Source organism: Castanea sativa, chromosome 8 (assembly GCF_040712315.1).
Source record: "Castanea sativa cultivar Marrone di Chiusa Pesio chromosome 8, ASM4071231v1".
NCBI lineage: Eukaryota > Viridiplantae > Streptophyta > Magnoliopsida > Fagales > Fagaceae > Castanea > Castanea sativa.
The window spans coordinates 5,011,832-5,083,920 of record NC_134020.1 but is presented as its reverse complement, the minus strand read 5'-3'; the positions used below and the strand labels follow the sequence as shown (position 1 = coordinate 5,083,920).

The window sequence follows — 72,089 nt, the reverse complement described above, 5'->3', positions numbered from 1 at the left end:
TTACGGGTCGGCCCATACGCCGAGGATCCGAGGATCTAGCCGAGGGTGAATTTCTCTTCGGACGGACACCGGAGAACCCGGGACTTCATGGTAAAGGTTAGGGAATGACACGGTTAAGACCAATGGTTAAAGAGGGTAAACCCTTGAATGTCCTAGAAACACCGATGTTAGAGAAATACCAAAGATAAAGGCTGCCACCTTCACATTAAAGACCCTGCACCTACCACCCTGGCCGCATTAATGGGGAAGTGACACCTGAACAGTGGAAGGGAAACTTCTGGTTACTATTCAAAGGCACTGAGAAAAGAAATATCTAGGCTAAGGGGGAGTTGGGGCAACACGTGTACAAAGTATCAAAAAGAGGAGTATTTAAAGAGCAACTTAGAACAGAAAGGGGGGCTCCCTTTTTTGTAATCTAAAAGAAAAAGAAAAAAAGAGAAAGAGATAATATAAGAACAGCTCTCGGCTTACGTCCGAGCAGGTTGATTTGCAATATTCCTTGTTGTTTTCAAGTGTTTGCGATCTTTGGCTTGTCATTTAATCCTCAGACACTTCTAACCTGGGTTTCAAGCCCACACTCTACAAATTCATATTGTTTAAGGCTCATTGGGCCTGAGCCCGTAACTGTTCTTGGGGCCAGGTGCAATTGTGCACTTACAATTGGCGCCGTCTGTGGGAAATCTAGTCTAGAAGAGGTAGGGATACTATAGCAGGCTTAGGTGCTCACCATGTAGAGTCACAGGGATCACAGCCGGAAGATTATTTCGAACATCTTGAACATCGAAGGGATCGTGAGGGAAGTGTCCATACAGAATACCCAGGCGCTAGCCATATTCATGAGGGGGGTAGCACCACCCACGATGAGGGTTCTAAATCCATGCAGAAGGAAATCAATCGTTTGAAGAGAAGGTTACGCCGTGCTAAGCGTAGGCTTTCACCGTCCTCATCTAATTCTTCCTCAAAGGAGGATAGGGGAGGTGGCTACAGCTCAAGGTCGCGCTCTCCCACCAGTGCAACATCCTCCGGTGAGAAGGACGACCAGCCAACTCGCAGACGTAAAAAGCCTCATTCTAGGGGCTTAGGCAACGATGCTATGAGTAGGGCGTTGCACCAGCTCTCCAAATCTCCATTTACATGGAGGATTGAGAGAGGAAGGCTGCCCAGAAGGTTTACCCAGCCCACTTTCACCATCTATAATGGTCGGACTGATCCGGTGGAGCATGTGAGTCATTTTAACTAGAGGATGGCGGTGCACTCTCACAACGAGACCCTGATGTGTAAAGTTTTCCCCTCTGGCCTGGGACCTGTCGCTATGAGGTGGTTCAATGGCCTTAAATCGGGGTCCATAAGTTCGTTTGGGGAGCTTACTAGAGCATTCACTTCGCGGTTCATTACGTGTAGCAGAGTACCTCGGCCATTGGACTCGCTGTTATCCATGACCATGAGGGAAGGGGAGACGTTGAAAGCATACTCTGACCGTTACTGGGAGATGTTTAATGAAATAGATGGCGACTTTGATGAGGTGGCGCTTAATACCTTTAAGGTAGGCCTTCCTACTGATCATGACCTGAGAAAGTCTTTGACTAAGAAGCCTGTTCGCAGTGTTCGTCGCCTCATGGACCGTATTAACGAGTATAAGAGAGTGGAGGAAGACCAACAGCAAGGAAAGGGAAAGGAGAAGGTTATCCCGCAGGAGAGAAGGGATTTCAGGTCGGACAGGTACCACAACAACAGGCCGAGGAGAGATTACGTTGGACAGTCCGGCTCAGCAGCACCTCAGGCCGTGAGCACTGTGTTCCGAGAACCAGTGCATCAGTTGTTGGAGAAAGTTCGTAAGGAGCCCTTTTCAAGTGGCCTGGTAAGATGTCAGGGGACCCTGCGAAGAGGAATCCAAACCTCTTTTGTCAGTACCATCAGGATGTGGGCCACACTACCGAGAACTGTCGGACCCTGTGGAACCATTTGGAGCAGCTTATCAGTGAAGGAAAACTGAAGCGGCACTTGTGTCAACCTACTGGTCAGGGCAGCCAGTCCGGCTCAAACAATCAGAGGAACGATTCGTCTCGGCCGGCATTGGGAACAATCAATGTTATCTTTGCTGCACCTGGTAGGACCGGCTCAGGTCCCACTAGGGTGATGGCAGTTTCTCATTCTCAGGCCGAGGATACAGGCTGCAGGCCGAAGAGGTTGAAGCTCAATTTGCCCATCTTGGGATTTTCTGAGGAGGATAAAGTAGGGACTATCCAACCCCATGACAATGCTCTTGTAGTTACGCTCAGGATAGGGAACTATGATGTGAAGAGGGTGATGATAGATCAGGGCAGCGGTACAGATATCATGTACCCTGATCTATTTAAGGGGTTAAGGTTGAAGTTGGAAGACCTTACTCCTTATGATTCGCCGCTTATAAGCTTTGAAGGGAGAGCTGTTGTGCCGAAGGGACAGATCCGTTTGCCCGTTCAATCCGGCCCAGAAACGGTTGAGGTGGACTTCATCGTGGTTGACGCGTACTCTCCATATACAGCCATCCTCGCCAGGCCTTGGCTGCACGCTCTGGGAGCTATCTCCTCTACTTTGCATGTTAAAATTAAATTCCCCTCGGGGGAATGTGTTGAGGAAATCCTTGGCAGCCAATTGGTAGCCAAGCAGTGCATATCGGCTGCAGTACTGCATCAGACAGAAGCCGAGTCTTCGGCTTTAATCACCAAAGACTTATAGCAGTTAACAGCTCCTGGTTCATCTGGGGTGGTGACAGGAGAGGAGACACATTGTGAGGAGTTAGAGAAGTTTCCAGTAGCTGATAATCCAGAGAGGTTCTTCCAGGTCGGCGTACTTCTGCCACACCGAGAGAAGATCGAATTGTTAGAATTTCTGAAGGACAATATTGATGTTTTTGCGTGGGATCCTTATGAAGCTCCAGGCGTCGATCCGAGCTTCATTTGTCATCATTTAAATGTCAACCCAGCTATTGTTCCGAGAAGGCAGCCACCTCGGCGCTCTTCCAGAGAACATTCCGAGGCTGTGAAGGAAGAGGTGCTTAAACTCAAGAGGGCTGGGGCTATCAAAGAAGTTTTCTACCCCGAGTGGTTGGCCCATACAGTCGTTGTTAAAAACAAGAATGGAACGTGGAGGGTATGTGTAGACTTTACTGATCTGAACAAGGCCTGTCCCAAAGATTCGTTCCCAATGCCGCGTATTGATCAACTGGTGGATGCCACTATCGGACATCCTCGGATGAGTTTTTTGGACGCCTTCCAGGGGTATCACCAGATTCCCTTGGCATTGGAGGACCAAGAGAAGACTGCCTTCATTACTCCGACGGGGAATTATCATTATAAGGTCATGCCATTTGGTTTGAAAAATGCTGGGGCTACTTACCAAAGAATGATGACCAGGATGTTCGAACAGCAGTTGGGGAAGACTATTGAGGTGTATGTAGACGATATGGTGGTAAAGAGCTAAACGATACCTTCACACTTGAGAGACCTGGCTGACACCTTTCAGGTGTTAAGAAAGCACAAGCTGCGCCTTAATGCCTCAAAATGCTCTTTCGGCGTTGGGTCTGGAAAGTTTTTGGGGTACATGATCACTCATAGAGGCATAGAGGTAAACCCAACATAGGTTAAGGCTATTCAGGACTTGAGGCCTCCTCGGAACCCAAAAGAAGTCCAGAAATTAACCGGAATGATTGCCGCCTTGAACAGATTTATATCTCGGTCGGCTGACCGATGTCGTCCTTTCTTTCAGTTGTTGAACAAGTGGAAAGGGTTCCAATGGACCGAGGACTGCGCGTTAGCTTTCCAACAACTCAAGCAATATCTTTCTCGGCCGCCCATTTTGTCTCGTCCCGAGGCGGACGAGGTCTTATTTGCTTATCTGGCAGTGGCTGTCCATGCGGTCAGCCTGGTCCTTATAAGGAATGATGACGGGGTGCAAAGGCCGGTATACTACGTTAGCAAATCTTTAAACGATGTCGAGGTGCGTTATCTACCCTTGGAGAAAGCACTTCTGGCCGTAGTTCAGGCCACACGAAAGCTTCCTCATTATTTCCAGTCCCACACCGTGGTTGTCCTGACCCAATTGCCCCTCAAGGCAGTGCTACGTAGTGCCGACTACTCAGGCAGGATAGCAAAGTGGGGAACCATCCTGGGGGATTTTGACGTTAAATACAAGCCTCGCACCTCAGTGAAGGGTCAGGTCCTCGCTGACTTGGTGGCAGAGTTTACTGAACCATTGCTAGAAGAAACTCCAAAAGAAGCACACATGGATGGAAAATCAGTTGGAGTGGTCACGGCCGCAGTGCCCTCGGCTTGGAAAGTGTATGTGGATGGGGCTGCTAATCAGAGAGGGTCTGGTGTTGGACTTGTTCTAATGTCCCCTGAAGGAATTGTCTTCGAAAAATCTTTAAGATTGGCCTTCTCGGCTACTAACAATGAGGCCGAGTATGAAGCAGTCTTGGTAGGTATGCAGATGGTATGTAGGATGGGCGGAAGGGAAATCCATGTGTTCTCGGACTCTCAGTTAGTGGTCGGCCAAGTCATGGGGACCATGGAGGCTAGAGACCCCAGAATGCAGGAATATTTGGCCCAGGTCAAACGTCAGCAAGCTGAATTTGACTCTTTTGCCTTAGCTCACATTCCTAGGAGTGGAGACACCCATGCAGACTCTTTAGCCACATTGGCAACATCTTCGGCTCAGGGTTTGCCTAGGATTATCCTTGTGGAGGATTTGCTAAAGCCAACTCTTACCCCCATCAATGTGGCTCGCGTCCATCTAGTAAGGTCTGGACCTAGTTGGATTGACCCGATCGTATCTTTTCTTAAGAACGACATCCTTCCTGAGGACAAGTCTGAAGCAGAGAAGATGCGTCGGAAGGCGCCACGTTTTTGGCTATCCGAGGACCAGAAGCTATATAAACGATCCTTTTCAGGACCGTACTTGTTGTGTGTGCACCCTGAATCAACGGAAGCATTACTGGAGGAACCGCATGAGGGAATTTGTGGGAGCCACACTGGGGGAAGGTCCTTAGCCCATAGAGCTCTAACTTAGGGTTATTGGTGGCCCAATATGCAAAGGGAGGCTCAAGACTATGCCAGGAAATGTGATCAATGCTAGAGGTTCGCCCCTAACATCCATCAACCTGGAGGAGTTCTTAACCCCCTTTCCAGTCCTTGGCCCTTCGCACAGTGGGGATTGGACATAGTGGGACCATTCCCAAGAGCGGCAGGAAATAAAAGATGGCTTCTTGTGGGAACATACTATTTCACCAAATGGGTTGAGGCTGAGCCCTTAGCAAATATCAGAGATGTTGATTCCAAGAAGTTTGTGTGGAAGAACATCGTCACTAGATTTGGAATACCACATACACTTATATCAGATAATGGTGTCCAATTTGACAGCAGAGCTTTCAGGAAGTATTGCGGTGACATGGGTATCATAAATGGGTACTCCACCCCAGCTTATCCTCAGGGAAATGGACAAGCCGAGGCCGTTAACAAGGTCATAGTCAACGGGCTCAAGAAGAGGTTGGACGATGCGAAAGGCAGATGGGTAGAAGAGCTCCCTCATGTTCTGTGGACGTATCGGACCACACCACGCAGGTCCACCGGAGAAACGCCATTCTCTATGACTTATGGAGCCGAGGCGGTGATACCTCTGGAATTTGGTTTTCCCACCCTAAAAACGAGCTCCTTTAGCCCGGAGAATAACAATGGACTCCTGGAGAAAGGTCTTGATTTACTCGAGGAACGACGCGAGGTAGCTATAGTCCAAATGGCTTATTATCAACAGAAGCTAAAACGGGGATATGACGCCCACGTGAAGCTAAGACCACTTGCACCTGGTGATCTTGTACAAAGGAAAGTTGTAGGCACTTCTAAGAACCTAGCTTGGGGTAAGCTGGGACCCAACTGGGAGGGCCCCTATCGCATTGTTTCGGTAGCAGGCATAGGGTCATATCGGCTAGCCGACCTAGACGAAAAAATTGTACCACGCCCGTGGAATGTAAATAATCTTAGAAGGTATTATTATTAATAAAAGGGGTTTTTGTCAGTTAATATTTCAAAGTTATGAGTACCTCTGACACCTACAGTTACTGTTCTTAAGAATCAAACAGAAACTTGGTTAAGTGTAGTCCTCGGACCACAAACCTTGTGGAAATTGATGTCTTGTCATTTGTTAAACAGAACCTTAGTTATGCCGGGTCTTCGGACCTCCTACTTTGGGGAAATTAACATTTGAAGTTACTGTTCTTAAGAATCAAACAGAAACTTGGTTAAGTGTAGTCCTCGGACCACAAACCTTGTGGAAATTGATGTCTTGTCATTTGTTAAACAGAACCTTAGTTATGCCGGGTCTTCGGACCTCCTACTTTGGGGAAATTAACATTTGAAGTTACTGTTCTTAAGAATCAAACAGAAACTTGGTTAATTGTAGTCCTCGGACCACAAACCTTGTGGAAATTGATGTCTTGTCATTTATTAAACAGAACCTTAGTTATGCCGGGTCTTCGAACCTCCTACTTTGGGGAAATTAACATTTGAAGTTACTGTTCTTAAGAATCAAACAGAAACTTGGTTAAGTGTAGTCCTCGGACCACAAACCTTGTGGAAATTGATGTCTTGTCATTTGTTAAACAGAACCTTAGTTATGCCGGGTTTTCGGACCTCCTACTTTGGGGAAATTAACATTAGAAGTTACTGATCTAAATAATCAAAACAGCAACTTGGTTAAGTCTTGTTCTCGGACTGCAAACTTGATTAAAGTTAATTTCTTATTGCGTCTGGAAATTAGCGCCTTACTGTTTGTTAGATCGGATCTTAAGTTCTATATCTTTAAACGTTAAGCAAATTTATATAAGGAATGGTCCTCGGATCTTACATCCTACTAAAAACAATGCTACACATTATAAGGTTTTAATCGTTATATGAGGTCTCTCTTTTTTAACCAAGGCATTGTTTAAACATATTAGCCATATCACTTTTTATTAAGTTTTAATAACACGCGAATGACTGCTCGGGGGTTATGATTGTGCAAAACTTGAAGTTAGATTTGTTTGCTCTGCCCCTTTTTGACCATGTACTAATGGTAATCTTTATGACCAATATAACAAGAATAAAGTAAAATGGATGCTACATGAATGAGGATCAAACGAAATAGTTCTTCATTAATCACTTAAATGTACATTACATATTTAATCCAGGTGTAGAAAAAGAAAAGTCCTAAAGCTAGGTCCTAAGCTTTTGGAGGGGGGTCTTGCTGAGAGGTACTGGTGGCCTCGGTCTTTCTCAACTCCAGCTCAAAGGGAGTCAGGCCTTGCTTTCCTTTGTTTGCTGTCTTCGTTGGAAGGACGTTGGGTTCCACTTTCTGGTTCAAGTCCTTCTCTGCATCCCCGCCTCCTTCCATCTCTTTGTTGGAACCTGAAGGTTATGTAGGATCTAGAATTAGCTGTGGGACCATCGGAGGCAGAGCAGGGAGAGTTGACTCAGGGGTAGGAGTAGCAGCAGGAGCCTCTTCAATCTCCTGTATCTCCAGGGGAAGCCAAACGTTCTCGGACTTCCTCAGATCCGAGGATAGAGGAACTCCAGCTACGTTTAGGGCTTCCCCCCAGACTTTCTAACAGTACTCCCGGCACAAAGCCGCGAAGGCCTCTGTCAGCTGCTCCTCGGTGTTTGCTACCCCTTCCTCGTAGCTCGTCTGCTTGGCAGCCTGTAAAGAGCGATGGAATGAGCTGGCTTCTTCCTTCATCAGCGCAAGTTCCTTTTCCAAATCCGAGCGTTCCCTTTGGGCTCGGGAGAGCTCATCATCTTTTTCGTGAAGGAGCTTGCGCTGCCCTTCTATTTGGGTCTTCATGGTCTTCAGATTCGCCTCGACCCCATTCTTCTCTCTCTTTAGATCAGCCACCTCTGAGGTAAGCTTCTTGTTCTGAGCAAGGGCTGTGCCCAAGGACTTCTCAGTCTCCATCCTAATCTCCTGCTCAGTTCTGGCCTTCTTCCGAGTGTCTTCTATGAACTTCTCGGCTACAAAGACCTCCTGAATGGCCTGTAACAAAGTATGATGGAATCAGGAATAGTAAAAAACTTATGAATATTGTTAAAAGTGGAATCTTCCTAAACAGGGGTAAACTTACCAGCGCTAAGTCTCTTTTTAAAGAGAGGAATAGTTGTGGCTGGCTCATTTTTTCCAAGGTTTCCATGTCCTTGGGCAGCAAAAGAGGGTGCTCCAACACTTCGGCCAAGTGGTGGGCATGGCCTTGTTGAACCGCCCTTATACTGGATTGGCAGGAGATGGGTGCACCATCCAATCTTAAGTCAGGGGACCAGGTGACCGGTGCTCGGCGCACTTCGGCCTCGTCCCTGATCTCCCCGCTTTCAACTGAGCGGGCCCTACCCTTGCCTTTATCCAGCTTCTGCTGCTGAACCGGTGGGAGTTGTTGTCGTGGTTTCTTTGGTTCCTTGCCGCCTGTCCCCTCGACCTCCCCCTTTCTTTTCTTTTTGGGATCCTCGGCTGGAAGTTTTGGCTCAGCTGGAGGAGGGGGAGGTGGCAAGGATGAAAGAGCTTAGGACCCCCCCGTCTTTCTCTCAACAACCTTCGCAGCTCTATTGGTTAGGAGACCCTTCATCCTGTCCATATCCTCCTCAGATTCGTCTTCTGGTTGGGCAACGACTAACCCAGCAATTCCAAAAGCCTCAGTGGCTTCTTCTTCCTCGTCAGAGAGTACGACGAACTGGTTCCCTCGAGGTCTCTCGGTGTCTTCAAGTTGGAACTGGTCTATCTCCTCGTCTAGCGTGTGTGAAGAAGACACCTGCTCTTCTGGAACAACGGTTGCCTGAGAGTGCACGGCGAGGGGGATTGCCGCTATGGGCTGTCCGTATAAAACGGTGTGAGGGGCATCAGGGAGATCGTGGTTGTCCAAAAAATGGGGCCGGGCTACGTTTATCTTCCTTCGCCTTCGGTCACCGGCGACTATGGCGTTTTCTATCTCCTGGAAGTCCGCAGAGATAGGAGTGTACCCCAGAATCAGATGAGCAGCTCTAAGTTGTAAGTCCTCGCTGACAAACACCTCGGAGCAAAGCACTCGGTTTAGATCGGCAACGCTACAGTGGCTCAAGCGTGGACGCACGTGTTGCTTATCTGCAAAGAAAGACGTGAAAGTGAACAACATGGTCAGATTCACACAGCAAGTGATAAAGTTAAACAAATATAAATACATATTAGTGTGCATGTTTGTGAGTTTTAAAGGAAGTTGTGAGATGGGGAGGTTAATCCTAAGGTGTCGCACCTGGATTTCCCCACTCAACTGGGCAGTGGAGGCCGTCGTGCCAATTCCCAGAGACGATCAGGTAGTCATCCTTCATACCTTTGTGGATTTGGGCAGACAGGAGATTAGCCTAACGACGCTGGAGTGGGATTTAATGTAGTAACCTACGTTGGAGAGTTTATGGGACTCGTACAGAAAGACGACATCGTGCCAGGTGAGGTTTAGACCCATTTGCTCGTTTAGAGCATCGACGCTACCCAAAACTCTAAAAACGTTTGGGAGGCACTGATCGGGACACAACCGGTGGTTGCGAAGGTACTCCCTAGTTACAGGCTTTATTGGGAGGGTCATCCCACCCTCTACGAAGGCTATTATTGGGATGATAACCTCTCCCTCCTTTCTAGAGCCGGCCACGGCTTCCGCCGGGCAATATTTTAAACCTACATCGCCGGGAATGTTATACTTAGCTCTGAAGCCTTCCATTCCAGCGGCGGTATCAACTAGACACTTAAACCTACCCATCAGAAAAGAACGAAAGGCTAAACTCTAAAGGGGAGAATATCTACGAGGACAGTCGAGGACTATATCCGAGGAGAAAAGGTTAAGAATAGAGAGAGCAAGAACTTACAAAGTTGAAGGTGTGCAAATTTCCACGGTTTTCTGCAGGTAAAGTATGATTGCTGATGTTTTGATGGGATTAGCCCCTGGGGAATTAAATGAAGGCGCAGGTTCCCAAAGCGTCACGACGTGCGGAAAAGCGGCCTCGAAATTATATTCGTCCCGCCCAAATTTTCGTGGAGTAACGAGGACCGTTGGATACCCATCTCGCCGTTGAACGTGGAGGACAAAGTGTGGCTTACAGCATTAAATGCGCGCGTTTTTGAAAATAAAACCGCCAAGTGGCATCTTTTGGGACGCGAAACGATTTCCACACGTGCAATCACGCACAAAAGGTGTGGAGTAAGTTCTCGTCAGATCAAAACCCTATTTTTCTCCTCGGACGTTGAAAATTAGAGTTTTGAGGGGCTATTGTGGGGAGTAAAAAGACCCTGATGGGAATGTGGGCCTTTGGGCCATGCTAAGGAAAGCCGACCTGCTCTTGGGTTTAGAACTTGTTAGTATTACGGGTCGGCCCATACGCCGAGGATCCGAGGATCCAGCCGAGGGTGAATTTCTCTTCGAACGGACACCGGAGAACCTGGGACTTCATGGTAAAGGTTAGGGAATGACACGGTCAAGACCAATGGTTAAAGGGGGTAAACCCTTGAATGTCCTAGAAGCACCGATGTTAGAGAAATACCAAAGATAAAGGCTGCCACCTCCACATTAAAGACCCTGCACCTACCACCCTGGCCGCATTAATGGGGAAGTGACACCTGAACAGTGGAAGGGAAACTTCTGGTTACTATTCAAAGGCACTGAGAAAAGAAATATCTAGGCTAAGGGGGAGTTGGGGCAACACGTGTACAAAGTATCAAAAAGAGGAGTATTTAAAGAGCAACTTAGAACAGAAAGGGGGGCTCCCTTTTTTGTAATCTAAAAGAAAAAGAAAAAAAGAGAAAGAGATAATATAAGAACAGCTCTCGACTTACGTCTGAGCAGGTTGATTTGCAATATTCCTTGTTGTTTTCAAGTGTTTGCGATCTTTGGCTTGTCATTTAATCCTCAGACACTTCTAACCTGGGTTTCAAGCCCACACTCTACAAATTCATATTGTTTAAGGCTCATTGGGCCTGAGCCCGTAACTGTTCTTGGGGCCAGGTGCAATTGTGCACTTACAATATATATAACACTTAAGTATGGTAGCCCTAAAATTTGTCTTCGTTTAGGATTATGATTAAGTGTAGCAATCCCAAATCCTATATATGCAATTAGTTGAGGTGATACATCATTAATGGAGAGTGTAAAAGTCTCATTTTATACCACATCCAAAATGAATTTATTTTCAATTTGCTTATATGGGACTCGATATGATGTTGGGATTATGAGGTAAAAACATTGAAAGCGGCCAAGAAAGAGAAAAAAACATTTTATATCAACTTTTATTCTATAATATTCCTTCAAAGTATTTTTTTTTTCTTCTTATTTCTCATTCTTTCAAATGAATAATTATAATGGATATGTATGTGCAATTTATAATTGTTACTTTTTATGATGAACTCATTACAAATAATTTTCTATAATAACTATGTTATAATACATGTACATCATATTCCAACACTATCTTACATGAGAAACTACAACATTATCCATGCATCGCACAGGAAACTTACTAGTATATATAATTAGTGTAACTAATCCAAGCCGATAATTTTGTCTTAGAAAGGCCTGAGCTTCCCAATTTTAGGCCTAAAATGAAAGGTAAAGTCGTGACCTGAAAATGTAAACACAAATTTGGATTGGGCATGGCTTTCTGCAAAACCTACCTAGCATGTTTAGTGGATGCCTACTCTAGATCCCAACACTCTTCGTTGCATCAAGTCAATCCATTTTTTTCCTCATTAAAAAAAGGCAGGAAGGTGACTAAACTATGAAAGATCATACCCAGAAGTAACCAGAATGATACCTATAGGAATCCATGTTTAAATGACCTAACAATAACAGAGCGTTTGGTTCACTTAATGCTACATTACATTGTAATGTTTGAATATATATTTTATTCTTTGACCAATATAATCATATTACAACAATATAAGATTAAAGTGTTTAGTTCATTAAAATACCCCAAAATCACTAAAATGACCAAAATGCCCTCAAATCCTCTAGAATGAGCAAAAAAACTCTAAAACCTCAAAAATGACCAAAATACCCCTAAAATCATTAGAATGAACAAAATAGCCTGAATCACTAAAATGATCAAAATACCCTCGAAACCTTAAAACAACCAAAAATACTTCAAAACCTCGAAAATGACCAAAATAATCCCAAAAAACTCTAAAATGACCAAAACACCCCAAAACCTCTAAAATGATTAAGATATCCCCAAAATCGCTAAAATGACCAAAATACCCCCAAATCCTCTAAAATGAGCGAAGATACCCTGAAACCTATAAAATGACCAAAATACCCTCGAAATATCTAAAATGACAAAATTTAGCTACAAAATTGATTGTAGCCTAAGGCTACAACCTTACTCAATATATTTTTATTAGAGGTGAATTTTGACAAATCCACCATTGTATTACATTTTATTATATCCTCTATACTTGCAAAATTTCTAGAAAATTAAAAATCAATAGCTATCTCATCAATAAATTGTTAAATTGTTAAAATTACAAGTTTCTGTAGTTTAAAATTATGCATAAAATATAAGCTTAGAAATCATATAGTAAATAATATTCGATTCATACAAAATTTGACATGTATTAAGAGTATAAACAACATGCAATTCAACTATTAGATTTTCAAAATATGTAGTGTAAAGGCACAATTCGAGCCCGGACCCACAATCAGAAGGGAATGGGCTTGAAAAACCTTTTTACAATAAAATTTGTAGAGAGTGGGCTTGAAATCTAGGTTCTGATGATGTTTAAATAAAAAAGAATGATGGGCTTTTGTCACAATGGCACTTACAAGGAGTTGTTTATATGAATATGAATAAAAACTTCTCCTCGAACACAATCCGAGGATAATTTATATTACTGCTTCTCAAGATAAATTACAATTGTGGATAGTCAGGTTTACAATGTACTTTTTCTTTTCCTCTCTCAAAAAATCCCCCTCTTTACCGAAGGTCCCTTCTCTTCTTTTATACTCCCTCTTTCTTCCCTTTTTCATCCTCCACCTCATGGTTAGACCGCTAGTTTAGATACTTGTCTCATCCACCTTCCCTGAAGTCTCTAGAGATAGGGGCCAAGTTTCAAACCTGATGTTCGGGTCTCACTTCCCCACTAATGCGGCCAGAATATCAGTTGCAAAGCATTCAATGCGGGGGTGGTGGTAACAGCTTTATCTTAGATATTCCACCGCCCTTCTTCTTATCCTCCACGTGTACCATGTCTTCCCTAACCTATAGGAATTTCTAGAACATAGCCTGTGGATACCAAACAACCCTTCTCCTACCTTGGTTTCACCTAGCCGAGGACACAATCTTTCTCGGACATATTTATTCAGACATTATCTCTTCTTTACCTAGTATTTTCTTATGAGTTAACATTCATACACCCTCAGACCATTCGATGTCCTCGGATTGGGCTTTTAGCCCAAAAGATATTCTTGGGCCATCCTACATATATTCCTGGGCCCAATGACCCTACATGTAGTAATGTTTATTTTATTAAAAAATGAATTTCACATGATAGATCTACAATAAAAAAAGTCTACGCCTTCCAAACTATCCAAACTTTCCTTATTCATGGATTGACTAGACAAGACAAACAATGGCACTAATATTAATGGCTAAAATTTTTCCTATAAACATAAAATGAAGGGCCGAAAATCACGTTTGAAATGTAAGTTTTACCGAATTTTTCAATTTTGTTGCTAAATTTTAAAAGTAACAACTAACATAAAACAGGGATGTACCATCTAATTAAGCACACTTAATTTATTTATTTATTTTTGATTAAGTCCAATTGAAACTATTATGAAAAGTATGTCTGGTCTTATAAATTATTAGCATGTAATCCATGCAAACGCTTGGATACATTTAAAAGTAAACACAATTTTTATTATAAAAATGTAAATAATTAGTCAAATTATTAAAAAAAAATAGCATCTAACACATGCATACATATAGATAAATTTAAAATTAAACACAATTTTTATCATAAGAATATAAATAATTAGTCAAATTATTTTTCAAAAAAAGTAAACGTAATTAGTCACATATTAATATTCTTATCTAAATTTAATACTAATTATGATAATTTTTTTTCTAATTTTTAATAAGATAGAAAGTGTGGTGATCTTTATTGTATGACGATTTTTATTGAGTATATGTGATTAGTTTTTATTTTTATTTTTATTTTATAATTCATTAATATTAGATTCTTAGTATTTTGCACTCGTTAACTCACTCAGCACAAAAATTTAAAAACTTAAGTGGACATATAGCACAATTTTAAGTGGATATTTATGGTGTGTGTAATACCCCACATAATTTTTTTGTTATTTTAGAGTTTTCTTTAAAATATAATTGTTGGGCTATAGGCTTTCTTTTAATTGTTATTGCAGCCCACTACCCACTAAGCCCACATCTTATAATACAAGCTACAGAATAGAGGAAGAGATAGTCAGGGTTTTATCTAAGAGGCTAAGAGGCTAAGAGGTGTTTTCCTTGGAGTTAGTACACGTACAATTGAAGAGACAATCAGATTGTTCAAGGTAAGATTTCTCTCAATTAGAAACAAGAAAAAATTAGAATTTTATTAGGTTATTTAGAAATTTGATTTTGATCCTAAAATTTATATTCTAACGTTTAGATTTTCCGTTGGATTAGATATTAGATTTGAGCCAGTGGGATTTCACGAATCAATTTTTTTTGTTTAAGTCTTCCATTGGATCTGTACATATAATCCTAGATTGAAGTCAAACAATTCGGCCCTCCTTCTTTCATTGAATTGGTATATATATATATATATATATATATATATATATATATATATATATAATGGTTAAAGAAGGTTAAAGAAGAAGTCAAAGAAGGGGCTACGTTAGATTTGTGTATATATATATAAAGGTTAAAGAAGAAGTCAAAGAAAGTGGCTATTGTTCTTCTTGAATTTGTGTATATATATATATATATATATATATATTGGTTGAAGAAGAAGTCAAAGAAGGTGGCTATTGATCTTTAGTTGGATTTGTGTATATATATATATATAATGAATAGAAGAAGTCAAATATTTCGGCTGTGGTTTCTTTGCCTCTGGACTTATGCTATGCCGTGTTGTATATATATATATATATATATATATACATATTAGGATATTAGGGTAGTTGTAAAGTTTTCTATGGTAGATATATATATAATATGGCTTGGTTGGGGTTATGTATATTAACTTAAACTCTAAAACTTTAGCTGCTGCCTCTAGGTTCTGATAAATTACTTTGCATTAGTGCTATCATTAGTTCAGCAAAGTATTTTACTAGTGAGTCAATTCTTATAGTTTAGTAAAATTTATATTTCGTAGAGGATATTGAGTAATTTTCATAATTGATTATAGGTCCGATTTAAGAGTGTCTTGAGGCTCTTTGGAGATTATTTTGGCTGGACTTTCAGAGTGATTTGAGTGTGGTAAGTAATTATGCATAATATGCACAAGTTTTGTTCTTTAGGTTCTTAGAAGTTAAAGATTTTCAAAGTTATATTTTTAAGCTTACATTTTTTTAAAAGTTTATCAAAAAGCATTTTTTTTACACTATTGAAAGAGAAATTTTAATTGGCTTTTAAATAATGTTTTAAAAGAAATTTCAAATTTTAAATAACGATTTGAATGTCCAAAACCCATTTAAAAGAAGATTTTTAACTAAACTATTTTATGAAAATAATTGAGTTTCAAAGTAAGTTTTCTAAAAAGATTTTTGTTCTTTAAATTGTTTCAAACCAACGATTTCGAAATCATATTCTTGTTTTTCAAATGGTATTTAAGACGTTCCTTTTAGCAAACTGGATTTTCAAACTTAGTCAAGAATTGTAAAAACATTTATATAAACTCTTCAGTTCCTATTCGTTCCCTAAGAGAGTCAAGCATCTTTTGATTTATGTTTCAATTTGATATTGTGATATTTAATATATCTTTATTGTTGGAACAATTGCTAATATTGAGAAAATTATTATATGTTGTATAAACTTTATTGTTTGAGATATGTGACTCAAAATGAGTGTTTTTAGAATTGATCAGATATATATGTGTAAATCCGCTCACAGGATTGTATGTGAGAATATGTGTTGATCCCTCACCAGCAGGGGTTAGATGTTGGTATCCGCTCACAGGATTGTATGTGAGAATATGTGATGTGTATATGTGACACTGTGCTCTGATCAATTATTTGTATGTGTTTCCAAAAGACTTTAAGATATGATTATATGTGTATTAAGTGATTCTTTACATGTTTTGAAAACTATATTGGATATTTTGAGTGAAATTGTGAAATCAAACTCGTGCTTTGTTTGACTCTATTCCGTTGTGTATTCTGTATAATTACTTACTAGATGTGTGGCTCACCCCATCAATTAATATTTTCAGATTAAAGTATAGTTGAGAATTAGAACCTTTGGACCGCTTGTGAGGTGCAAGGTAGAGCGTGGAAGTTGTAGGCGGCTTCAGTGTTACTTGAAGACTCATAAAATTTTAGTTACCTTTGTTTTGTAGTTCACATTTTATATAGTGGAGTTTATTATAAATTTGTGGAGTTTTGAAAAGATTATTAGTTATTATTTTTTTTATTTTCCGCTTAGACTTCACAACTTTTTGGAGATCATTATAAATTGTGGATTTTAGTTATTATAAGAGGTTTATCAGAAGCATTGTTTATTTGGAGTTTTATTGAATTAAGTTTAAATAAATTATGTTTATTGAGCTTAGTAAGGTTAGCAAGTTAATCAGGTATCTAAATTCATGTTTCATGGATTTGGGTCTTGACAGTGTGGCCCCACATAAATTTAGATGCATAGCACAAAATTGAATTCTAATTTCAAATTTTAACTGAACTTTATCTGAGTTTTGCCTATATATATATTAGCAAGCAACCTACAAGGTGGTGGATTAAAAAGTGCCATGCTTTCAAGTATCAACCCACGTGATAATAGTGAACCTGCATGGTCGGAACATAAATCTTATGGGACTAGCTCCAGTGGTAGCATGACACTTTTGATTAGGGATGGCAAAATCAACCTAAACTCATTTGCCCACTCATACCCATCCACTTAAATAAGACCCAAACTCACCCAATTATTAATTGGGTTAAATTGGTATTAACCCAATTAACACTTATGTTCATTTGGTTTTAATTGGGTACCCAATTAGACCCAAGTATCAATTCTACAAATCACACAACTCTAAAATACCCCAAAACCTTTAAAATACACTCCAAATGGCCAAGAATATCCTAAAACCTCAAAAATGACTAAAATACCCCTAAAATCTCTAAAATTACCAAATATGCTCAAAAACCACTCAAATGACCAAATATCCCCAAATTCTTTGAAATGAGCAAAACACCCATGAAACCTCTAAAATGACCAAAATACCCTTGATATCTCTTAAATCACCAAATATGCTTTAAAAACAACTAAAATGACCAAAATATCCCCAAAATTTTTAAAATGACCAAATACCCCCGATATCTCTAAAATCACCAAATATGCTTTAAAAACCAGTAAAAATTACCAAAATACCCCCTATGGGGGTCTGAGGAGCAGAGAGAGTTAGATTGTGAAAGATCATGTATAAGCCAACCCAAAGAGATGAATCAGACCCGAGGAGTCCATTTTCCTGAGGACGGAAGTAGAAATAGATAAGTTAGTACCCTATGAGGGCCCGGGTGTTAGGATGTGTGCCCTTAAATCCTATTGTATGATGTTATGTATGATATTTTGTACGACATGATATATGACTTAATATTGTGATTGATAAAGTTATTTTATTATTATCTAAAATAATGGTAACATGAATATTTGGACATTATCATATAGTCCATAAGATGCATAGTATGTGATTTAGTCATAGAAGATATAAATCACAAGTTCTTTATAAACTCAGAATATATAGTTCGTAGTCGGTGATGAAATTGGGCATTTCATCTGCAAAGACTATAATGTATCAACTAAGATGATTTGTCTTGATCATGGAAGTGGAGACTTCTAGTTGATATGTTGATATGTTTTAAGAATTAAGACATATTGAACTGGACCACTATGAGAATTATTATTCTCCTAACGACTGTCAAATGAATAATAAATCTCACGACTTCTATTTGCATGAACTCTTAATCCTGAGATAATAATAGACCTGATCATGAGGTGTAGGTTACTTTGATATATCAGGAGTGAGATCTAAAGTAACGATCAAAACCTCAGTATGTTGGGCAGCCACATTTAGTGTTGATGAAACATATATTCTTAAGATGGAATTCATAATCTCTTAACGGAAATATAAAATATTCCCTTGAGATAAGTTTAATGGGTTTGGTTATTCAGAGTGTTAGGCTTATTCACTTTGGTAAGAAATTACTAAAGTATATATTTATGAAATTGTATTTCATAAATATATAATGAATAACTTTAAAGGATTAAACCGGGTACTCAAGGATAAGATGTAGTAATTTACAAGGTGGCAGTCTACGTTTATGACTTTGTGTTACTACGAATATTTTATGAAGGGGTTGCATGTACAATGAAGTCTTGGGATTTAATTTATTAATAAAGCCTAGAGTGCAATTATATTGATATAGTGGTATTAAATATAATTAATGGTAATTTTGGACTTGTCAAGAGTTGACGGAAAAGCCCAAGGCCCATTGGAGCTAGTGTCTTATTGGTCCCTTTTGGTCCCACTCCAAGCCACACACTAAAGCCCAATTGGAAAGGCTCAATAGGCCAGCCCAATTAGATAATCAGTTAGTTATAAAGGGAGAAACATACAGAATTTTTATTAGTGATATAAGAAACGGTGTGTATGTGAGTGTGTGACACACTTTCATTCTCCCCTTGAAAACTGATTGAGAGGCCACACATCTTGGGTGTAAAGTGGAATTAGAGTGAAGATTAAAAGTGTTCCCAAGTGCTTCTAATCTTTGTTTTGAATTTCTCCACACCAAGGTACGCCATCTTGTTCTTAAATTCTGAAATTTACATAGTGCACGTTATCAATTATGAATGAAATAAATCCTTGTTTGTTGCTTTCACTATGTGTTTTGTATGAGATACAAAACCAGAATTTTTCCTTCACCGGGAAGGGAAAAGAAAATCATAGAAGTGGCAAGGGACGTGGCAGGAAGTTTCTTGAAAGATATATTGCTCACCTCCTCATGGAATGTATCATACCAACCATATCAGCTGCAATAATGTGGAAATGACACTTAAACATTGATTTCACAACTAGCAGCCCCTTCTACCACCTTCAGCAGAACTCTGATGGGACAAATACCCTGAGGAATGCTTAAAGGCATACAAGTGGAGGGCCATGATGCAACTTGGAAGGATATAAAAGAGAGGGAACCTCCCAGAAAGGGGGGAATTTTTTGGGGCAAGAATTAAAAGAAGGAGAAAGTGAACAGTGTATTACTGGTAACATCCATATATAAGAAATCAATCTTCAGACTTACCCGAGGAGATCATTTTTCTCAATCATTACTTGTATTTCGCTTCTCTATCAATCTTGTCTACTAGGCTACTCACTAGGACATAATAAGAATTGCATTTGAAGTGTTTTCTCACTCTCTTTACTGAAACTCTATTGTTTAGGCTTGGATTGAAAGACAAGGCATCATTGTTCTTAGTGGGCTTGGGCCTTTATTTTCTGAACACTTACAATTGGCGCTATCTGTGTAGAGACCGAACCTAAAGACAAAGGTCAAGGACACCTCCTAGTGAATCTTTCTCCATATCTTCACATTTAGATAAGCTTGAGAAGCATAAGAGGAGGCGAGGAGAAAGCTCATCCCCAAGGAACATGGGGAATGACGCGATGAGCAAGGCCCTTCGCCAGATTTCAAAATCACCTTTCACAAGGAGAATTGATAGAGCTAGGCTTCCCCATCGCTTTACACATCCTACGTTTACCATTTATAATGGGAGAACCGACTCAATGGAGCATGTGAGCTGCTTCAATCAGAGAATGGCTATCCATTCAATGAATGAGGCTCTTATGTGCAAGGTATTTCTCTCTAGCCTCAGGCCTGTAGCTATGAGATGGTTTGATGGGCTGGAGGAGGGTTCTATAGGATCTTTTGAAGAGTTAACTGGGGCTTTTGGAGCGAGGTTTGTGATGTGCAGTAGAGTTCTTAGACCCTTGGACTCTCTGTTGTCCAAGGTGATGAGGGAAGGGGAGACTTTGAAGACCTACTCAAATAGGTATTGAGAAACATTTAATGAAATAGATGATGATTTTGAGGATGTAGCCATTAGGACTTTTAAAGCCATGCTTCCAATAAGCATGACCTAAGGAAATCCCTGACAATGAAACCTGCTAGAAGTATGTGTCAGCTTATGGATCGTATTGATGAGCATAAACAGGTTAAGGAGGATTAGACCTAAGGGAAAGGTAAGGCAAAAAATTTTCCCACTAAAAAGAGGGATTTTCGATTAGGAGTGTTGATACTGTATTTTTTCTGCCCTCGATTTGCATGTCGGAATTTGAAAAATCCAAAAATATTATTTTCTCTCCATTGGGCCGCAAGAACATCTAGAATGATGTGGTGCAACTCGTTTGGACACCAGAGCTCTCAAAGTACCTTTTTCAGCCGAAATGGCCAAAATGCCCCTAGTTAGCCCTAGGCTGACCAAAGGTCCAACAAGGTCAAAACCCTCACAAATTTTTTTTTTTATGGTCTTACATCAAACCTAAGCTTTTCGGAGACTTTTAGCAACTTTGATCAAGTTTGACCTAGAGCTGACCTCGGCTAGGCCCAAAAACCCTAATCTTGATTACAATGCCATTACAAAGATTATCAAATTCTCATTCCAATGACTATTCATGGGTCAAAATCAGAGTTAGAACGACCGAGATATCATGAAAGCCGGGATAACGTACCGATCGATGCACCGCTAACTTTCGGGAGCCATAACTTTTTATCCAACCGTTAGATTTTCAAGTTCCATACCTTTTCAGAAATAGGAAGTTAGATTCTATTCAGGGGTGCCAAGATCAATCCTATTCATGGCCATTTCAAGGCAGAGGCCCTTGAAAGGCCACTGCCTCAAAATCCATGCTGGGCTATAAATAACCCCAAGCGCTCCCCAAACCAAGGGAGGATCATTTTTCCTGATTTTTGGCTCTCTACTTGGCTTTTCTACACGCTTTTTCTCTCTCCCAAATACCAAAAAAAAAAATAAAAAAATAATAATAACTCAAAAAAACCCAAAAAAAAAACACATCAAAGCTTCTTGATTCTTGCATCTTCACCAAAAATACAAGGTAGTGTTCTTGTACCCAATCTTCTTCTCCTTGGTTCTACATCTAGGATTTGAGGTTTTGGGGTGTGGATGTAGCATTTTAGCTGTCATCCACACCCCTAACCTTCTAAATCTTTTTCCTAACACGTTTCTTGCTCTTTTTGCTATAATAACATGTTTTATTGCTTTCTTTGACATGTTTCTCGCTTTATCTTGATTCTAGCATGTTTTTAGCTTAGATACATGTTCTTTTATGCATGCTCACATGTTGCTTGTCCCGATCTACGTGCCTTATACTTATGCTATGTGTTGGTGCCTAGATCTATCTTTTCTATGTGTTGTTTGGCTAGATTCACATGTTTCTATGCTCGTTCACATGCTAGTTGTCATGATCTATGTGTTTAGGCTTTACACCATGTTTTCCCATGCTTTTTCCATCTTTTTGCTCTATGTTGATATTAGGGTTACACGCTCACATGCTTGTATGATGTTTGCCTATGTCTTGCTTGGATCTATGTGTTTATGCCCATTTTCCTACGCCTATAGGGTTAGATCAATGCTTTCACATGCCTATATGCTTGGATTCTCATTCTTTCATGTTTAGGTGTTAGGATTTACATGTTTACATGCATTTTCCTATGCCTACATACCTAGATCTATGCTTTCACATGCTTGTGTGCTTGGATCTATGTTCTCTACATGCTTTATGCCATCCTCCATGTGCCTATGCGCTTCATGCCATGTTTGTGTGCCTAGACCTAGGCTATGTTTGTCATGCCATGTGTTGTTGTAGCCCTTTTTGTCGTTTTTTCCTTCTTTCTTGTGTTTTGGCCTAATGGTTAGAACTCGATCTAGACCCTATGGTCTTTGTCAACATCTGTGTACCTTGGCCCACATCAAAGGGTTTGGATCATCCCTATCTTTTCATGTCTATGCTTGTTTGCTTCTATGCTTTATGCTCGTGTTAGCCTCTCTTGTTCTAGGCTTTGCCACGCTTGACACCTTTAGCAGGCTTGGGATGCATCTCCGGATGTCGAGTTGCTTCGTGCATACCTTTCCCTTTTTCCTCACCGTGCAATGAAATGCTTGCCATGCTTGTTTGTGCCACTTGTTGGCTTTCTATGCATCTTTACACTCTTGCTTACATGTCCATGCATAAGTCTTGCTTTCTAGTGTGTCGTCCATACTTCAACACAATGAAGTTATGGACATTCGATGCCAAGTAGCTGCGTTCAATAGGTTTAGCACCCTAGTTTATCCCTTTTGGTTATGTACTCTTTTAAACCTCCTTCTTGCCTCCCCCCTTTCTCTCTTAGATGATTTGTATTAGGTATATGATGCCGTGTACCATTCATCCTCATCTCTAGAGTATGGCAACCCCTGTTTACTTTCCTGCACTTATATTTTGGGTCATGCTCTAGGGATGTAAGCATTTACTTTCCTTCTCTATGTGCTTGCATTGTGCATTGGGTATGTGTGTATATATATATATATACCTATTCCACTGCGAAAGTAAGGTGACATGTCGTCAGATTTTAACCATGGAAATATGGTACTTTGCCCAAATGCCTTAGGAAAGCATAGATTGGGACCACACCTATTCAAAAGCCAAACCCCAAAGCCCCCATGCATGCTAAGCCCCAAAAGCCAATGCCAAAATCATGTTTTTACTATCAATCTCCAAAAATTAAGGTTTTATCAAAACAAAGGACTCTCCTTGGACAGGCGTTGTGGAGTGCCTAACACCTTCCCCAAACTTAACCAAACTCCCGGACTCAAGAATTAAGATTTTTTGTCATCCACATTAGATTAGGGAAAATGAAATTTTTCTTGGCCTAGGATCGATAATAAAATTAACTAGAAACAAGTGGCCAATCACACCTTAGAAAAACCCAATGATTGGTGGTGAGTTCACTCACCTTTGATAACCACCTGAAATTTGGCCCAGAATCCTGCCACACCACCAAAGGTAGAACACTTACCCTCCTCGACCTAGAGAGAGAAAGAGAGAGAGAGAGCACTTAAAGCTCCGTGCAAACCACATACAATCATCATCGAGAGGGGCCTCCAATGGGCCCCGCACGTGCGGGAGCATCGCCACGGCGGGTGGTCAAACAAAGGCCCATGGTTCTCCATTTTGGGCCCAAGCATCGACAAGGAGGATATAATCACAATTGACCTCGGAGAGAGTTTACTAACCAGTAGTCAAGGGTCAGCACCTAGGGGCAATGTTGGCTCCTAGTCTGGAGTTATGTCGATAGCTTCAAGGCTAGAGCTGATGGATCAAGCCCGAGAGTCTAAGAGGGTTAGGCTAGAATCATCACCAACCTTGGGCTTCTCAGAGGAGGACAAAATGGGGATTTTCCAACCCCAAGATGATGTCATAGTGGTGACCCTTCGGATCAGGGGATATGATGTGAATCGGGTCCTTATGGACCAAGGAAACGGAGCTGAGATTATGTGTCTAGATTTGTATAAAGGGTTAAACCTCAAGCCCGAGGATCTGGAGAGGTATGACTCACCCTTGGTTGAATTTGATGGGCAAACTGTAATTCCACGAGGAATGATTAAGCTTCCCATACAAGTTGGGGACGAGGTGGTACAAGTTAACTTCATTATGGTTGAGGCCCTGGCTCCATGTCATGGGGGCGATGTCATCTACCCTGCATCTGAAAGTCAAGTATCCTGCACAAAGTCAAGATGGGGAATTGGTTGGAAGTTAGGCAGCGAATAGATAATGCTTAGTGGCTACTATTATGCAGCAATCATTGGATAAAGTTCCTAATGATAGGAAAAAGGTCTCATAGCAATTAACTAATCCCGAGGATAGGCTTGGGATTGAACCACAGGGGTTGCCCCCTGAAGAATTGGAAAGAGTGGTGATTGGTTTAGATGAAAATAAGTATTTCCAAGCTGAGGCTCAGTTGCCCCTTGTTGAAAAAAAAAAAAGAACTTGTGGACTTTTTTAAGGATAATGTGGATGTCTTTGCTTGGATGCTTATAAGGCTCCAGGGGTTGATCCTGATTTTATTTGTCATCAACTAAATGTAAATCCTAGAGTGATACCAAGGAGGCAACCACCGCGACGTTCCTCGTGGGAGCATGCAGAGGCATTAATGGAAGAAGTGAACAAACTTAAACAGGCCAAGGAAATTAAAGAAGCCTTTTATCCTGAATGGTTAGCTAATATCGTTGTAGTGAAAAAGAAGAGTGAGAAATGGCGCATATGTGCTGATTTTACGGATCTGAACAAGGTGTGCCCGAAGGATCCTTTCCCCGTTCCTCGGATTGATCAACTAGTGGATGCAACAGTTGGGCATCCTAGGTTAAGTTTCTTAGATGCTTTCTAGGGGTACCATCAAATACCTTTGGTTTTGTTTGACCAGGAGAAAATAGCCTTTCGAACCCCCGCGGGGAATTACCACTATTAGATGATGCCTTTTGACCTAAAGAATGCTATATCTACGTATCAGAGAATGGTGACCTAGATGTTTGAATCGCAGATCGGGAAGATTGCTAAGGCATACATTGACGACATGGTGATGTAAAGTAAGCAGATTTCGAAACATTTGAAGGACTTAGAAGATGTGTTTTCAGTGCTTAGGAAACATAGGCTGCGTTTTAATGCATCTAAGTGCTCTTTTGGCGTCAGCTTGGGAAAGTGTTTGGGATACATGATAACACACTAGAGAATAGAGGTCAATCCTGACCAGATCAAAGCTATTGACAATTTGCATTCACCTTGGAATCCCAAGGAAGTACAAAAGTTAACAGGGATGACGGCTGTCTTGAATAGATTTATTTCTTGGTCAGCAGATCGATGTCAGCCATTCATCCAGCTCCTTCACAAATGGAAAAATTTTGAATGGACCGAGAAATGTGTAGTAGCTTTTCAAGAATTGAAGCAATACATGTCACATCCTCCTGTTCTCTCCCGACCCGAGAAGGAGGAGTTACTATATGCTTATATAGTAGTTACTAATCAGGTAGTAAGTCTGGTTTTGTTTAGAATAGAGAACGGAGTGCAAAAGCCTGTCTATTATGTCAGTAAATCCTTGCAAGAAGTGGAGACTAGCTATTTACCCTTGGAAAAAGTGGATTTGGCTATTATCTAGGCTACAAGGAAACTTCCTCATTACTTCTAGGCACATACCGTCATGGTACTCACGCAACTCCCTTTGCAAGCACTACTTCGAAAATCTGACTATATAGGAAGGATTGCCAAGTGGGGGACCATGCTTGGGGCCGTTAATATTAAATATATGCCCTGTACTATTGTAAAGGGGCAAGTTTTGGCAAATCTGGTTGCAGAGTTTACTGAAGATGCTGTGGGGGACAAGAAGATAGGACTGAGTGTCTTGATGATTTCTGCCTCTTCTCCCGCAACTTGGGACGTATATACGAATGGAGCAGCGAACTAAAAGGGTTTTTGAGTGGGAATTGTCCTGGTATCCCCTAAGAAGATAGTTATAGAAAGGTCCTTGTGGTTGGACTTCCCGACTACATACAATGAAGTGGAGTATGAACCTTACTGGCCGGGATGGCAATGGTGGGCAAGCTTGAGGGAGAAACGGTAGAAGTTTATTCGGATTCACGGCTAGTGGTCAAGCAAGTTAATAGAGAATTTGAAGCTAGGGATCAACAAATGCAGGGGTATTTTAGTAAATTTAGGTATGCCCAGTCTTGCTTTAAAAGTTTCTCTCTAAGGAATATCCCAAGAGAACAGAACTTTCATGCAGATTCGTTGGCTATGTTAGCTACCTCCTCTGGACCAGGCCTACCTCGGGTCATAATTGTGGAAGACTTGGAAGCTCCCAGCCATAATGGCCCACTACCAGTTAGAGTGCATGGTATACAAGTCAGGCCAAGTTTGATGGACCCTTTAGTTTCATTCTTAATGGGAGGACTGTTGCCCGAAGACAAATGTGAAGTTGAGAAGTTACTTAGAAAAGCTCCATAGTATTGGCTTTTCGAGGAGTAGAAGTTGTCACATCCCAAACCTGTACTTTAGAATTTAGAGCATAACCGCATGTTAATATCAAGTTTACCTCAATACTATCACGAACCAACTTAAGCTGAAGGTGCTTATCAAAAAAAAATTTCTTGTATTCCTTTTTATTTTCTTGCATAAAAGCCATCATATACAAAAATTGGTCAAAACTTTGAAACTTCATTTCATTTCGAACATGCAAGATTACAACTTGGCTGAAACTTAAAGTATTCGTATAAATGTTACATAGCTAAATGTTTAGCAAAACTTTTATTACAAGCCTAACCCCAAAGACATACAACTGGGGTTCAAAACAAACTAAGGTTCTAAATTACATCTGTGCTCAAAAGGATCAAGTATATTTTGATTCCTCCTATACAACGAAAGAGCTAAACTACCATACAATAAAAACTATACATTCTAACAAATGAGTATCATAGATTCCTTGCCACCTCTAATACTCTCGCTGCTTCCAGGAAAGAACCTGTGCACTGAAATATAATAGGGTGAGCTGCAAAGCCTAGTAAGGTTTTAAGCTCTATGAGCATTTAATAAGAATGCATGTAAATCAAATGTTTTATGGATATGTCAGTTCTAATAAATAGCCTTCAATAGTACAAATACCCTTCTTAAACTAACTTATGAATTTTCAGATAAAAATACATCTTTTTCTTTTCATATAATAATAAAAGGGCATGATAAGGAACTTAAACATAATTCAGTAACATTATCTTTATATAGACTACAAAATACTTTATCATAAACTTTCCATCAAACTTATAACACATTCAACATACTTTTCTTATCATGCTTTTCTTAAAATTTCCAAATAGCTTAATAGCTCATTTCTTATCATGATTTTCTTCCAGCACAATGTGACGAGCATCCAACATTCCCCACAATGCTATGAAATCTCAGGATCATATCAAAAAGTATCACCCCTTTCGGTGTGATCATATCATCAACCATAAGGTCGGTTGGCATCCTCCGCAAGTTGGCCATTCCCAACAAGGGTGGGTACAGCAAAGTCCTCACCACTTATAATGGCCAAACAAAATCTCCATGGAAATACCTGGGGTTGTCCAGCAGGTAAAAGACCCGATCAAACCGCTCGGGTCCGACCGACCCGAGGCCTAACGGGTGGACCCGAAGTCCATGGTGGTTTGGATTCAGGTCCCCCTCTAATAAAACCCGAAGAATCGGTTCGGGTGGCAGGTTAATGGGTTAAAAACACGCAGAATCTTACCCGATCGATGGTTAAATGAAAATATATATATATATATATATATATATATATATATATATATATATATATATACAGTACAAACAACCCGTGAAGTCTGAAACTTGGGGAAGTGGGGTGATTGGACTAAACTAAAAAGGCTGACTTGTTTAAAGCTACACGACAAAGAGTGATGGGACTAAAAGCTAAACACTAAGTGGTATCTATCCTAAAACCACTTGCTCCCACAGTTTTGAAAAAGCTAAACACGGATTCCACACATATAGAGAACAAGAGAAGCTCCTTTCACCACACAGTTTACACTGATGAGTAATGGCCTCAAAGAAAATCTTCTGTTGAACTTCACTCTAAGCACTGAAGATATGGAACGGTTGAATGGCTACACAACACTTCAAATCAAAAAAAAAAAAAAAAAATCACTTCCCCATGCCTCTACTCTTAGGGTTTTAAGACTCTACCATGTCCATGGACCATGGACATGGTAAAGTCTCGGCTCCACAGACACAGTACAGTTCAAGTAGAGTCTCGGGCCTCTCGGCTACACTTCAAATCATGAATCACTTGATTCACTTCCCCATGTCCGAGTCTCGGCTACACCCTACACTTCAAAGTTCAAATCAAAACCCAAATCAGACCCATACTCAGCTAACTCTCAAGTCTCAAGCTTAACCCTCATCTCTCTCTTTTATAAATTGGTCATCTCTCATCTCTGAGTTCTCATCTTTCTCTCTACTCTCTACTCTCTCTAGTCCCTACTGATTTCAAAATCTGTCTTTTTTTATTTTGAAACAAACCAAGTCCTTTACTCCTTTACATCAAAGATTCAAATCTTTCTAGTTTCTTCACTCCATGGGACTTCTCAGCCTCTCTGTCTTGGCTTCCTAATCTCAAATCAGGTAATTTTTTTTCCCTTTTATCCCTCTTTTTCTTAATTTTGTGTTTGTAAATCTGTGATATGGGTTTATCATTTTGTTCAAATGATTCATTTTTTTATATGTAATCAGAATTATATGAAAAGTAACTGAATGGATGTTGTTGAAATGATTTAAAACTTAAAGATTAGGGAATTTGATGTGTTAGTTCAGTTGGATGATTGTTACTTTCTTTGTTATAAATTTTTAATCTTTTAATTACTAGGGATGTGAGTTATAATTATCTTGCTTTGTGTTGTTATGAACCCAGTTGGGAAATTGATGTGTTAGTTCAGTTGATGTTTGTTACTATGTTCGGTTGTTGCTTTTTTTATGAAACTAAGTATATTTATGGATTTTTAATCTTTTTGATACTTGGGGTGTTAGTTTTAAATACTTTGCTTTTTGTTTGTATGAATTTAATGTGTTAGTTCAGATGGATGTTTTATTAATTTGTCACTAATTAATTGTTAATTCTTAGATTTTTATTTATATTTTGTGGGTTTTGATAGCAAAAAAAAAAGTTTCAACATTTAACATTGTATTGATTGGAACTTGTTATAACTAATTTACTGTTTGTTGATTTGTTATAACTTTGAGAGTTGAAGGTGTGGATTATGTGTTGAACAAGTGTTTCATGTGCTTTGTGTTGTGGGGGTTATGGTAGAGAAAGCTTAATTGGGATAATTTTTTTTGCTTTAGAGGACAAGCTGAGAAGGAGTTTAAGGTTGAAGTTGAAGCAATTGGACGTGTTCAGCATAAGAATTTAGTGAGGTTGCTCGGTTATTGTGCTGAAGGAGCTCATAGGTATTCGATATTTAGTTACATCCTGTCCCTTTTGTCTTTATTTTTTATGGATATAAAAACTTTTGCCAAGGACAATTTCTTTCAAATGCTTATAGTTATTTAAGTTCTTAGTTTTGTCTTGACTCTTAAACATACATGTAATTTAAATGAAATCATGAAGTGCTATGTAATTTACCTTGATACTAAACACTAAGTGTCAAATGACTTTGCCCGTTAAGAGGTCAACTACAATGATCTTTCTTACGATTAGTTTTTTTATGGTTGTTTTGTAATGCTTAAATTTGATGTCTTTAGGTTATGGAAACCTCTAGTGATGCACCCCTTCCCAAGCAACACCCGCTGCCTAAGCAACACCCGCTGCCCAAGTTGAACCTGCTGTCCAAGCTGAACCTGTGGCCACTCCAACTAATGCTGAGGCACTTCCACCTAAACCTAATGATAAAACCAAGGTGAGTGAGGCAGCTACTGATTATGGTAGTAATATGAAAAAGTCTACTGCTTGGGATCATTTTGAAAAAATAAAGATTAGTGAGGGTCAATTTAAGGCTGTTTGCCATTATTGCCAAAAAAAAAACTTATCGTGCTAATAGTAAGGGTCATGGTACTACTAATTTATTGAATCATACACCAAACTGTGTTAAGAACCCTAATAGAGTTTCACTTAAAGGGCAACAAACCTTAGCATTTGAACCCAGGGAGGAAGGGTTTCAACTTGTACCAGCAGCCTATACTGTTGAGGCTTCTAGGAAGGCACTTGCTGAAATGATTATAATAGATGAGTTGCATTTTAGGTTTGTTGAAGGGTATGGGTTTCAAAGATATTCAACAACCTTACAATCTAAGTTGCGAATTAGGGAAATCCCATCTCGTCAAACTGTAGCTAGGGATGTGATTGGCATTTATGGTGTTGAGAGAGAGAAACTAAGAGAAGCCTTGAAAGGTCGTAAGATGTGTCTTACTACGGACACATGGACTAGTATTCAAAATCTGAATTATATGTCCTTCACATGTCATTTTATTGATGATGATTGGAACTTGCATAAGAGGATTCTGAATTTTTGTCAAGTGGAAGACCATAGGGGGGAGACTATAGGTAGAAAGATTGAGATGTGTTTGCGTGAGTGGGGTGTTGATGGCATATTCACCTTGATAATGGATAATGCTTCCTCTAATGGTACTACCATTAAATTTTAATAAACAGTAACTAAAGATTGGAAGGGGACTGTTTTAGAACATGAGTTCTTGCACATAAGGTGTTGAGCACATATCCTAAATCTAATTGTGGGAGATGGTTTGAAAGAAATTGATGCGTCCATTGCTAGGGTGCGTGAAGCGGTGAGGTATGTGCAGTCCTCACCAAATAGAAATCAAACTTTTAGGAGTTTTATGGAGAGATTAGGTATTGAGTCCAAGTGTTTACTAAGTCTTGATGTACCTACTAGGTGGAACTCTACCTATCTCATGTTAGATACTGCTAAAAAAATTGAGAAAGTGTTCCTAAGAATGGACTTTGATGATGATAGCTATTGTTCATACTTTTTGAACAAGGAAAATAGTGGTGGTTTGGGAGCTCCTTGTGGGGTTGATTTTCAAAATTGTAGGACATTTGTGGGTTTCTTGAAACTTTTTTACAATGCAACAAAAAAGTTTTCCGGTTCTTTGTATGTGACTTCAAATACCTTCTTTGATGAGATGTTTGTGATTCAAGAGAATATTGCTCATTTAATTAAATCTAAAAATCATCTCTTGAAAAACATGGCAACTAAGATGGAAGCTAAATTTGAAAAGTACTGGGAGAAAGGGGATAAAATTAATCAGCTTTTGTATGTGGTTGTGGTTCTTGATCCAAGGAAGAAAATGAGGTTTTTGAAGTTTTCTTTTTCTGAAATTTTGGGGAGTCAGTGGTTGATGAGATGGTTGATTTAGTGAGGAAGATCATGGATAGGTTGTCTTATGTTTACTCTAGGGTTGATTCACCAAATGTGGTAGTACCAAGTGAGAATGAGAGGACACACATGGAAGGTGATACAATTGGTGGTAGTGATCCATATGTGATGGTTAATTCATGATATGAGCAGTTTTTAGAGGCTGAGAAGTCTATAGGGTGTAGCAATGAGATTGAAAGATATTTGGCTGAAAATTATGAAAGTAGAAGGGATGTGAAGTTTGAGATTTTGGGGTGGTGGAAAGCCAATTCAGATAGGTACCAAGTGCTATCCAAAATGGCTAGGGATGTGTTGGCTCTACTTGTTTCTATAGTTGCTTCTGAATCGGCATTTAGTACCAGAGGGCGCATACTTGATCCATTTAGAAGTTCACTCTCCCCTCTCATGGTTCAAAATCTTGTTTGTGCTCAAAACTGGCTGCAAGCCCATGTCCCAATTTCTTTTCGCAATTCAAAGGACGAGATAGAGGCCTTGGAGGATGAATTTCATGAATTAGGTAATATGTTTAACTTCCAAACTGCTAGCCTATTAGATGTTATTAAATGTGTTATATACTTAAGCAAAATTTAATTTGTTGTCTCAATTTTTTCTTTTCTAGTTATGAATCAAGCAACAACAACAGCAAGTTCTAGTTCCTACTCAAGCAAAGGTGGTACTTGTACCACCATTAGATTGATGAATAATTACTGATTGGGTATGTTTCTGCCCTTATAATTTTTGTTCATATTGGTCACTTCCCTTTTGGTTATTCTGTAACTATTGTTCTTTGTCTTTATATATTATTGATAAATATTTTTTCCTCATTGTATTGTTGGAGGAAGGAATGTCGCATTTTGTAAAGGAGGTAGTTTTTTTGGATAAATTTTGAAGATTTTTTAGACAAATGTGTAGCTTTTCTAATTATACATGAACTCTTGTCTTGCTTATAGGAAGGAAAACTTAGCATCTGTGTAGGCTTTCCTTTCCATAAGTTATGGACTTGTTAACTATAGATAATAAAGTAGTTTTTTACTGCTTTAGGAAAGCTTTTTTTGGAAATACTTAATAGTATTTCATAATTGTGACTAATTATATATACTGCTGGGAATATTGCCTACTGCTTTGGTAGTTTACTGTCTTGGGAAGTAACAAGTTTTACTTCGTATTTTTTTGTTCACAAATGTCAATACTCAATATGTGGGTTCTAGCCAAATTCATACAGAGTTGTAGGGAGTATGAATTTGGAGTTTTGGACAAATTCAAGTACAGTTAAAGGCCCAATTTAAAAGAAATTAAGTAAAAAACAGGCCCAATCTATTAATTCCTTGAAAAGCCTAATAATTTTGGCTAAAAAGGCCCCCAAAAAAATTGAATCCAATAAAAAGACTAAAACTGATCCAACCTACCAACCCGATGAATCCGACCCGTTCCAATCGATGATCTGACTCGGAGGGTTTAACCAATATTTCGGTTGGTTGCGGGTCAGTTTTTCAGTGACCCGACCCAGTCGGGTCGAGTGCGGTTTAGGCCCAAACCCAGGCTGACTAAACCCATGGGCAGCCCTAGAAATACCAGTACTATAACCCCTACGGGCTGAGTTCAAATCATAACAATGGAATAATTGAATACTATATTTTTCTGATAGCTATGCTTTTACATAAATATTTCATAACAGTAGCATATCCACTTCATTCTTCAATATTATGTTCATGATATAAGTAATAGCATCAATATGCTAAAATTATCATATATATAATGTTGAACAACTCACGAACATATATCTTTACTTACATCATGCTTATAAGTAATATCTCTAATTAAAAGGTTTTAATGCATAATAATTTTCTAAACAATCCTTATACTTATCAAACGCACATGTCACATATCATTTACCAAATACAGAAGACGTGAGAGACTAGTATAAGAGGAGCTCAAGTGTCCACGTTCTTGCTCTCGTCACCTAAATGAAAGACCATAAATTATTACTAACAAATTCTTCCTAAGTATTTAAACTAATACATGAATCACAACCTAACTCTCAAACTCAAGAAAATCTTAATTCCCATCACACAAAAGTTCCCAAAAAACAAGATACATTCATCAAACACATTATATACCAAACTATAGAGAAACCAAGACATAAAAAATTTATCTACGATCTAGACATACCAAAAGATAAGCATAATAATTTATACCTCAAAACATTCACCCTAACTTTAGAATTAAATCCTCAAAGTCAAGTGTATCATATACTGTTCACTGCTCATTTCAGCAGCATATGCCTCATTTGTAAAATACAAATGGGCTATCCAATAAGATCCAATTTCATGTAATTTTACAGATCCACTCCTCTGGATGTCTAGTAAATACCATATCAATTTCAGAGTCAAAGAATAAAACCATGATTTATTAAAAATGATACAAGACAACACGTTCAAATCTGTCCTAGCAGAATTTTATGCAACTTAGAAATTATATCATTGTTTTTATATTGATCCAAATGCTATGAGGCCACTTCCATTACAACCATATGTGTCTTAGAATTCATAAGAAATACTCCTAGAATCCTAATTCACAGAAGATGATTTAATGCATATTTTTCATGTTGTAAACACCAAATCTGTCACAGTGACAGCTTTAACATGTTTTCTTACAAAGTCATCAACTATTAGCAATTGGCCTTCATTTCATGTGGGTGTTTTTATACCTATACTATACATGTTAGAATACATAAATAAACATCCAATTGACCATAATATCTTCAATCTTTCAAATTACTAACACAAAACCACAATTTCAGCTTCTAACAATCAGATTAGAGAACATAGAGGGAAACTAAAGAAATCTGTCACAGTGACTATTTGCTTTCAGCAAGCTTAGAGCTTGTTGAAGAAAGAAGAGAAGTAGCCATGGTTAAAATGGCACATTATCAGCAGAAACTCAAGCAAGGGTATGATAAGGGAGTTAAGATGAGACCATTGGCTCTTGGAGATTTGGTCTTGAGGAAAGTAGTTGGACCGGTGAAGAACCCATCATGAGGGAAGTTAGGTCCTAATTGGGAAGGCCCGTATAGGATAACTTCAGTATCGGGTATTGGGACTTATTACTTAGAAGATTTGGATGAAAATGTTATTCCGCGTCCATGGAATGTAAATAACCTACACAAATATTATTATTAATAATGCAGTGGATTCTATTCAGTTCCCATTTACTCACTTGATTGATGTTTGGTTTATGAGTTGTTTTCGTTAAAATTTATCTTGTTACAAAGTGTTAAATAGAAACTCGGTCTTGTTCGACTCCTCGGGTCATAGGCCTTGGGTAAATTAACCCTTATGTGAAATTGGTTAAGTGTTAAACAGAACCTCGGTCTTGTTCAACTCCTCGGGTCACAGGCCTTGGGTAAATTAACCCTTATGTGAAATTGGTTAAGTGTTAAATAGAACCTTGGTCTTGTTCGACTCCTCAAGTCACAGGCCTTGGGTAAGTTAACCCTTATATGAAATTGGCTAAGTGTTAAACAGAACCTCGGTCATGTTAGACTCCTCGGGTCACGGGCCTTGTGTAAATTAACTATTATTTGAAATTGGTAAAGTGTTAAGTAGAACCTTGGATTTATTTGACTCATCGGGTCAATAGCCTTAGAAAAATCAACTCTTTTGGATTTGACTAAGTGTTAAACAAATTCTTGGCTTTGTTTGACTCCTCGGCCATAACCCTTGAGTACATTGACCCTTATGTGAAAGGGATTAGGGATTAGGTGAATCTTAGTCTTATTGGAATCCTCGGCTCTTAAGTCTTGGATAAATTAGGTGACAAGTCAGATTTAACCTCAAGGCAAGTGAACTTTAATTCCAAAAGTTTAAGTAAAAGTCCATCTAAGCTTGTTAAATATGCTGTGAAGGTTAAAATTAAATTTAAGGTGATTTAGCCTATTTAAAGTCATACATTTGTATCAAAAGAGTATTGATATACTTGATAAAGTAAAGACGAGAAAATTATGTAAATTGGAAGGTAGCAAAAGTTAAATATATTCGTTTAAGTCCAGGAACAGATTACAACAAGAAAAAAGGAAGAAGGCATCAGCTAGTCCTAGCCAATGACAAAGTTAGCCTACATTTGGTGTATGGAAGAACTAAGCTACGACCTCCTTCTCTTTATCTTTTTTATTCCTCTTCAATTGCTCTACTTCGACAACCTCTTCTAATTCTAACTCTACTGCTGGAGTAGGAGTTGGTTGTTCTTTTTCTTTTCCAGAAGTAGGCAGGTTAGCTAAGGTTATGGTGTACTTTGGCATCGAGGTGACAAAGCTTGGATTAGGAGGAGGAGGAGGAGAGCTGGGAGCAATGTGAAGAGTTGGAGGGTAATAAACTTTGTTGGCTCCCCTTAGATCAGACTCTACACTATCCCCATCATCATTGAGGGCTTCATCCCAAACTTCAAGGCAAAAGGCCCGAGCTACATCCCTAAGCTGGGCAGTCAGGCTTTGAGCGGTTTTGGTCATGCCCGCATCATATGCAGCTTGTTTAGCCTTAGCTTTTTCAGCATCCTTGCCTTCAAACTATTTTTGTTAAAGTTTAGTCTGCTCGATGGCCAAGGCAAGTTACGTTTTAGCCTTTTTCAATGAAACACGCAACTTTTTGACCTGCCTCTCAAACCCTCCCAGGGCAGCCTCGGCATTCTTACACCCTTTCTTAGCTTCAACTAGATGAAAAAGGGAGTCTTTGTACTTTTCTCAGCTTCAGATAGGGCCTTCTCAAATTGTGCCAACTTGCCCTCTACCTCCCGAGACTTTGACAAAGCGTGGTCCACCTAGTCCTGGGCCACGAAGGATGCTTGCACAGCCTGTTTTGCGAAGGGAAGCATAAGTTAAAGTTTTAGCATGAGTAATATGGGAAGTTGTAATGAAATAGTAAAAAGAAAATGAAACTAACCAACCTCAATAAGATCCCTTTTAAGTGAAAGGAATACTTTGCGTTTGCTCAACCCCTTTAGCTCCAGCATATCGTTAGGAATGAGAAGAGCTTTCTCCAAACACTCAGATACCAACCCTAACCTACCCTTCTGAGCATCCCAAAGGGATGCCTCAGAGGTGACAGGGTCTCCCGAATTCAGCATGAAGGCTAGGTTCCATATTGTGGCCTTGAAGCGCAATTCGCCTTCAGTGCCTTTTCCTGGCTCCACTAGAAACGCCCTTCTTTTGTTGGCTCTTGGTGACTCTAGGCTCTTTAGTAGGGGCTGTTGGGCAGGTTGGGTTATCTCACCCTCCTCAGATCCCTCTATCAGCTTTCCCCTCTTTCTTTCTTTTTTTTTTTTTCTCGAGGGCATCGGTAGTGGAGATATAAGAGGGAGCTACAATAAGTGACCGAGGTACAATGGGTACCACAGGAGCATCACCCCCAGTTTGGGCAGTGAGAAAGGCTAGCAGGTTGGGCAATTTCTCTTCCAAGACCATGGCTTCAGGAACGTTGGCTACTTCTTGGCTCGAGCTGACTTGGGCGGCAATGAGAGAACGGTAAGTGGGGGCTACAGAATCTACAAAATCTGCTTGATAAAATACTTCAAAGTCTTTATCAATGTCCTCTTGGGTAGGTTTAGGTGTTGCCTCTTCCTGCTTGTCATCGAAAGGAAAAGGTTTCTTGTGAGAATAGAGGAGCTTAACTGTGAGTGGTGCGGGTAATTAAGCGTCCTGGGTTTCAGAGGGCAGAGGCTTAGTCAGGATTCCGGGGACTGCCACGTCAATAAGAGCAAGCCTCGAGTCCTTTGCCTTAATCACGTTTGGTGATTGAAAAAAGTTAGAGATGGGTTTAAACCCGAGGATCGCGTGCATTGTCTTCAGTTGTCCATTTTTGTGAAGAAAGATCTCTAACTGAAGAATTCAATTGTGATCCACAAAGTTCACCAACCTTTTATTCGAAGCAATGTGAAACTAGTCTGCATAAAAGGAAAAGAAAAGGAAGTTAGTTATAAATTTTCCTTTTAAAATGGTAATACGAGAAGAAAGGGTGCTCCAAGTTACTCTAAAGGCCATGGATACCCCACTTGGTTTCCATCTTGGGTAGGGCAGTGCAAACCATAGTGTTGTTCACCCGATACGATGAGGAAGTCTTCACCCATACCCTTATTTGAATTAAGGATATAGGAGATCAGCTTAACAGAAGGAACTCTACATTTAAAGTAGTAACCTGTCTCTTTTCCCTTTTGGCAGTTATAAACCCAATTCACGTCATGACACATGAGATTGGTTTCCATTTTTTGGTTTATCATGTCTACGCTACTGAGAACCCTAAAAAGGTTGGGAGAGCATTGCGTTGAGGATAACCTAAAGTTAATAAGAAAGTCCCTAGTTACTCTACCCTTAGGAATTTCCATACCGTCTTCTACGAAGGTAATCAATGGAATAATTACTGCAATAGGGGGTTTATTTGTAACTAGTCATTCTCCTTGTTCGCAATGTTTGAGTTCAACATTATCAAGGATCCTATATTTGGTCCTAAAGGAAACCATGCCCTCGGGGGTATCAACTAATTTAGCAAATCTACCCATGTGCTCCTATGAGGTAAAAGAAAACAGGAAATGATGAAACAAGTCCTCTTTATAATATAGGATGAAGGGCACTTACGGGCGCTAGAAGAAAATCTCCTCGAATTGGCGCTTCAAGAAAATTGATAGAAAGCATGTAAATGGTAAAAAATCACCTCCACCCTCTCTTTATATAGGGGTTGAAAAAGGAGCGGTAAATTTCCCTCTCAAAAAAATATGACACAGAATTTAGGCCGGTCGATTAACATCGCACTGTAGAACGTGGGGGGACAAGCAGCCACCAGATGCAACAACTATAAGAACGTGGATACCGAAGCGTCAAAGTGTCCAGATGACAAATTTAATGATGTTTCCACGTGGGAACACATTTGGCACATATTGTTCTTTGTACTATCACTAAAACCTAGTAGCTTATAGGAGCAAGGTTTTAGGGGGCTATTGTGGGGGGTCCGAGGAGTTGAGGGAGTTAGATCATGAAAGATCATGTATAAGCCAGCCCAAAGAGATAAATCAGACTCCAAGAGTCCATTTGCCTGAGGATAGAAGCACAAATAGAGAAGTTAGTACCTTACGAGGGCTCGAGAAGGGAAAAGGAAATCATAGAAGGGGCAAGGGACATGGCAAGATGTTTCTTGAAAGATGTGTTGCCCACCTTCACATTGAATGCTTCATACCAACCATATCAGCTGCATTGATGTGGAAATGACACCTGAACAATGACTTCACAGCTAGCAACCCCTTCTATCACCTTCAACAGAGCTTTGATGGGACAAATACCCTAAGGAACGCTTAAAGGCATAAAAGTGGAGGGTCATGATGCAACTTGGGAGGATATAAAAGAAAGGGAACCTCCTAGAAAGTGGGGACTTTTTTGGGGCAAGAATTAAGAGAAGGAGAAAGTGAACAGTGTATTGCTGGTAACATCCATATATAAGAAATCAATCTTCGAACTTACTCGAGGAGATCATTTTTCTCAATCATTACTTGTATTTCGCTTCTCTATCAATCTTGTCTACTAGGTTGCTCACTAGGACATAATAAGAATTGCACTTGAAGTGTTTTCTCACTCTCTTTACTGAAACTCTATTGTTTGGGCTTGGATTGAAAGACAAGTCACCAGTGTTCTTAGTGGGCTTAAATCTTTATTTTCTGAGCACTTATATCACCTAAACCCAAAAAATAACCAAAATGCCTCCAAAACCTTCAAAATAACTAAAATACTCCCAGAGCCTTAAAATTACCAAAATACCCCCATAAACCTAAAAAATGACCAAAATACATCTGAAACATAAAAAAAAATGACCGAAATGCCCTTAAACCTATAAAATGCTCAAAATACTCTCTAAACCTTTAAAATGGCCAAAACACACCCAAAACCTCTAAAATGACCAAAAATAACACGAAACCTGTGAAATTACCAAAAATACCCTGAAACCTCTAAAATGACCAAAATAGCTCTAAACTTCTAAAATGGCCAAAACACCCCTCAAAATATCTAAAATGAACAAAATACTGTTCAAACCTTTAAAATTACCAAAATACCACTACACCTCTAAGATGACCAAAATACACCTGAAAACTCTAAAATTACCAAAATAGAGGTTTGGGGTATTTTGGATGTTTTGAGGGTATTTTTGTCAAATTAAAAGTTCTAAGAGTATTTTGGTCATTTTGTATGTTTGGATGGAATTTCAGTAATTTTTTAGGTTTCAGGAGTATTTTGTTAATTTTTAGATTTTGGGGCTGTTTTCTAGGTTAGAAGGTATTTCATTTATTTTTTGGGTTTCGAGTAGACATGGAAAAAACGGGCGGGTCGGGTCAATCGGGTTGCAGGTTGAGTCAGATCAGGTCGGGTTGACCCGTATTTTTCACATGAATTTTTTTTTTATGAAGAAAACAACATGTATTTGTCATTTGGAAACTCATGCAACAAATTACTTGATGTAAAATGCATTACTTTGAATTCACCACTTATATCAAAAATGAACTCAGTTAAACTTATTAATACTTATTAAATAATTTTAAAATTATACAAATCCTAACATTGCTATCTAAAAAAAATAACACAAAGATAAGTAAAACAAATACACAAGTTTTATTTCTACGCAATATCAACATCCCAAAATATAAAACAAAATTACAAATGGCTTATTGCATAACTCATTTGATAAAGAATAAAAACATATAAGAATAATCTTGAAAATTAATTTTATAATCTATTATCAATTGTGATTGGCACTCTATTTCATTTTGAAATATACATTAAAATTTGATTGTTTACTTATTTATATATGGTCTCTTTTTTTATACATAGCCTCTTTTATGAATATTATATCATTGTTAAGCAATACACACTTTAGGAAATATCATAATTTATTTTGAAAAGCCGTTTACTTTGGACATAAGTTGTTAAAAAATAGGTATAAGCATTCATAATTTATGCTAATTTGATACTTTGACTTCACTATTTTCACACTTGTGAATGTTTCTCACACATGTTTACAATTTTAAATCTATATTTTTAACTCTACTATAACCAGATTATCTTGACATGTACTTTGCTATTTGATAGCTAAAAATCTTTACTCATTACAGAATGCTCAACCATTCATCTTTCAATTAATTTGCATTCAGGTATGTATATGTCTCAATTGTTTTCTTAAAACTTACAACAAACAATTAAACCAATATTGTCTTAATTTTATTATTTTTTTTACCAAAAAAAAGTTTTAAAAAATAGTTCGAGTTCGGGTCGGGTCAGGTCAGGTCAGGTTGACCTGCCAAAAACACGGGTCGAAACACGGGTCAACCCGTTTTTGCTTTGGGTCAAAAAAATCGAGTTCGAGTCGGGTATTTTTCGAGTTGGGTCGGGTCAAAAAATTCTGACATGTTTTGCCATGTCTAGTTTCAGGGGTATTTCGGTCATTTTTTAGGTTTCAAGGTATTTTGGTCATTTTTTTTAAGTTTCAATTATATTTCAATCATTTTTTAGGTGTAGAGTACATTTTTATCACCTTATAGGTTTGAGGGGGTATTTTGGTAATTTTTAGATTTCGATGGTATTTTAATCATTTCATAGGTTTCAAGGATATTTTGGACATTTTTTAGTTTTAGGAGATATTTTGGTCATTTTTTTTGGTTTTGGAGGGGTATTTTTGCTGTTTTATAAGTTCAGGGGGAATTTTGGTAATTTTTAGGCTTTAAGGGTATTTTGGTTATTTTTTAGGTTTAGGGGGAATTTTGGTAGGTTTTAAGTCTTGGGGGTGTTTCGGCTATTTTAGTTTTGTACGTGCAAGTTAGATTTGAACTTATATGGGAGTTTCTCGATTAGAAAGCTCATGAGTGACAAAAATACAAACTTTGACATCATAATGTCTAGAGAAGAAAAAAGTGATTGCAAGAATGTAAAGTGCCCACAAGATGTACGTGGAAAACCCTAAGAAAGGGATGAAAAACCATGGTTTGAGCAAGAAAGAATCATTCTTGTTCTGTTTAGCTTTTTATTGTATGGAAAAAGAGGTAGCCCTTGTACAATAAGGATGTTCTTCCTTAAAAGAGGGGCCTTATTTTCTACCTCACTTTCTTATCAACTTTCTACCCTCTTCTCAAAAGATGTACTTGGTTTCTTACCCTAAAAAGTCTAGCTGAATGTTCCTCTTATAATCGAAGTGTTGAAGTGGGCCCGTGTGTGTGGCTTGAATTGCCACAAGCCCAAGTCAATCACAAGTAAACCGAATTCAACTAGGAATATAATTCCTAGTACAGCCGACCTATGATATATATATATATATATATATATATATATATATATATATATATATATATATATATATATTAGGTTTGTGTTGTAGGGAAACATAGAGAATTCCAATTAACCAAGTGAGCAACAGCTGTATAAGAGTGCTAGGGTGTAATTAGGATTTGGGTTTCTTGAGAGCGATCTTCTGCACTATTGTATCTCCCTATTTTTTATAGTGAAATTTCTTTGACGTCACCATGGAGGTAGGTAGTTTGCCGAACCACGTAAATTCTTGTGTTTTTTGTGTGTGCTTGTTATATAATTTCCGCTTATTTACTGTTATTGATTTGAGTCTTGGGGTGCTATCTGCACAACAAGTGGTATCAGAGCCTAGGTTAGGATTCAATCCTTTTGAATACAGTAAAGATGTCAAGCACAAAGTATGATGTAGAGAAGTTTTATGGTAAGGGGAATTCTTCTCTTTGACAAAGGCGGATGAAGGATCTTCTAATTCAACAAGGAGAAGAAACCGGAAACGATGAAGGATGTAGAATGGACAGAGATGGATGAGAAAGCAGCTAACGCTATTCATCTCAACTTTGACATCATAATGTCTAGAGAAGAAAAAAGTGATTGCAAGAATGTAAAGTGGACACAAGATGTACGTGGAAAACCCTAAGAAAGGGATGAAAAACCATGGTTTGAGCAAGAAAGAATCATTCTTGTTCTGTTTAGCTTTTTATTGTATGGAAAAAGAGGTAGCCCTTGTACAATAAGGATGTTCTTCCTTAAAAGAGGGGCCTTATTTTCTACCTCACTTTCTTATCAACTTTCTACCCTCTTCTCAAAAGATGTACTTGGTTTCTTACCCTAAAAAGTCTAGCTGAATTTTCCTCTTATAATCGAAGTGTTGAAGTGGGCCCGTGTGTGTGGCTTGAATTGCCACAAGCCCAAGTCAATCACAAGTAAACCGAATTCAACTAGGAATATAATTCCTAGTACAGCCGACCTATGATAAATATATATATATATATTAGGTTTGTGTTGTAGGGAAACATAGAGAATTCCAATTAACCAAGTGAGCAACAGCCGTATAAGAGTGCTAGGGTGTAATTAGGATTTGGGTTTCTTGAGAGCGTTCTTCTGCACTATTGTATCTCCCTATTTTTTATAGTGAAATTTCTTTGACGTCGCCATGGAGGTAGGTAGTTTGCCGAACCACATAAATTCTTGTGTTTTTTGTGTGTGCTTGTTATATAATTTCCGCTTATTTACTGTTATTGATTTGAGTCTTGGGGTGCTATCTGCACAACAAGTGGTATCAGAGCCTAGGTTAGGATTCAATCATTTTGAATACAGTAAAGATGTCAAGCACAAAGTATGATGTAGAGAATTTTTATGGTAAGGGGAATTCTTCTCTTTGACAAAGGCGGATGAAGGATCTTCTAATTCAACAAGGAGTTCATAAGGCCTTACTTGGGAAGGAGAAGAAACCGGAAACGATGAAGGATGTAGAATGGACAGAGATGGATGAGAAAGCAGCTAACGCTATTCATCTCAACTTAAGTGATGAGGTCATTCACAACATCCTAGAAGCAAAAACCGTAAAGGAGGTTTGGGAAAAACTAGAAGATCTTTAAATGAGAAAGAATCTGACAAACAAGTTGTACGTGAAGAAGCAACTGTATAGTTTGCATATGAAGGAAGGTTCAAATCTGTTGGAGCATCTCAACACATTAACATGTTGAATACCCAATTGTCAAGTTTTGGGGTGAATTATGAGGACGAAGATAAAGCGTTACTCTTATTAGTGTTGCTTCCTACTTCTTTTGATTATCTAGTGACTATGTTGATCTACAAGAAAGAGACTATAGTACTCGAGGAGGTGACTAGTGCTCTCTTGTCACACATAAAGATGAAGCAAGATGGTGATGGTTCTCAAGCTGATGGACTTATTGTAAAGTCTAAGTCAAGTAATAAGGGTAGAAGCAGGTCAAGAGGATGGAACTCCAATAGGAATAGATCACAGTCTAAATCACGTGCAAAGAAAGATGTAAATTGCTTTTATTGTCACAAGAAAGGGCACTACAAGAATCAATGTAAAGAGTTGAAAGAGCATTTATAGGAGAAAAAGAATGGAAAGAAGCCCCTAGAATTAGCTAGTGTTGCTGAAAAAACATCAGATGACAGTGAAGTTGGTGCAGATTTACTTTCAGTTTCATCAGGTAACAATGTTTTATTGGAATCTTGGGTTTTAAATTCAGCATGCTCATATGACTCCAAAGAAAGATTGGTTTGACACGTATAAGCCTTACAACGGTGGAATGGTCCAAATTGGTAATGATGCTACATGCCCGGTTATTGGAATTGTTACCGTGAAGATCAAGATGTTTGATGGAGTTGTGAGAGTTCTTAGTAATGTCAGACATGTTCCAGATCTTAGAAATAATTTAATTTTTTTAGGAGTATTGGATGATTTGGGCTATTCATACTCATCAAAGGGTGGAATCATGAAGATTACCAAATGTGCTTTGATGGTGATGAAGGGACAGAAAGTAAGCACGCTTTACAGATTGATTGGGAACATAGTTGTAGGAAGAGTTGCAGTCACCCCTCCGGTGGAGTCCAACATTGATGACACAAAATTATGGCATATACGACTTGGTCATATTGGTGAACGTGGTATGTTAGAGTTGCATAAAAGAAATTTATTGAAGGGGGTGAAGACATGCAAGCTAGACTTCTGCAAGTATTATGTGTATGGGAAGCAGCATAGAGTCATTTTCAAGACAGGCTCTCATACACATAAGGGTGTTCATGACTACATTCATTCAGATTTTTGGGGTCCAGTATCAGTTTCTTCTCATAGCGGTGCTCAGTATTTCATCAGTTTTATTGATGATTACTCTAGAAAGGTATGGATTTATTTTATGAAGCATAAGTCTGATGTATTTGGCATATTTAAAAAGTGGAAAGCACAGGTTGAGAATCAAATTGGCAAAAAAATAAAATACCTTAGAATAGATAATGGAATAGAGTATAGAGATAAAGAATTCATAAGATTTTGTGAATTAGAAGGCATTACTCGTCACTTCACAGTTAAAGGAACTTCACAGCAGAATGGGGTTGCAAAGAGAATGAACAGAACCTTAGCAGAAAGAGCCGGATGCATGAGATTAAATGTAGGGTTGCCTAAGGTGTTCTGTGTAGAGACAATTAACACAGCAAGCTTCATTATTAATAGATCTCCATCATCAGCCATTGATTTCAAGATTCCAGAAGAGGTTTGGTCAAGTAGACCAATTGATTATTCGATTCTAAAAATCTTTGGTTGTCCAGCTTATGTGCATGTGCAGAGTAGAGAGCATTCTAAATTGGATTCGAAGTCAAGAAAATGTGTATTTTTTGGTTTTGAAAAAAGTGTTAAAGGCTACAGGCTTTAGGATCCAATCTCAAAGGAAACGGTGACCAGCAGAGATGTCATATTTGATGAAGCCTTTATGTTGAAACAGAATGAAGCAGAGACATGTGATGATAGTCCACAAGAGAAATTAACTGTTGAGGTGGAATTTGACGAGAATAGTTCACCCAGTGATAAGGGTGATGTTGAGATTGATCCATGGCAGCAACAAGAAAAGCCTTATTCAATTGCTAAAGGTAGAGAGAAGCGAGTTCACAAAGGACCACAGAGATATGGCTTTGAAGACATGGTTAGCTTTGCTCTCATAACTAGCAGTGGAGATCCATTGTCTTACAGGGATGTAGAAGAGATGGGGTCACTACAGAAGCAGAATATATGGCGATGACAGAGGGAGGAAAAGAAGCCGTTTGGCTTAGTGGATTGGTTAATGAGCTTGGTTTCAAGCAGGATAGCATGGTGCTACATTGTGATAGTTAGAGTGCAATTCATTTGGCGAAGAATCTAGTATATCATGCAAGAACAAAGCATATTGCTGTACGGTATCACAAGATCAGAGAATGGGTTTCGTCTGGTGATATTTCTTTGTCGAAGATTCTCACTAGTAAGAATGCCTCTGATATGTTAACAAAGCCATTCCAACAAACAATTTCAAGCACTGCTTGGACTTGATTGGTGTTTGCAACTTGTGAGCTCTTAAGGGCTAAGGTGGAGGCGATGGAGGAGTTTGCTAGTATAATTTGATCAATTCAAGCCAAAGTGGGGATTTGTTGAAGTAGGCCCGTGTGTGTGGCTTGAATTGCCACAAGCCTAAGTCAATCACAAGTAAACCGGATTCAACTAGGAATATAAATCCTAGTACAGCCGACCTATGACAAATATATATATAAATATATATATTAGGTTTGTGTTGTAAGGAAATATAGAGAATTCCAATTAACCAAGTGAGCAGCAGCCGCATAAGAGTGCTAGGGTGTAATTGGGATTTGGGTTCCTTGAGAGTGTTCTTGTGCACTATTATATCTCCCTATTTTTTATAGTGAAATTTCTCCGTCGTCGCCGTGGAGGTAGGTAGTTTGCCAAACCACGTAAATTCTTGTGTTTTTTGTGTGTGCTTCTTATTTAATTTCCGCTTATTTACTATTATTGATTTGAGTCCTAGGGTGCTATTTGCACAAAACTGAGGAATATGGCTGAGTACAAAGACAGATGTCAAGTCATCATTTCCTTATTTTGGACCTTACTACAGTTGGGCTACTATTTGGCGACTGGAGGAGAGAGAGAGTACACCAACACCAGCACTTTGGCATAAGGGTAGGTGACTTTGTCCTGCCTAGGGAACAACTTTTGAGCAATGAGAAAGATATCAGAAGTACTGTCCAACATGCACTCAGCCAATAAGGGGTATTTCTATAGCTGCTGACCTTAAGAGCTCACTATCTCCCTTTTGTGAGTGTTTGAGTACTATGTCAAATGCATATCTTACTTCATTCCCAGGGCAATCATGCCCTTGGCACGGGCTAACGGGCTAAGGATTAAAATCTTGTAGCCAACGTTTCCTTTCCCTTGCTCATAACTACTCCACGTGTTAGGTGCAAATCCAGCCACATCGACACTCTCACATGCCTTGACTAGTATATTGTACAAGATCTATGAGATATTTCAGTAATTTCTTAGGTTTAGGATGTGTTTTGGTAATTTTTAGTGGTTTTTGAGCATATTTGGTGATTTTTTAGATTTCAAGAGTTTTTCTTTTTTTCTTTTTTTCTTTTTTAGGTTTAGGGGGTAATTTGGTAATTTTAGAGGATTTTAGGAATACGTTGGCTATTTTCATGTTTTAGGAGTATTTTGATAATTTTGATTATTGGGTAATTGAGTGGGTTGGAGTATACCCATAATAATTTAGTTGAGTTGAGTTTGAGTTAGAAGTAATTAGTTAAATAGGTAATGATGGGTAAATAGGTTTTATGTACCCAACCCAATTATGCCCACCCCAAACCCATCCATTTGACACCCGTACTTTTAATCCATCTAAATTGAAGGCATGTAATTTAGGGATTCTTTAGTGTCCATTTGAAAATCTTGTAAGTTTCAATACTTATTTTCTTAGTTTTCATCAAAATATATAATTTTTTACATTTTATGCTAAACATATGACAAAAAGTTAAAAATTAGTTTATTTTCAAAAATACTAGTTTTATTAAAAATAAAAAATAAAAAAATAAAAAACTGTTAAGCTTTTACCAACAGGCACCCCTGTTCAGTCAAATGACACATCAGCATTTTTTTGTGCGACCACGCAAGTTCACATATGCCGCTAAGCATTATAGTGGCAATTTTTTAATCCAGATAGACTGTTCGGTTTTGTTTTTTACTCCTAAACTTTTCTTCTTTTAAAATGTACATGTGTCCAAATGACACTTCAACATTCTGTGAGTGTAATACAAAAATGGATCATTTTACGCTTCTCAAATATTTTAGTTGATACTTATGAAACTCTAGGATGTGGGAACGAAGTTAGACATTGAATTCCTTTAAAAAAAAAGAAGTCAAATATTGAATAAACTTTAAGGACTAAATTTTGATATTTGGCTTAAAATAAAGGCCTAAATGCACTTTTGGTCTCTATATTTTGGGCCAATTTTTGATTTAGTCCCTAAATTAATTTCATTCCTAAGTCAGTTCATGATTTCAAAAAATCATTTTTATTTTGGTCATTGTCATCAACTCAGTAGCAGAAAATGCATACGTGGGAAACAGAATGCACTGTTTGCTAACTTAGCTAATAAAATAATAAAAAAATTTATATTTAGCATTTTTTAAATGCCACATCAGCATTTAAATTAATAAAAAAAAAGCTAACTCCGAAATTTTTTTAAAAAAGTAAATTAAATTAAAAAAAAACCTTAAATCTAATTTAAATTAAAATCATTTCTAAAAAAATCAAAAACCACTATCTTTTTAATTCGTTTTTTTTTTAACCTTATCAACTTTAAAAAAAGAAATCCTACACTTAAAAGACTAATCTCAAATTCTCTCACTCTCTTCACTCTCCATGGATAGAATCTCTCACTCTCCACTGTCCATGGCCGGAGCTCACTCGGCCTTCTTCTCCACCACATGCCGAAGCTCACAAGAAGACCAACGGTGAGCAGATCAAGCTTCTTCTCCCTCTCTCTTTCTACAAAAATCTAGCTTGAAGCTTGCTCTCTCTCTCTTTCACCTTTTCTCGGATCAAGATCTCTCTCTATTGGCTTTCTCTTTGGGATTTGGCTTTGATCTGGGTTTAGAGAGAGAGATGGGCTAAGATCAATGGTAGTCATTGTGAAGTGGTGGTTGGCTTGAGGGTGGGTGGGGCTAGATCGTTGGCTGGGTTTGTTGTTGGCGTGGGTTGCGGTGGCTTGATGGACTGATCAGTGGCAGCAGTGGTGATTGGTGGTCTAATCTGTTCATATGGGTTTCGGATTACAAGATTGGTGGGTTTCTAATATGGGTTTATGGGTTTGATTTGTTGGAGGTTTCAGTGAAAGATAGGGATTTTGTTTGTATTTTAGGCATTGGTTTATTAAATGTGAGTTATTTTAGTGTTTGGTTTGAAAGAAAATCTTGATTTTCTGGGGAAAATGTTGATGATTGTTCAAGGAAAATTTATGAGATTGGTTGGGTTTGTTGTTATTGTGAGCCAATCGGCTAGGTTTGTGTGTATTTTTGTTTCATAAGAAATTTTTGGTGGAAAGAAAATGTTGTGACAAAAATCTTAAGCATCAACTTTTTAGATATGAATTTAACAGTGTTTGGTTTGAAAGAAATTTTCTAGAAAAGATGTTAAATGCCCAAATATCTTTTGCGTTCTCGAGTTATTGTGATTTGGGTTTATATTTTTGTGTATTCATTTTCAAATATGAATCTATGTATTTTTTTGTTTTTAATTTTGTTTTTATGTTTATTTTAATTTCTTTAAAATTGATATTTTTTAAATAAAAAAAAATCAGATGCTGATGTGTTTTTTTTTTTTATTAGCCACATTAGCATATAACACGCCAACAGTGCACTCCGTTTGTCACGTCTGATTTTTCTGTCACTGGGTTGACGCCAAAGACCAAAATAAAAACGATTTTCTGAAATCAGAGACTGACCTAAGAGTGAAATCAATTTAGGGACCAAATCGAGAATCGGCCCAAAATGTAGAGACCACAATTACATTTACGCCTAAAATAAATACACAATGTTTTTCTAACAAACACCCGATATTATTAGATTTGATGACCTAAGAGTGAAATCAATTTAGGGACCAAATCGAGAATCGGCCCAAAATGTAGAGACCACAATTACATTTACGCCTAAAATAAATACACAATGTTTTTCTAACAAGTTTTTCTAACAAACACCCGATATTATTAGATTTGATGTTTGGACTAACTTTGACAGGAAAAAGCTATATGCAGTACTCTCATGTATATATGTCTGGACCCTGGAGTCCAATTGTTTAATAAATAACTATGATGTTACAAAAAGGAATTAATACATAATCTTTTATCATCTAACTTTATAGGTACAAGTACAACTATATATATCTTTGCAAATCATACAGCCATGCAAGAGGACTCACCAAGAAACTCTGATCTCAACTGCATCAACAGCCGGCCTAGATAATTTAGGCCCTCTCCATCTCGCCCACCACCCCAAAAAAGATCATGTGGTGAAGCTTCTACTAGAACAGAACCAGCAGTTGAGAGCAACATAGAATTCAAATGAGGGTAAATCGAGAATTTGCATTTCAATGCTCTGTACATAACGTCAATCTTTACACTGTCCCAATCTGATCTTACCTGCGTACCCCCACAGAAAATAAAAAGCTCAAAATCAAATTGTTAGGAAGAAAACAACAATGCCTCTGATGCTACACTGTCTGCGTATGAATATGATCTCATCAAGAAAGTTCTGTTTTCCTGGCCATGAAACACAAAAGTGTATTGAGTGACAAATCTAAAATTTATAAATCATTAAATCGCACTTGCCACAGCTAGACAAGTCAATTAGGACTATGTAATAATGTCATGACAATGCAGGGTACTAGGACCTATGTAATAATGTCATGACAATGCAGGGTACTAGGACTTACTGAATTTCCAAAAACAAACCTCACTTTCTTACCAACTTTTTTTTTTTTTTAGGGAAAATTTCAACTTATGGCGTCTGCTCTTAATGATAACTCTTTATCATCAAACCAAAATACCAGTCAGTTTTTGGAGTAGACGGGGATTGAACCTCAAATCTCTTATTCAATCATCAAAGACTTTACTAGTTAAACTAACTGGAACCCACACTTTCTTACCAACTTGATGACTCAGTTTCTAACCTATTTTTTTACTATGTTTGTGGAGACGGACAAAAAGGTAGGTTTTGCAAAATTGGTGTTTATTAGAAAGGTGCAACAAGCACTATCTCACCTGAGGACAAACAGAACCTAGTTGCGTGTGGAAATGGAATAACTAGACCTATAATTAAATGAGGGTCAGACCAACGGAAATTAGTTAGGACCATAAGACCTCTCCTTTTAAGTCTGTTGGGGGCCAAAACTAAACCTGTAAATGTTAACAGGGTTTTGAATGCTATCAACTTCAAATGGGAAGTTAGCTCTAACATAATGCTTCTGATTTAGGGAGAATATATATGCTGGGATCCTCGAGAAATTACAGTCCAAGTGGCAAGTGCAGCACTTCTCAGACCAGGTTATGCATTGTCATGTAACAGATGTAGAAAAGAGATGATGATCTCCGCTAACATCCCAGGAATTGGCCTGAAGGATTTCACTGCATTTCAGAGAAAGAAAGAGAGCTGGGGTGGAATCACACACTGGCCTCCTTATGCTGGTGACTGAGTTGGAGGACAAAAATTTTATGGGGGATGTGTTTCACCTAGTTTGACAAGAAACCTGAGAATCCTATATGAAGGAAGCTCCACAGGGTATGGAGTACTTTTTTGGTTCTACTTGTTTCAGGTGTCTCAGAAGTTGAAGCTACTTAAAGCTGAGTTGAAAATGAATAAGAAATTTTTTCTGCTTTCTGGAAAGGTGATCATGGCTAGAGAAAAACTGAATGAGTTATGCAGATTGGTTCAACAGGATCCTGGCAATGCTGACCTGTTTGCTAGTGAAATTTTTGCAGTCAAGTATTGCAGTGAAATGAGTAGAGCAGAGGAGAGCTTTTTTCTTTCAACCAAAGGCAAGGGTTCAGTGGCTTAAATTGGGTGATCATAACATGAGAGTTTCTTAAAACAAAGAAAAAAAATTTAACAGGAACAAGATCATAGCTTTGAAGAGAGATGATGGTTCTGAGGTGAAAGAAACAGCTAGAGTCAAGCAGTAAATTCATTCTTTCTATCATAACTTATGGAGGTTCAGGGGAAGTACTAGAGATGCATTTTACTTCAGAAGATTAGAGAAGCAATTACTCTCAGATTGGAAAAGGAAGATCAGATGTGGTTGAGGCAGCCAGTTGCACAAACTAAAAATGAAGAAACTAAAGACCATAAATGATGCAGACAGTAAAGAAGAGTTCAAGGAAAAACAAGATTAAATACGCAAGATTCAAGAATTGTGGTCTAGTTTTGATGTAGAGCCTTCTTAGCACCTTCATAGGTTATTTTAGTTATTATTTTTATTTAGTCCAAGTATTAAGCTCTTAAGGTTAGAAAGTTGCTGGTTTAGTTTTAATAAAATAGGGGTAATTTGGTAATTTCTGAATTTTCTGGAATGGGCCGTCCTAGTAGCCCATGAGTCTTATATTATGTTTTTGAGTCCTTTTCTCATTTGGTTTAGAAGTCATTAATTTCTTTTTTGTCAGTTATTAGTATTCCTAGTCATTTTAGGAATAGGTTATTTAGAGTCCACTTAGTCCTAGGAAAGGGTTTGACAAAAAAAAAAAAAAAAAAAACCCCTATATAAAGGCTTTATTGTAGTCAATAATATTCATGGTGATTTTGATTTTAATAAAATTCAGCAGCTTATTTTAACCATTGAGGGTGTTATTTTCTTCTCATAGGTGTGATTTCCTAGTGTTTTTTTTATCTTATTTTTTGTTTTACCCCCTGTTTTAAGCCCCAAACAGCCATCACGATTCATTCTTTCTAACCTAAAACCCTTAAACATAAATCCTCATTCAAGAACTCATCAAGAATCTAGTATAATGCTGAAATTCTTAAAACCTTACATCAAATTTGGTATCAGAGACCAAATCAGCGCTATGACAACTAGTAGCAGTCAGCCTTATAGAGGAAGAGATCTTTATAGGAGAAATCTGAACAGCAAAGAGAAGATCCTATCTCGCCTCCTCATGTTAAAGCTGAAGGTATGTGTCCTTTCGAAAGGCCTCGCTTTACACTTTATGACATTGCCCAAGAATTGATGAAGCAAAATTATTAGGAGAGATGTGATTATCGCGATGAGGCAGAAGATATAAAGAAGAAAGTTTGTGTAGAAGTTCCAGATTTTGATGGAAAAATTTATTCCCAAGTATTTCAATTTGGCTTGTTTCTTTAAAAGGATACTTTGAGTTGTATGACATTTCTGATGAGAGGAGGGTCAGATTTGCTATTATGAAACTTATTGGACAAGCCCAAATCTGGTGGACACATTGGACAGCCTCCAATTGTTAGATGGGATGACATGAAGCAAAGACTAAAATGAGAGTACTTGCCTTGTGATTATGAAGATGAACTCTTTGAACAATTAACAACTACTCTTAGATAAAGCAATATGTTGGTAGTTGAGTATATGAATAAATTTGAGGAGTTAGAAATTCGGAGTAGGGAAATCAAAGATCCACAACAAACTTTAGCCCAATTTAAGTTAGGGTTAAGGGCTGAAATTCGTAGCCAAATGATTACACTGAAAACTCGCACAGTTAATGAGGCATTCCAATTGGCTTTTAGAGATTGAGAAGCATTTGAAGCAGGAGGTTTTATTCCCAAGCCGGGGAGACACCTTTAATAAAGGTTGACCATAAAGGGCTAGAGCATCTACAATGCAGCCAAATTACAAAGCCAATACTACTATTGGGTTGAAAAATAAGGCTCCTATGGTTGATGAACGGAGAAAAGAAAGCAAGGATGATTGTTTAAAGTGTAGGGAAAAAGGGCAAATGGCATGGCAATGTTTGAAGAGGAACTTATATGCTAATGTTGAGGCTCAAGAGGCACCTATTGGGGAAGATGAAAAGGGTAACAACTCAGGTAGCGAAATTGGACCATTGAACGTTGATGATCTCCAAGAAGTAGAAGAAGATACATCTCTTCTTTCATTCGTTAAGCATATTCTTGCTACACCCAAACAAGAGGAGAATTGGAGCATACTTTCCCTATACTTCAGACAATGATCCTTGCTTTCTTTTCTCCATTCATCAACCATAGTAGCCATATTTTTCGACTCAATAGCAATATTGACTTTGTAATTTGGCTGCATGGTAGATGTTCTAGAGTCAACCTTTCTTAAAGGTATGTTCCAGAGTCAACCTTTCTTAAAGGTGCCTCCAGGCTTGGGAAGAAAACCTCCTAGTATAGGGCTGCTTCAAATGCTTTTCAATCTTTAAAGCCAATTGGAATGCCTCATCGACTCTGCGAGTTCACTGTGTACATTTGGTTATGAATTTCAGCACTTAACCCTAACTTAAATCAGGCTAACATTTGTCATGGATCTTCGATTCCCCTAGACCAAATTTTTAACTCCTCAAATTTATTCAACTACTGACATATTACCTTATCTAAGAGTAGTCAATTGTTCAAAGAATTCATCTTCATAATCACAAGGCAAGTCCTTTTGCTTTAGTTTTTACTTTATGCCATACCATCTAACGATTGGAGGCTGTTCAACGCGTCGACGATCATAATCCACACTTTTCCACTAGATTTAAGCTTGTCAAATAAGTTTCATAATCGCAAATCCGACCCTCCTCTCATTGGAAATGTCATACAACTCAAAATATCCTTCCAAAGAAGCAAAAAAGCCACACTATTTCAATTTTTTTTAATTGGTAATTACACACACACCTAGTAGGCCTTGAACCCATGACTTCAGTCTCCACCTTACTCTTACAAGTAAAGGAGATGCCATTTGAGCTATAGCTCATTGGCAACTTCCAGTTCCAATTTTTTTTTAATTCTTGATACTTTCTCAATGTAACTTTAGTTTAGGGTTCTTATTCATTGTTAACCAATGTGAAGTGCATGTATAGCTGTTTTGTTTCTTTTACTGCCCCGTGCTTTTGAAATGTTTTTTCCTTTTAATACAATTGAATTACCCGCCGTTTATTCTCAAAAAAAATACAATTGACTTACCTAAAAAAGGAAATTGGTAGGGTTCCTTCAGGTCCTCAGATATGGACCCTAGTTGCAACTCATTAAATAATTTGCTTAGAATATAGAGTGAGCATTGTACTGTACTACAAAAATAATAATAATAAATGGCATGAATTTGTGCTTTCTAAATGGAAACACATCAAATTAAGAGGTTGACAGCAGTATCAAATCCAACCAGAAAAAGAGAACCATACCAGATCAGGTTGCTGTCTCTGTATTGACCTTCCTATTCGTGCTGCTTCCTCTGGACTTTTTGCAGATTTGATATTTTCAACACATTCCCATGCCAGAGGATCATCCACCCCAACAAACTTTTGTGCCTATGAATTGAAAAAAGTTCTGAGAGAAATGATATAATGATGCAATGCACAAACAGAAATATCCAGGAAAGGACATACCTGATAGTAATGCTCTACACTCAACCAAGTGGCATAATCACCATTCTCGTCAGGCATTTGAATTGGATGATGAGAAAAATTTGAAAAAGAACCATGAGGATCCCATGTTTTATAGAAGAAAATGATGCTTGATTCATGTGGAGTGACAGTAGGATCAATTGCAAAGGTCTCATCCACTGATGGGATAACAGGTGTGACATCTGGTAAGGGCTGAAGAAATCCACTAACAAACATGTCAGGTCCAACCTGTAATTCAAGTCACAGAAGCACAATGTAATTATTCCTTATTTGTACTACAAACAGGAGTATTCGTATTACATTTCAAGTTCCTAAAAGCTCTGCCAGAATAAGTAGCTTCAACTGAACACTTACATTTTCAATGGAAACAGGTAGGATGCATGGACATGGACACAGGTTGACTAGTACAGGTATGAGTATGTTACGGCGACACGAGTAATTTTTGAAAAATTATAGCATGATAGGGCAAATAAGACACCGTTATGACATAGATAAGACATGGGCAAGGCATCCTAAATGAAGTATCTGTGCATCCTAGGGAAACAGCATAACCTGATTCTGTTTTTTTTTTGGGGGTGGGTGAGGAGGGCATTGTTTAGGTTGACCAATACATTTGTCTGCTGAGAAAATAAGATCTTTTCTGATATTTTTCACATTTCCAATAGATTATCTTAAATCTAAAACTAATCAGTATAGGGTGCAAAGAGAAAAAGAGCATTATTGGAAACCCCCAACCTAGTCAGCATAAATTGTCTAACCAGCTTAGAGTTCTACTCTGGTTGGACAGGAACAGCATTGGCCATATTTTATCCACTTGAGTACAATATTTTAAACTGTATTAATTTGCTTTTCAGCATACCAGATAGTGCTGCACGTGAACCACATGTTCCAATAAATACAATTGCGGAATTAATGAAGGAAAGAACTTATATAGTGGACGGTGGACTGCATCTTTGAAACTTGAAACACGCAAGGAATATCAGCTTGAAAGGAAACATAGATGGTACAAGGTCCAATTATGAGAACAAAATTTAACCAAAACCAAACAACAACAAAAAAATCCAAAATTCACCACCAACCTGCTCATAGCAAACATCAATCAAATCTAAAGCTTGTGTCATTTCAACCATCCCAAGTTCACCCACAGGAGATGGTGCATTCTTTCCACCAATAATTTTAGGAGCAACAATTGCAAATACCTGCAACAAAAAAAAATCATAGATCATGAAAACCATAATGTGAGCCAAAACCATACTAAGGTCATAAGTGAGCCAGATATAGGAAGCAATTACATGAGCACTTGTTCCCCTTAACATCAGTAGACATTTATTGTATTGTTTCAGACCAATTGTTAAAGGCTTGACTTCAAGAAACCCAAATTTCTTTATATGGTAGGCAAATTCACAAAGAAAGGATCTAGGCAACTATGATTCTGACAGAAATGAAAACCACTAGTAAAGAGTAAAGACAACAAAACCATGTTTAAAAAGAATGTATCCATGCCCACATATCTCAGGCCACTATAGAGCATAACAAAGTGCAATAGCAGATCCAACTGGTAATCAGAAACTGTTTGTAGCTCATGAAGTTGTTGGTTGCAACTTCATGATTACAGTAAATAATGCGTGTACTACCTTATAAAACACACAATAACAAATAAAAATGCTCTATGAATTAGGATAATAATGAAAGAAAGCAGATTGCACCATATAAGATGCAAAAAGTAAATCACATTTACTCATGAAGTTAAATTCAGCAGAAGAGTTGCCAATATATACAAATTTCATAAAATCTCAAGGAGGAGAACAAAAAAACCTTGTGTATTACTCCAGATGAAATAGCAGATGCAGAAAGTGTCCCTCCACATTCCCAAAAAACTGAAAGACACCCACGATCATGCAAATATTCCATAACCTCTCTAGGGTTTAAAATGTCAAACTCCACAATTTCCACTCCTTTAGAAGCAAGCAGTTTCTGAAAGCTCCTCCTAGCACCCCTTTGTGTTACAACTATAGTAGATACCTCAGACAAGTCCCAAAGGTTTGCTTCCTCAGGAAGATCAAGAGTCTGACTCATTACAATGCGCACAGGCATATGCCCACCCCCATGTCTTGCTGTTAGTTGTGGGTCTAATTCAAGATAAGAATTTTATTTTATTTTTTATAAATAGCAATATCTTCAGCACCATCACCTACTACATGATCAAAACAATCACATTGTCACAGGTGATTAAGATACTTACTGTCCCTACGTACAGTATTTCCTCCTACGATAATGGCATCACTTCTACCCCTCAACTCAAAAACTCGACTCCGAGACTTTTTACTGCTTATCCAGGATGCATGTCCACTACTACAAGCAATTTTTCCTGTTCACATCTAAAGTTATACCATTCACCCTTTGAAAAGAGGATAAGATACACTTGAAAATAGTTAAAAGGCAAAAATGCAAAACTGACTCTCTAACTTTTAGCTTTTGTCATTTCAGTCCTCTAAGCTTCAATTTTTGTCAATGTAGTATTCTGTTAGGTCTCAGTTACTGCTGCCGTTAAGTTTGGCCCTTTTTAAAAATAATAATAATTTTTCTAATTAAAAGAAAATAAAAAATAAAAAAATGGAAGGTCCCCTTCAGTCTTCATCCTTAGCCTCCCCGTTCTCTCCTTTCTCTCTCTCTCTGTAGCATACCAAAAATACCCGTGACCAAAACTTTAACCCTGATAAAACTTAACCCGGCTCTAATTAAACCCACGGCAAAATAATATCCTCACTACTCAACCAAAAAGCCCTAAACAGATTCCGAAGCTTCTCGAATCCAGCCTCTCACATCAGCCACCACTAGCAGGGTTTTTTGTTTTTGGTCGGATCTAGGTTTTGTTTTTAAGATGGGTCGGTTAGGATCATCTTCACAAGCTAAAGAAGGTGGGTAACTCAAATGGAGCTATATTAGGTTACCTTCTGCGAGCATGGGTCGATGGGCTTGGTGGTGCTGTGCCAGATCGCGACCATTGATGGGATTGCGACTCTCTTTGGTGTGGTGTTTGCTTTGGGGTTTGCTTGTGCATTATGGGTTGGTTTGTTGAAATATTGATGTTTGGTGGTTGTCTGCTTTAAAGCATAATGCATATATGATGGTGGATTTGAGAGAGAGAGAGAGAGACTGATCTTGAGAGAGAGATCAAGATTGACTTTTTCTGTTTTCCGATTTTGATTTCAGGGGAAGGGAAACAACGTTGTTCCCCTTACATTTTTTTTTTTTACAAATTTTTTTTTATTTTCTTTTAATTACAAAAATTATTTTTAAAATAAAAAATTTAAAAATAAATAAATAAAAAGCCGAACTTAACGAGAGGAGTAATTGATACCTAACAGAATACTACATTGACAAAAATTGAAACTTAGAGGACTGAAATAACAAAACTCAAAGTTAGAGAACTGAAATGACAAAAGCTAAAAGTTAGAGGGTCAGTTTTGCATTTTTTCCTAGATAAAAAGTTAATAAACAGTATAATGCTCACCATCAAGAGTCATTGCAAACTTGAGAACGGAGAAGGGAACTCGCAAAGCAGATCTACATATAATAGGAGCATTGACTAGGAGGCATGTTTTTCGAGCTTCCTACATAGGTATCTCCAACAAATTAGAATATAACAGAACTCCATCCCATTATATGGGAGAAGGGAGTGACAGTTTAGCTATAGCTCATTGAAATCTGACTTTTCCATTCAGCATTGTCATGATCAGTCTTCCTGTCATATCTGACTTCACCAGGTTTTAAGATTCAAATATGTTGCACTCAAGGACAAAAATAGCTACTCTATCCTTAATGAAAATTATGCCACTCACAATGACTTGATTGTTAACCAGTCCATAACTTACTAATAAATAATAACTTGAAAAGAGTTACATAATTTATCAGTCTTTTTAGTTTTGCAAGCATGATACACTTTTACATTTTCCATTGATGGTGTCATATAAGCATTCTAGACGAAGGAAAACAATAAGAACAAGAAAAACTGCATTAGCCAATGAACCTCAACTTAAATGGCACTTCCTCCTCTTACAAGGTAGGTGGAGACTGGAGAGTGAAGCCAAATGTCCAAATCCCACTTATTAATCAATATAAAAATGAATGAATTAGCCACAAAGGAAAAATGAGCATTCCACAGAACTAATTAAAAGGAGACCTCAAAACCCATTACCGAAACTTCTTTGTACAATCAACCAAGAACATTGCAAGTGTGAGTGGAAAAAGGTATACATACCTCAATAATTTTGCTCTTTAGATCCTCTCCAAGAACATCAACTTGAACTCCTTGACTTCTCAATGCACGTACCGCATTGCCTCGGAGATGTTGCAAAGGGTGCCTCATGCCAACCACAACTCTTGATATCCCTGCCTAATCTACATCATTGCCAATTATCCCAAAGCCATAAAAAATGCAAAAAGCACTAAAAACCACACTAAAACATAATCAGAGACCTAAAAAAATTGTTAAAGTAAAAATGTTTCATTAAGTTTAGAGTGAGAATTTTTTTTCACAAAAATGTTCAAACTAAGATGAGAAACAATATCAACTTATGGCCCATTTGGTAGGCAGAGTTTAAACCACAGTTTTTATAGTGCTAAAAAACTGGGTCCAAAAATTTATATAAAAAAAAAAAAGTTTGGGAACGGTTTTAACAAAAAGTGTTTTGAGTCACTGTTCTCAATGAAAAGTGCCTAATCACAGTATTTTGAGAACAACTCAAGCTATTTTCAATTTTCAAGTAAGAGTTTTGAGTATTCTGAAAACTATGGGACCCACATGATGTAAACGCATAAAACAAACACTTCCCCTTAAAAACACATACTCATTGCAAACACTCAATTGTTTTTTTTTAAACAATTTTTCCATCATTTTGACTTAAACACTGCTACCAAATAGGCTTGAAAATGGTTTTGAAAGTAGCACTACTCAAAATGTTATCCAACAATTCATTAGGTTTCCTAATTAAACTAAATTCAATCTCAAACATCCAGATGCATACGGACAGTATAATAATTTCTAACCACAATGCTACTGTATCTAAGTTTTTTTTTTTAAACCTGGACGAGAGCGGAGACAGCAGTGTGGTCGCCGTGGCAGTCACCAGGCTCCAAGTTGACATAGGCGGTGGCGCGTCGACTCCACGCACCGGCAGACTCAATGGCCTGGAGCTCGGCGGGCTTGGTGCCCTGAGCGTAAAGGTAGCCCTCGCCGGCGACATGGCCAGAGGAGGTGGCGATGACGCAACCGAAGTTGGGGTGAGGGGAGGTGAAGCCGGCGGACTTGTCCGCAAGCTCAGCGGCGCGTCGGATGTACGCGGCCTCGAGAGCGTGGTTACTGTTGTTGATAGTGGCCTTGCAGATCATATATGGTGGCCTGTAAGTGGAAGTGTAACAGCATGTTCCTAAAGCAAATGACATAACGCCCGTAACAAACACACTCTCTCTCTCTCTCTCTCTCTCTCTCTCTCTGTCAGAGCTTCTGGATCAGATCAGAGGGGTTGATTAGGTTTCTGAGTCTTTGTCAGTTTAGGGTGGACTATGATAAAACTACAATTTCTTTTTTCCTTTTTCTCTTTTTTTTTTTTTTTTTTTTTGTAATGTGTGTTTGTATATATATATATATATATATATATATATATATATATATTTATTTATTTATTTTTAATGACTGAGATTCGGTCAATATACCCAAAGATACTATATTATAAAAATTGGGTTTAAACATTGTGGTTACGCCAAATAACTTCACTATGTTACCAAAAAAAAACTAGATTTCAAGAAAAAAAAAAAGATATAATTTTTCTTCTTTAATTTTTAAGTTGATAAAAATCTTACTTTGATTACAATTTAAATTCTATCTTAATTTAATTACAATCCAAATTCTTCCTCTAATCATTGATTAAAATTCTTAATTAAAAAAAAAAAAAAAAGCAACATACTAAACATGCAGAAATTTATAGATATAATTTTGTTATTATCAACTTTTCTTCTATGAGTTTATCACTTTTTTGGGTAAAGATATGTTGAGTTTAACTTAGGGATTATTTGTTACAATGCAACTCACTGCTAAGATTTTGTATTTTTCATTCCTCTCTTCTGAAATTTGTTTTGCTCGCTTTATAATTCTGATTTTCTATTCAGTCTTTTTGGATTTAATTTTGTGAATTTTTATCTGGGTTCATGTGGCTACTGCTTAAAAACTTGATTTTAGTGTATAGTTTGTGGATTTAAATTCGAAATTCATAAGGAATTTTAAATTCTAATTCTTTGAGATTGTGTATTTGAAATTTTTTTATGATTCATATGTTAGATATTGGGCCTCGAAAAATTATATCTCCATGTTATGACCATGATGCACCTAGCTAGCTAAGTTATTTCATTTTAGCTGACCACTGGACAGTGCAGGATAAATTGATATATCTCATGCCTGTTTCAATTCTTATGGCCCATGAATGCAATAATTGTTACGGAATACCAATAACAGTATACCATTATGTCGAGGCCTCTTATGTGTGCAATGAAAGTAATACTATCAAGGAAAAGGCATTTCCAGTACTCACACCCTAAGATGAATAGTCCCCCATGGAAAACAACACAATAGGATCAAAGACCATAAAAGGTAAGATTTAAGCTCAGAATAAAAACCTGGCACGCCTCTGGTAGAACTTGGAAGTCTTCTTGAAGACAAAACTGCAATTCATATCACCAAAAATTCATCATTCATCATTCATATGTTAGATATTGGGATTGGTATTGATGGTGAGATAAGTTTATATAGTAGAAAACAACATTTAGATAGTTTTGGTAATAGTTGATAGTATTCTACAAATGTTTTTTTTTTTTTTTTTGGGTTGCACTATTGTAACAATGATTTACCATATTGATTATTAGTCTGTGGACTGGTGTCACTTTTGAGCTTTAGGGGCCTCTGGTGGGCTGCTATTGTTGTGGACTAGATGAGTAGTAGAGAAATTTGATAGGGCTGTGGGAAATTATTCAGTTTATGTAAGTTTAGATGTGTGGATGATCAATACAAGTCGGTGTTTCAAGTGCCTATGGTCCCAATTCTGAGCATGACAAATATGTGGGTTTGGTGGAGTCTTGGAAGAGATTTTGATATGATTCCGTTTGAGAAGTAAGTTTGATTTTTTTAATGATTTATTTCATGGTGTGTTTATGCATTAAGATTAGAGTTTTTTTCCCTTAATAACTTTAAAGCAATCAAAGCTTTTAGAAAGTTTTATTATTTTACTTAAAAAGATGATTCCCTCCTAAATTTGATGGAAGCCATGAGATCAAGTTCATAAAACCTTCTTAATTTTGATCAAGAGTGTATGTCAATTGTTTACGAAGTGAAACAACTACTATTGATAACGGTTACAACAGATTAATATATTTTCCATAGTTTGTTAACAGATTAATATTCATAGATTTTATATTGCCATGGAGACCTGCTGACAGAATCGCATGGTAACATACTTACATAAAAATTAAATGAATAAAAAAGTCAATGTGTAAATCTTCTGCAAAACAATTGAAGATTTCTTAAATGAACATGTATAATTATGTGTGAAAAGGCTCCACATGCGAGGCTGTACTAATACTAGCATATATATAGTTTGAATGGGGCTCTCTTGATTTTCCTTATCTTATAGAGGTAATTGAAATATTTAACTTTCTCATCATCGATGCCGAATTTCATAGTAAATTTCTTCTGTTTGGTTATATTAGTCCTACCTTTGTATTGCTTTGTTTTGTTTATTTTATTTTTTATTTTTTAGAATCATTTTTTTTTTCTTTTGTTATAATTTTATATAGTGCTAAGGTTAAGGTGTATGTGACCATATTTGCATTACAGCTAATTTCACATCATGTTTTCCTAGCTTACAGAGGGCTGAGACCTTGAGAATTGCTGAATTCCCAATACTAGGCTGCATCAAGAATAGCAAAGTTTTTTTATATTCAGGAATAGCAAAGTTAGGGTCAAAGATACAACCTTTTCATCAAGGTAAACATATTACACATGTTTTTATTATTATTATTATTATTGTGAACAAAAAAAAAAAAAGAACTTATTATTGTCACTATCCAGAATAGTTTGTGCATCATGTATCTTAAAGAGCTTAATTGTGATCATAAATAAAACTGTTTTTTTTAATATATATTGGAAGACTCCTAGGTATCATGGTCATAATTTCAAACCCATTGCTAAGGACAGCTTAGTGGTTCAACAGCACCTGGTGGTTTGTCAGCTAATTGATGCAATGAGTTTAATAAAAATCTGCACTACACTACACTGTTTCAATTTAGGTCTTTAGGTTATATTTGGTTTTGATTAAGGCATTTGAGTAAAATTGGTTTTAGTTTAGTTATTTTTGTTAATTTGTTCATATTTATCTATCTATGGTGACTGGGTTAAAACATAAAGGAGCGGATTTAAAGAACTTAAGCAAGTCTTAGTCTCTTTCAGGCACTTCTAATATTGAAATAGAGCAAGAGTTTATTCTAGACAAAGTTATAAGCAATTCAAATCAGGTGGGAATGAAAAAGTAAATTAGGCATTTTCCCTTAATCTATATAAGTAGTAACATGAATCTCTGTGGAGGGATAGCTTTTTTTAAGATTTTTTGTGTTGGTCTGTAATGATTTTTTCTGAAGGAATCTTTGCCTAAATATATTTTTTAAATTATCAATATATATTTTATACTTTTATGGATTTAGATACTCTAAAAAACACTTTTATGGTGACATGCTACATAATATTTAACAATGCTATTACTTGGTTCTCTTTTAGAATAGTATTTTGTTTTTACCTATTGGTTTTTCTTTCATATATGGTTGTCAGAGACAATTTTGTGATGCCATCTCTAATCACCTATCCTCTAGATCATATGAAACCGTATATAGTTAAAATATTTCATTGCAAATCCCTATAGTTTTTTTTTTTAATTTTTATAAGTCCCTATAGGTTTAAAATGCTGATATTGTGATTGAGTTATATAATTTCTTATATGTATGCAAATAAAACTTTTATTTGATCAGATTGTCACACCATTCTTGAATATTTAGGAAAAAATTAAAGCTCTCTATAGTTTCTTTAAAGTGGTTTCTAAAACAATTTTACTCTTGAGGAAATTTTCTTGACGATGGGCTGTAATCGTTATAGTTGTTATTGTCTTATCAAAGTTGGTGCTAAATTTGATGTCTAAACTTCTTTACCCTTTAGATGAAGAAGTATTAAAACAAAGAACATGAAACTGACTACAACCATGATTCTCTACCAAATTGCTTCCAAGGATATTCTCATCATTTACTGTTTTCTATCTTTGACAAACTAATTATTTTTTTGTATCTTTATTATACTGCTTTGTTTTGTTTGGGTTCAATTTTGTTGTGTTACATTTGCAGAGTAGTATTTATTCTATGGAGTATCTAAATGAAAGTTTGAACTATTATATAGACAAACAGAAAGAAAATTGGAAAGTCAAGATCAGAGTATCAAGGATGTGGGATGCAATCAACTCAAAAAATAATGAAATTATTAGTTTAGATATGATTTTAATTGATGAGTAGGTTTGTTTTTCTTTTATAGCTTTTAATATTGTTCAATCATTATATAACTTATGTACTCTATATATATAAAACTGATGCACTTTACTTGCAGAATAATGACTATAATCTCCAGTTTGGATGGGAATTCTTCAAGAGGTTCATTCTTTATCTTTCAAGGGAGTAATTGAATTCATGTTTGATTAAAGCAGATGATGCAGAAACTTAGTGTTAGTTGTATTGTGATAATTGGTAGCTGTTGCCATTGTACTAGGAATTGATGCAAAGTTTAGGATGTTTTGGTAGATATTGGCAGATTCTTAAAAAAGGACTTAGTGAATAGTGAGAAATATTAATACGGGTTGTGTTTGCTTGCTTCATGTTAATAGAAAGTTGCAGGTTCATTCAAATGTTAATGAGATGAATTGACCATCTCACATTATGAAATCAGAAGGCAGAGAAAACTTTTATATATTAAATGCAGGAGAGTATAACTTATCGTCAATAAGTGGAACAAGAGTTCATATTGATTTGGAAATTCCTAAGACTGCTAATTTCAAAGATCAGTAAGTGCTTTGTTTTGGATTCACGCTTTTAATGTATTTACAATTTCTACAATTATATGTCTAATATATTTATGTAATATAACAAGCTGGTGGAAAGTAACCAACCAATAGTACAAATGCCAAAACAATTCAAATCACAAGTGACAATTCAAGAAGAGATGAACATCAACAGAAGAACCATAAGTGAAATATCCAAAATTATGTGGGACTCTGATAAGGAGGTAAGAAAAAAGAAAACCGTGAACAATAACATCTTGTCCTTAACATTGCTTTATGTACTATAGACCTACTTTTACAAAATTTAACTATAAAATTGTGAATTGATTGATATTCATTAATTAAATGGAAAATCTAAATGGAAAAGAATTTTTTTTCCAAATACAACTAAATGACTATAATCTCAAGTATGGATGAGAATTCTTCACCATCAAGAAAGTTTTTGAATCTTTTGAAGAAACTGACAATGCAATTCAACTTGATAAAATGACAAAAGTACATATTCTTTAATATAGCAAAATTACAAATTTGATTTTTAACTTCTATATGTTATAATACATTTCTCAACCTATTTAATTGTTAGGCTTACAGTATTGATGCTTCAAATGAATATAACAGCAACTTATCAAGTGAACAAGGTGGTGATTCTACAAAGTTTTAAAAAGTTGATGTTCAAAGCAATGTGCAACTCACACCAACATTTGTAATCAAGAAAAACAAAAGGACATATTCAGTGACTACTATGAAGCAACAAAGGAAGAAGATACAAAAAACACATTAAAGTTGTCTTTCAATTTATTTGAAATATTGATTAAGTAGTTCTTTAAATTTGGGTTTCATTCATTTAATGGATAATTGAGGATGCAAAGGATTTGATTTTACATTTTAATTTAAACTTAAAGTTTGATTTCTATTTTTCATTATGTAATTTATTGTTTCATATCAAGGATAGGAAACTATGAAACTGGAATCCGAATGTACAATCAATGAGGAAGAGAAAAAGAACAGTTTACATCTTTATACACAATAGATTTCCCGTGCATCACACGGGTTAGCGACTAGTATACTATATTATAAAAGTTGGGCTTGAACGTCATAGTTACACCAAATAACTTCACTATATTGCAAAAAAAAATAATAATAAAAAATAAAAATCTAGATTTTAAGAAGAAAAAAAAAATAGATATAATTTTTCTTCTCTAATTTCTAAGTTGAGAAAAATCTTACTTTGATTACAATTCAAATTCTATCTTAATTTGATTACAATCCAAATTCTTCATCTAATCATTTATTAAAATTCTTAATTAAAAAAAAAAAAGCAACATACTACACATGCAGAAATTTATAGATATAATTTTGTAATTATCAACTTTTCTTCTATGACTTTATCACTCTTTTGGATAAAGTTATGTTGAGTTTAACTTCTTCTTATTTGGATAACTTTATTGATTATAACTTTTTTTTTTAAATGTCTATCCTATTACCTTCTTTCTTCTTCTTTTTTCTTTAAATTTATTACTTACATTACGGTCAATGACTATATGACTTTTTTTTTTGTGTGGATAAACATACATCCTAAGTTAATTCTTCTTCTCTAATAATTTCTAGAACAATTAGAAATCTAAGTATGTTTGGTAACTGTTTTTTTTCCTTATTTTCTGTTTTCAAAAACAATTTTTTATTTTTGAGACTAAAACACTTGTTTGGCAACCCAAAATAGACAAAAAACAAAAACTATTTTCAAAACTCAATTTGCGAAGGAAACTAAAAACATGCAAAATGTTGTTTTTAGTTTCTAATTTTTAAGAGTCAATGAAAGCACGCATTTAATTTAATGAATCTGTCTCGTTTGATGAGTTAGCATTATAGTAAAAAATTCTAATAACAACATAATTTAGTATTTTCTATTTTTTTTCTTCAATTTTTTTTTTAATTTCGACTAACCAAACATGTTTTTTATTTCAAAAATACAAGAAAATTGTTTTTTCTTTATATTTCCAAAAACAAGTTTTTGAAAATAGAAACTGTTACCAAACATAACTTAAGTTCCTCACAATAGAAAATTCTCTCTCTCTCTTTATATATAATGTTTTTCAATGTATTTTTATACATGCTTAGGCACAACTTCTTCTTCTTTTCTCTCCCCCATTATCGATAATTCTCATTCTCCTACAATTTCTATGTTCTTTAGAAATCTAACTCTCCTTTGTTTTTTTTTTCTTTCTTATTACTTTGGCAATTTGACGTTTGTGAAATCCATAGTAAAAGTCTTTATCAAACCTACCATCCAAACAATTACAGGTATGTATTTCTCTTCTTTGTTTTTGTTTTTTTTAAAGGTTTTGCTTATGAGTCATAAATGCTATTTTAAATCCATGAAATCTATTATATAAACCTCTATAAATATTATTTAAGAATTATCAAATTTTGTATTCTCTCCTACAACAAGGGTTCTATTTGTATTTGTGTTATGTTTATGTGTATTATTAGATTAAATTAATTTTCATGAGAAGTAAAATTTTATGTTACTATTTCTCATTTTTATTTTTATTTTTGTTAATGATACTATATGTGTGCGAAAGAAATTGTCCAACATTATGAGCATGTAACTTTTTATTATTATTTTAAATTTCACTTTAATTCATTTTTATTTTGGTTTTTACAAATATCAATATCCATACCTATATTTATCACCCACAACACATTTGAATAGTATTCATGAATTTTTTTTTAACTTAGCATGTTATAAATATCAACAACATATTCCTTCACAAGATTGCTATTAGCAAGTAATATTAAATCTACATCATGAAAAGGAATTTGCATCTTAATATGATCATGAAACTATTAGCTTGAACTAATAATTTTTTCTAACAATTGTCTTTATCCTTTTTATCCATTAAGACTCCTTTAATATTAAATCTTCATGACTCTCCACTCATTTTTAAGGAGATCCCGTTTAGATAAAAGAGGTCATTAGTGTATCTAAACGTAACTCTAAATAAAGGTTTGAAAAACAAAATAGCATGTAGTCTATACTCTTGAAGTGCATAACACATTTTAGATGTACTACAAATATTCTAGCAAATGAAAAACCTCTAGTTAAGTTTCCTTAGGTTTTTAATTATTAAATTTAGGATTTTTTTTTCATATAAATATGTTGTGTGATTGTTTGAATCCAAAGAACAATACTTGATATACAATTTATATGATCTAGACTCAAGTGATTATTAATTTGTTATTGTTCAATAAAATTATTCCAAAAGTTTATAACCAAAACTGTGCAACGCACGGGAGTAATGCTAGTATAACAAAAAAAATCATGTTTTAGTTAAAGGGGATGGGAGAGAAGGGAAGAGTAAGAATGAATACTTTTTTGGCTATAAAGGAGAGAGGAAATGTGGAAAAACCTTTAAAAAAAACTATAATGCAAATTGCATTATTTAAATTTGACTAAAATTTATTTTAGTCTTCTAAATTTAATTTCATTAAAAAAATGTTTTAAAGAGTTTTAACCTATTGCATCTACTCTTGATGATGACTCTTTCTATGAAAAAAATTATGTTAAATATGCCATTAACTAATAAAAAAAACTTGTGGTTGTTTAATCCCAACGATTTAGAGGCTCGTTAGGCCTAAACCCTCAATTAATTTGTATTCTTTCTTGGGTATAGCCCAATGTTGGAGGCCCCAGAAGGAGTTTTGGCTAGTGGTTGATGGTTCAAGGCAACAGTGCAGTGTTTACCTACTTGAAAAGTAGCTAGTTGAGCTAGAGGTCAGACACGAGAAGCCCCTGTTTATGACTGAGCTGGATCACCTTCCCCAAGCATTGTCATTCTCGTTTCTCACATTTCTCTCGTGTTTCGCTCCCCAATTATTTTTTTTGTAGACACTCAATTTTGCACTCATAATTTAATCAAAGAAGATGACTGGAATGACCATCCATGTACCCCAAAAATCATGATTGCATTACATGCATCAATTTGTTCTTGCATTACATGCATCAATTTATTCATTGCATATCATAAAAATGATCTTGAGATCCTAACAGTTGCAATGGTGTGTCCAGTTTCTAAATTGAACCATCGGACCAAAAGATATCGCTTAATCATGTTTGCACGGTCAACATGCATTATGTTTAGGAAGAGGCGACCACGCACAATTAATTTAAATTAATTCTAATTAGTTAAACAATTAAAATTAATTAAATAATTTTGTGATTGGTTGATAATTAGTATCTAAAATAGGATTGCATGCATAGGAATAAAAGGGATGATTGGATAACTATAAAATTGTAGATAATCTGAACTTTATCAAGATTTATTTTAAGCGATTTATCTACAAGATAATTTTTCCTAAAAAGTCTGAATTATCCAAAAAAGAGATTAAAAAAATCATAGACTAAGGATAAAACATGTCTAGGTACAAGGACCAGATCAAAGGACCCTAGAAAGAGAGTCCAAAACGCACCCGAACACGAAAGTGTGTTCGGCATCCAAAAGCACCATTCGACACTTTTGGAGTGCCAAACGACACTTTAAAAGTGCCGAATTGGCTCCTTTTGGGCTTTGGCCCAACGCCCTTCGGGTGATGATAAGGCACACAATTTTCGATCTTTTCGCAAAATGATGAGTCCCGATCTGCGTTCTACACATTAGAGCTATTTTTTAGAGTTTTCTAGCCTCTATAAATAGAGACTGGATCTCATAAGTCAAGGGACTTTTTTTGGGTGCTTTGAGAGGCATACGTTTTTAGATTCTCAAAATGCTTATATTTGCTGATCCTCTTTGATATTTTTTGCCAAAATTAGGGTTTTAAGGTTTCAAAGATAATTGAATAAATTTCTTTGAACCCTAAAACATCCTCTCAAGAACAAGGAGTGCTCATGCAAGAGGTTGTTTTCAATAACCCTATTCCTTTTTATGCTTCTTGTTTATGATGATGCATGTTTTCCTTTTATCCCTAACATGAATTTTTAATCATTGTTTTGTTAAAGTGTCATCTTGTTTTTATATAATTGTTGTGATCTCTTTCTTAATTTCAATAATCTACATATAACTAATTCATTTTCTTAAAATAAAAATAGATCTGCATCTTTCTTAGGTGCAAATCTGAATTTTTCTTAAACAAAAACGGATCTGCATCTTTCTTAGATGTAGATTTGAATTTTTTTTAAATCAAAAACTGATTTGTATCCTTCTTAGATACAGATCCGATTTTTTCTTTAACATATGCAGATTTTGAAACAAAGAAAAAGATTATGCATGGTTGTATTCATGGTTATTTGTTTTATTTAGTTCATGTAGCATAGATTTATCTTATGAATAAAATTCTCTTCTAAAAAAATCTTTTTCATATTTTTTTTTGTTTTAAAAACATATTTGGTTTTTCTATCATCGAAAAAACCATTTTTTAGTTCTTAAAAAACAGATCTGGTTTTTCTGTCATCAAAAAACCATTTTTTCTTAGTTATTAAAAACAGATCTGATATTTTCAAACCAAAAGACTTTGTTTTATGTAATAAACTCAGATCTAAATTTTTATCTCCAAAACCATATTTTTCAGATTCTTAAAACCGAATATGATTTTTTCTAAACCAAAATAAGATCAATTTTTTTTATCACTAAAATAGATCTGAATTTTTTAAAAACAAATAAGAGGATTCATTCATAAATAAATTTGTGTGGTTTAGTTTTGTTCATATATACAACATGTCATTCATAGCATGCATAAATGGTACATTGGTCACAAGAGTCTAGAAGACCAGACTTTGTATGGGCGGAATGGGTGCCTAACACCTTCTCATTCTGTAATCTAGCCCCCGAATTTAGTTCTTTTGGATAGGTAGATCCATGCCTTGTCTTTATTTTTTTTTTTTTTGGGTAGAATGTAACTAGGACAAAAAGCCATGTAATTATTTGGTAGTTTATAACTAGGACCCAAAGCCATGTAATTTTCAATTTTTCAAACATGTATTTTTTTATTCAATCAATGAGCAGGATACTATTTAGTCATGTATTTTATATTTATTTTTTCTTATTTTTTTGTATAAAAAATAAGTGGCGACTCCACACCACTTACCCAAAAAGAGAGGTGCCCTAAAAAGTACCCAAATTTCTTTTTTGAGGAGCACTCACAAGGTCTCTCACAATGGCGACTCCATTAGGGATGTCGAGGGCTAAACTTCGTATTAGACTTAAGTGATCAAATGCGTACTGATGGGGATAAAACAAACATGACAAGTGATATGACCAAGGTGGACGGATGCGCTGTGGACGGACAGGTAGAATGGATGCACATAATTTCCCCCGTCCTTCTCCGGGCTACCTCAAGTCATATTATATGATTAGGCCTGACGTGGCCTTGATTGTAATTCACGCCAACATGTATATGAAGAACTCTTGCGCTACACGTTAGGCCTTGATTGATAATTTATATAAGGAAAAGAACTCTAAGAGATACAGATTTTCACGAGTCACTCTCCTAGAAGGAAAGGATTACTTGACCAAGGCGAGAATCTCGGCCCTACGCTACTATATATACTCCAAAACCCTCACAAAGCAAGGTACGCACATTGGACTCAACTCTAGCACTTTAGGGTTGAAAAGAAATTCTAACTTGACCTTCAGAGGGTTTTTGGCCAGCACCACACCGGTGCTCTCTCTCTTAGGTCTCTTTGTTTTCTGTTTGCAGGTTTGATTCGAGTTGGAGAGTGCACGCAACTTATTGGTGATATTTTCGACATCATCACGTACCTTTGCTTTGCATGGTCTTGCATGATATAGTTGTTTGTTTGTTTATTTATGTTTGATGGGATGTTCTATGATATTTTGGTGTATGGTATTTGTTGTTTGTATTGTTTGTTAAAAGCTTTCCTCAACTGTCATAGTGTGTGCCATCAAAACAAATATGTATGCACCCCTTTTCAACAATTTTGTGGTGGTAGTAACTGATGGAAATATGCATGTACGCAACGGAAAATAAACAGATCTACTTCAATCGTAATTGATAACATGCATTATGTAAATTTCAGAATATAGAATCAAAAGAGTGTACCTTGGTGCGGTGAATTTCAAAACCAAAGATCATAAGTTATTGAGAACACTTTTAATCTTCACTCCAATTTTACTAACACCCAAGATGTGTAGTCTCTCAATCAGTTTTTGTTCAAGGGAGAATGAGAAAGTGTCCAACACTTACATATACACCATTTCACAATGATATCTTTTTCTTTTTTTTTTCATTCATTAAAATTCTGTATGCTTCTCTCTTTATAACTGATTATCT

General features: G+C 36.8%; 1 protein-coding gene and 1 pseudogene across 2 annotated transcripts; one reads left to right on the top strand and one right to left on the bottom strand.

Annotated features, from left to right (window-relative positions):
- The first annotated feature begins 25,857 nt into the window (after nt 1-25,857).
- LOC142605776 (zinc finger BED domain-containing protein RICESLEEPER 2-like) lies at nt 25,858-31,904 on the top strand (annotated as a pseudogene).
- Nucleotides 31,905-49,265: 17,361 nt separating this feature from the next.
- LOC142607698 (riboflavin biosynthesis protein PYRR, chloroplastic) lies at nt 49,266-60,276 on the bottom strand. 2 transcript variants are annotated; one of them, XM_075779288.1, is made up of 9 exons: nt 59,749-60,276; nt 58,925-59,059; nt 58,178-58,277; nt 56,906-57,031; nt 56,479-56,792; nt 55,743-55,862; nt 54,646-54,891; nt 54,442-54,567; nt 49,266-49,722 (listed from the first exon to the last, which is right to left on the bottom strand). In XM_075779288.1, exons 1-9 carry the CDS (start codon nt 60,106-60,108, stop codon nt 49,477-49,479), a joined length of 1,773 nt encoding a protein of 590 aa, XP_075635403.1. In that variant the 5' UTR covers nt 60,109-60,276; the 3' UTR covers nt 49,266-49,476. The 2 variants fall into 2 exon arrangements, with proteins under 2 accessions (XP_075635403.1, XP_075635404.1); XM_075779289.1 differs by having other exon boundaries at nt 49,580-49,842; nt 59,749-60,207.
- Between the last annotated feature and the right edge of the window lie 11,813 nt (nt 60,277-72,089).

Excerpts from the sequence above, each read along its gene's own strand:
- LOC142607698 (XM_075779288.1), bottom strand. The coding sequence starts at position 60,108 with ATGTCATTTGCTTTAGGAACATGCTGTTACACTTCCACTTACAGGCCA. Across the intron at positions 57,032-58,177 it reads GTTTGCAATGACTCTTGATG|GAAAAATTGCTTGTAGTAGT; the intron begins GTGAGCATTATA and ends AGATGTGAACAG. Across the intron at positions 54,568-54,645 it reads GTGTAGAGCATTACTATCAG|GCACAAAAGTTTGTTGGGGT; the intron begins GTATGTCCTTTC and ends TTCAATTCATAG.